Source organism: Pseudophryne corroboree, chromosome 1 (assembly GCF_028390025.1).
Source record: "Pseudophryne corroboree isolate aPseCor3 chromosome 1, aPseCor3.hap2, whole genome shotgun sequence".
NCBI lineage: Eukaryota > Metazoa > Chordata > Amphibia > Anura > Myobatrachidae > Pseudophryne > Pseudophryne corroboree.
The window spans coordinates 13023363-13095451 of NC_086444.1; the positions used below are offsets into that span (position 1 = coordinate 13023363).

Sequence of the window (72089 nt, forward strand, 5' to 3'; positions counted from 1 at the left end):
GACATAGCACTTACCCGTGATGCCAGTGTGCAGATATCCCTCTGTGCATCACGCATATAAAGAAATGCATCCTTTATTTGTTCTAACGACAGTAAAATATTGTCCCTGTCCAGGGTATCAATATTTTCAATCAGGGACTCTGACCAAACTACCCCAGCACTGCACATCCAGGCAGTCGCTATAGCTGGTCGTAGTATAACACCTGCATGTGTGTATATACTTTTTTGGATATTTTCCATCCTCCTATCTGATGGATCTTTAAGTGCGGCCGTCTCAGGAGAAGGTAACGCCACTTGTTTTGATAAGCGTGTTAGCGCCTTGTCCACCCTAGGAGGTGTTTCCCAGCGCTCCCTAACCTCTGGCGGGAAAGGGTATAATGCCAATAATTTCTTTGAAATTATCAGCTTTTTATCAGGGGCAACCCACGCTTCATCACACACCTCATTTAATTCTTCTGATTCAGGAAAAACTATAGGTAGTTTTTTCACACCCCACATAATACCCTGTTTAGTGGTACCTGTAGTATCAGCTAAATGTAACGCCTCCTTCATTGCCAAAATCATATAACGTGTGGCCCTACTGGAAAATACGGTTGATTCGTCACCGTCACCACTGGAATCAGTGCCTGTGTCTGGGTCTGTGTCGACCGACTGAGGCAAAGGGCGTTTTACAGCCCCTGACGGTGTTTGAGGCGCCTGGACAGGCACTAATTGATTGTCCGGCCGCCTCATGTCGTCAAACGACTGCTTTAGCGTGTTGACACTATCCCGTAATTCCATAAATAAAGGCATCCATTCTGGTGTCGACCCCCTAGGAGGTGACATCCCCATATTTGGCAATTGCTCCGCCTCCACACCAATATCGTCCTCATACATGTCGACACACACGTACCGACACACAGCAGACACACAGGGAATGCTCTAAACGAAGACAGGACCCACTAGCCCTTTGGGGAGACAGAGGGAGAGTCTGCCAGCACACACCAAAAAGCGCTATATATGACAGGGATAGCCTTATAATAAGTGCTCCCTTATAGCTGCTTTATATATATCAAGATATTGCCATTAAATTTGCCCCCCCTCTCTGTTTTACCCTGTTTCTGTAGTGCAGTGCAGGGGAGAGACCTGGGAGCCGTCCTGACCAGCGGAGCTGTGAGAGGAAATGGCGCCGTGTGCTGAGGAGATAGGCCCCGCCCCTTTTTCGGCGGGCTCGTCTCCCGCTATTTTGTGAATACAGGCAGGGGTTAAATATCTCCATATAGCCTCTGGGGGCTATATGTGAGGTATTTTTAGCCTTTATATAGGTTTACATTTGCCTCCAAGGGCGCCCCCCCCCAGCGCCCTGCACCCTCAGTGACTGCGTGTGAAGTGTGCTGAGAGGAAAATGGCGCACAGCTGCAGTGCTGTGCGCTACCTTTAGAAGACTGCAGGAGTCTTCAGCCGCCGATTCTGGACCTCTTCTTACTTCAGCATCTGCAAGGGGGCCGGCGGCGCGGCTCCGGTGACCATCCAGGCTGTACCTGTGATCGTCCCTCTGGAGCTGATGTCCAGTAGCCAAGAAGCCAATCCATCCTGCACGCAGGTGAGTTCACTTCTTCTCCCCTCTGTCCCTCGTTGCAGTGATCCTGTTGCCAGCAGGAATCACTGTAAAATAAAAAACCTAAGCTAAACTTTCTCTAAGCAGCTCTTTATGAGAGCCACCTAGAATTGCACCCTTCTCGGCCGGGCACAAAAATCTAACTGGAGTCTGGAGGAGGGTCATAGGGGGAGGAGCCAGTGCACACCACCTGATCTGGAAAAGCTTTACTTTTTGTGCCCTGTCTCCTGCGGAGCCGCTATTCCCCATGGTCCTTTCAGGAACCCCAGCATCCACTAGGACGATAGAGAAATATAACTGTATCAATACCACAGATAGGACTGCACCAGAAAAAGAGGTAGGCAGAGACACAGGACAGAAACCCAAAAAGCTTCTTTTCTCCCTTGGTAGGGTATAAAGGAGAGTAGCTCTCCATCCCAGCACAAAGAGCCTGACTCCTGAGCAGCTGTTCTAGCCATGACCCTCACTTACCCAGCCAGGAGCGTCTCTTCCTCTACTGCCCTCTCAGAATGGTAGAGATGGTTCTTCCCAGGGACTGCTGCTGGTGGCGAAGAGGCCTGACAGTATGGGGGAAGGTGGCAGATTTCTGGCATTATGGGGGCAGTTGGCAGAGGTCTGGCGGTATGGGGGCAGGTGGCAAAGGTGTGATGCTATGGGGGAATGTGGTGATGTGGCGGTATGGGGACAGGTGGTGGAGGTGTGACGGTATGGGGACAGGTGGTGGAGGTGAGATGGTATGGGGACAGGTGGTGGAGGTGTGACGGTATGGGGACAGGTGGTGGAGGTGAGACAGTATGGGGACAGGTGGTGGAGGTGTGACGGTATGGGGACAGGTGGTGGAGGTGTGACGGTATGGGGACAGGTGGTGGAGGTGAGACAGTATGGGGACAGGTGGTGGAGGTGTGACGGTATGGGGACAGGTGGTGGAGGTGTGACGGTATGGGGACAGGTGGTGGAGGTGTGACAGTATGCGGACAGGTAGTGGAGGTGTGACAGTATGGGGACAGGTGCTGGAGGTGTGACGGTATGGGGACAGGTGGTGGAGGTGTGAGGGTATGGGGACAGGTGGTGGAGGTGTGACAGTATGGGGACAGGTGGTGGAGGTGTGACGGTATGCGGACAGGTGGTGGAGGTGACACAGTATGGGGACAGGTGGTGGAGGTGTGACGGTATGGGGACAGGTGGTGGAGGTGTGACGGTATGGGGACAGGTGGTGGATGTGTGATGGTACAGGAAAGGTTTTGGAGGTGTGACGGTACAGGGAAAGGTTTTGGAGGTATGACGGTACAGGGAATGGTTTTGGAGGTATGACAGTATTGGGGCAGGTGGTGGAGGGTGACTGTATGGGGACTGGTGGTGGAGGTGTGACGGTATAGGGGCATGTGGTGTAGATGTGATGCTATGTGGGCTTGTGGTGGAGGTGTGACGTATTGGGGCAGGTGGTGGAGGTGTAACAGTATAGGGGCAGGTGGTGATGTGACGGTATGGGGGCTTGTGGTGGAGGTGTGACGGTATTGGGGCAGGTGGTGGAGGTGTAACAGTATAGGGGCAGGTGGTGATGTGACGGTATGGGGGCTTGTGGTGGAGGTGTGACGGTATTGGGGCAGGTGGTGGAGGTGTAACAGTATAGGGGCAGGTGGTGATGTGACGGTATGGGGGCTTGTGGTGGAGGAGTGATGGTATTGGGGCAGGTGGTGGAGGTGTAACAGTATAGGGGCAGGTGGTGATGTGACGGTATGGGGGCTGGTGGTGGAGGAGTGATGGTACTGGGGCAGGTGGTGGAGGTGTAACAGTATAGGGGCAGGTGGTGATGTGACGGTATGGGGGCTGGTGGTGGAGGAGTGATGGTACTGGGGCAGGTGGTGGAGGTGTAACAGTATAGGGGCAGGTGGTGATGTGACGGTATGGGGGCTGGTGGTGGAGGAGTGATGGTACTGGGGCAGGTGGTGGAGGTGTAACAGTATAGGGGCAGGTGGTGATGTGACGGTATGGGGGCTGGTGGTGGAGGAGTGATGGTACTGGGGCAGGTGGTGGAGGTGTAACAGTATAGGGGCAGGTGGTGATGTGACGGTATGGGGGCTGGTGGTGGAGGAGTGATGGTACTGGGGCAGGTGGTGGAGGTGTAACAGTATAGGGGCAGGTGGTGATGTGACGGTATGGGGGCTTGTGGTGGAGGAGTGATGGTATTGGGGCAGGTGGTGGAGGTGTAACAGTATAGGGGCAGGTGGTGATGTGACGGTATGGGGGCTTGTGGTGGAGGTGTGACGGTATTGGGGCAGGTGGTGGAGGTGTAACAGTATAGGGGCAGGTGGTGATGTGACGGTATGGGGGCTGGTGGTGGAGGTGTGACGGTATTGGGGCAGGTGGTGGAGGTGTAACAGTATAGGGGCAGGTGGTGATGTGACGGTATGGGGGCTGGTGGTGGAGGAGTGATGGTACTGGGGCAGGTGGTGGAGGTGTAACAGTATAGGGGCAGGTGGTGATGTGACGGTATGGGGGCTGGTGGTGGAGGAGTGATGGTACTGGGGCAGGTGGTGGAGGTGTAACAGTATAGGGGCAGGTGGTGATGTGATGGTATGGGGGCTGGTGGTGGTGTGACAGTATAGGGGCATGTGGCGGAGATGTGATGGTATGTAGGCAGGTGGTGGTGTGACGGTAGAGAGTCGTGTGATGGAGGTGTGATGCTATAAGGGCAGGTGGTGATGTGATGGTATTTGGGCACGAGGTGGAGGTGTGACAGTATTGGGGCAGGTGGTGGAGGTGTGACGGTATGAGGGCAGGTGGTGGTGTAACGGTATAGGGGTGCGTGGTGGAGGTTTGACAGTATGGTGCCAGGTTGTGGAGGTGTGATGGTATAGGGGGCATGAGGTGGAGATGTGATGGTATGGGAACAGGTGTGACGTATGGGGGCACGTGATGTAGGTTTGGTGGTATTGGGGTCTGACAAGAGGTGGAGGTGTGAGGAGTGGCGTCAGATGGCGGTGATGTGACAGTATGGTGACATGTGGCAGAGGGGTGACGGTATAGTGACACGAGGTGGAGGTGTGATTGTATGGAGGCACAAGGTGGAGGTGTGACGGTATGGGAGCAGGTGTGACGGTATAAGGGCACGTGAAGGTGTAATGGATGGGGCCAGGTAGTGGTGTGACAGTATGGTGGAAAAAGGTGGAGGTGTGACAGCAAAGGGCAGGTGGAGGTGTGATGGTATAGGGGCATGTGATGGAGGTGTGATAGCATGAGGAGGATGTGTGATGGTATGGGGACAGGTGGTGGAGATGTGGATGGTATGAAGACAGGTAGTGCTATCATTGTATGATACCACGAGGTGGAGGTGTGATGGCATGGGGCAGTTAGTGATGTGATTGTATGGTGGCACAAGGTTGAGGTGTGATGGTATGGGGGCAGGTGGTAGAGGTGATAGTATTGGTGCAGGTGGTGATGTGACAGTATGATGGCAGGAGGTGGAGGTGTGATGGTATTGGGGCAGGTGGTGGAGGTGTGACGGTATGGGGGCACGAGATGGAGGTGTGATGGTATGGGGACAGGTGGTGGTGAGACGGTATGGTGGCAGGAGTGGTGACAATATTGGGGCAGGTGGTGGAGGTGTGACAGTATGTGGGGAAGGAGGTGGAGGAGTGATGGTATGGGGGAGGTGGTGGAGTTGTGATAGCGTAGGGGCAGGTGGTGGTATAGGGGCACATGGTGGTGTGACAGTCTGGTGGCATGAGTTGGAGGTGTGGTGGCATGAGGTGGAGGTGTGACGGTATGGGGACAGGTGGTTAGATGGTATGGGGGGGCAGGTGGTGGAGGTGTGACGGTATGGGGGCAGGTGGTGGAGGTGTAACAGCATAGGGAGGGAAGTCTAATGCTTGGGACGCTGTTCATGGCACATATTTTCCTCATATAATTTTGAGGTATGAATTCTAAAGTACGTAAACAAAATCTTTGACTTGAGGATGCTTGATACAAAGGACCTGGAATAAACAGAGAAGTCCCCTAGAGCCTTCTTGGTCACCAGGCCTCTGTCTGATCCAGTGTGTATGATGTGGTGGAACAAGCTACTGGGCTGAGACCATTTACAACTGGGACATATTGTACTGGAGCCACCATGGGCAACCAACCCGTGCCACATCTCCACACCCAGCTCACTCCATGTGCCCACAAGCAGATGTACTTCTCATTCGGTGGTAGAGCTTTGGCGTGAAGAGGGACATCTGGCTCCGCTGGCATCAAGTGATTGTCCAGGATATGCTTTTACTATAAAACACATTACGATGGAAGCTTCTGGCAGGCCAGGATGGCGCCCTTGTACCCGCTGCTGACAGCTACAGAAGGCTCTCAGCGAGTAACGCCCCGGAGGCTGCAGCAACACACCTGGAAGAGATGGAAAACCCGTCCCGCTGGAGGACTAGTATGCACACGAGAGCAGACATCGCTCACTAACGATTAATAAAGGAGCAGGATATAATTACTTGTGCTGCAAACATGAAATCTTCAGGGAAAGAAGACGTGACGCCACAAACACTCTCTCATAATCATTTTATTCTGGTTCTTTAAAAATATAATTAGTGGTAAAACACACATGAATTATTTAATTAGAAAATGTAAAACACAGAAATACCAGGAAGAACAGAGAAGGAGACACGTCGGCGACAGGGCCGGCGGGTGAGCGGAGACCGTCATCTGCAATCGGTGATGATTCCATTTACTCTGAGGCTTGTTCCCTTCTATATGGCCTAACCCCTCCCTGTGTGGGAAACAGGAGGGAACCACCATTACCAGACCCCCCCCAATACTCTCTACAGAGGAGGACCAGACGGACCTCCACCACTGGGATCTGCTAAGCCGTCAACCTTCGGGGGTCCTGGGGAGACCCATTATGTTGGAAAGGTCGATGGTATAGGACAGTTATAACCCTACACCCCACTCCTAGATGGATGGTATAACATACGCCAAGAACGTGATCACACGGCACTGTACCACCATAATCCTTTATTTTACCTTTTATGGGGGCACTTACCCAATTTCATGGGAAGCGAATTTTTTTTAAATTGTAGTGGAAATCCCCCCTGACCTAGTACTGAGCAGCAGCACACACTGGCTTACACGGGGGTCTTCTGTATCTTCTAGTACAGCCAATACAACGTGTGTGTTGGGGTGGAGGCCTTCCTGGGGTCACAGAAGCACAGCCCCTTCTTCCTCTGCAGAGTATACAGCGACACAATTATACCAAGTAAAAGACCAAACAGAATCACCTATCTGCTTCTCCGCCCTGCAGTTACCGGACGTGGGGCAGCCCCCCGCCCCCCTCCAACCACAGGAAACATGACTAATCAGCAACACCTGCTCTAAATGATGAAGTCCATCTGTGCACACAAGTGCCGATTGTTTTCTGTTTCTTTCATGACCGATGTTTTTATGTGGCATAAAGAGGGGTTTTGTTTGTTTTTTTAAAAATGATTTTATGTTATAAAACTAAAGATAATTTAACTGCAATTTTTGTTTTAAGAGATGTGCAATGATACTGTATGCGTTCTACTTACTAACTCCAATTTAATGTAGTGCAGTGCCTGTTTTCTGCCAGCAGGTGTCGCTGTACAACCAGCAGCTCAATCTCTTTTTATACATCTAATAGGCCCTACACATTAGGCGATGTGCCGCCGAAGTGCCCGACGGCCGATACGGCCAATGGGCGACCCGGCGGCGGGGGGGCAGTGACGGGGGGAGTGAAGTTTCTTCACTCCCCCCGTCACCCGGCTCCGTAAATGTGCAGTCCATATTGGCCTGCATGCACAGCCGACATGTCACCAGCGATGAACGAGCGCAGGGCCGCGCATCGTTCATCGCTGGTGACTCCACACTGCACGATATGAACGTTATCTCGTTCATTAATGAACGAGATCGTTCACATCGTGCAGTGATGTCGGCCAGTGTGTAGGGCCCATTACAGTCCAAATCTACTGTCCACGTTTCATCAACCTGAATGAGCTTATGGCGTGCTGTGCGGGATTGGGATTCATCTGTCGGAGATTGGGACATATACCTCAGCTGCATAGACGTTGTGTGGTATTTCTCAGTCAGAGCCTAACCTTCAGGCTGCAGATACCAAGCCACCTAGTGGTTTATCGCACAGGATTATGGCCCAGTAACACTGGATTAGACGCACGTGTACAGGACACGCATGTAATTAGAGTGACACTAGACTGGAGCACACGTGTAATCAGAGCACACAGTAAAAGCATGAAAACAAAACCACGGCAGGTTTATAATAACCAGCAGCAGAGTCTCTCCGCACACGTCGTCTCTCTCCGCGCACGCCGGCTGTCGCTCATTGGAGACCAGCAGAAGAACATTATCACTTGAACCAATGAAACGGCGGTTTAGGTGCAGCGCAGGGTCAGTAAATGCCTCCACGTGCACCGTACAAGCAGCATAACCAGAACCGCTCGGGGAGACCTCTGACTCTCCAGCAGTTGCACTGCCATCCGCAGCTGCAGAAATGGATGGCATGCTGGAGCTTGTAGTTCCACACGCGATGGAAAGCCAGAGGCTGCCCAAATACAGCAACAAATGAATGACAACATTAAGCATCACACACAGCCACTAGTCCGGACAGATCTCGTCCTCTGACACAGTAACTGAGCGCTATGAGGTCACACCAGCATTATTGCATAGTTCAGCGTGGCTACCATATAGGCAGCCGACACAGTATGGATGAGACAATCCCCGCGGACAGCCTCATGAGAAGACAGACGAACCTAAGGTACAGATAATATAGGGCGGCACACAGAACATTCACCACAGACAGGACTATGTTAAGATCAGGCTGCACCCAGACAGACAGGCCTGGATAATGTCTGCATTTCCCAATTCCACTGGGAAGTCACTGATTAACGGCGCGGTAAACTCGCTAGAGGAGGCGTTCTGCTGCTGGATCAGCGGCGAGTTCAGCGCCTTCTACAGCAGGTGGAGCAGCGTCACGCCATACCATCAATCCCGGAATCATCAGGACGGGGGAAACACTGCTGCAACGCCAGGGATGGTGCACGGTGCACCGGCCGTCTATTGTACTGCCCAGAGACCGACACGCCCCATACCCCCATTCTGTGACAATCTATGGTGTTGCTTGTTCACAGTACTTGGATTTGTTGTATTTAAAACGTATCTATATCTGTATCCCAGACAGTTACATGCAAAGCGGAGACATAAAGATACGTTACTGAGCAGAGAACAGGCGTATGGGGCGTGTCTGCGGCTACTGACGTGTACAATGAGGCGATGCAGATTATATATAATAAATATATGTATGTGTGTACATTATATTACACACCGCTGTTACACACAGGAAGCGGGACACGCTCTTTGCTGTAGAAGCCCTGTGCACTTTAAGCGTTTCATTAGAAATATTTAAAGGATATTAATGATAAAATAAGGATTTCCGGTTTCGTTATTACCAGACACAAATAACGGGAGCGGACTTCCGAAGAGCCAGGAGTGACCCCGAAAAGTTCCTGTCTCATAACAAGGCTAAAATATCTCCGGGACCCCGCGCTATTCAGGACAGGACACACATGTGAGAGGGTCACAACATTCATTGTTCGCTGTGCGCGGATCGGCACCTGTATGAAGAGACGCTGTACTGGGAGGGGTGCAGCCGGATGGGAACATGTGAGATATTGGGGCACAGAACAATTTCTTCCCATAAAACAGATTTGGCAACATGATGACAGAACACTGGCGTGTTACCGGCTCACTGCCGAAACTGGCAGTGAGCCGGTAACACCCCAACTGGAGAACAGGTGGGCTGGGTGCGGTTAGAAGACCCCCAGCTCGGACAGGTAGGTGCTGGTCTCCAGAAGCAGTCCCTTGGTGTACACTTTCAGCGTGTAGAAGAAGGTGACAAAGTCTTGCGTGCTGAAGATCGTGTCAGCCAGAGCGAAGCCCAAGGCGGAGGGGATGAAGCCGCGACCATATTCCACCATCCACGTCCCGGCACTCCACTGCACGGCCGTGGCCTCCCCCGCTTCATGCACGACCGTATCTCCTGCGCACAGAGAGAACATGGAGGGTGAGTAGCGACAGTGAGGGAACCCTGCGCTACGCATTCTATAGGGGGCCACACCTGGACGGCATGTAAAGTCCAGCTCGCAGCTGACTGGATAAGCCACATCTTGTGGTTGGACCAATCAGGAGGCCCCGTATCACATACGCTCAGTCTCAGCTGGGGGAATACACTGCGGGGGGTTTATAACTCATCCATCTCTTTAGAGATGGGCCCTCAGCCAGTTCTGCAGGCTCACCCTGGGGACAGACACCCAATAAAGTCACCGTTCCTGGGACAAATAACATTGCATACTCTACAGAAGTCAGAGAACGTGGCGGACCCCCTATTTCTACACATTATACTGTATATGAGCTGTACGTCAGCGCGGCTCCTCACTGCATTACAGGAACACGTGCGTTGTATGTATATAACGTACGCGGGAAATCACCTTAAAACGGAGCAAGGACCAAGAGCTACAAATGCCCCAATGCAATAGCTCCATCTGGTGGCCACACTACTTGTCTGCATAGCCACCTCCCAGTCACCGCATGTCGCAATCTGTCCTGCGATTTTGTGCGCACACACCGCGGGATGCTTGCGCTGTAGGACATTTGCAGTTGAATACATCGACCATTTGTGTGAGTATCGGTGCTGCGTACAATCGCGCATTACAGGCGACATCTGCCATTAGCGGGAATACACACAGGCATTGACTACTATATAACTGCTAACACGCTATAGCTCCAGCCTGACACTAGGGGGCGTTCTTACCGGGATAGAAGATCTCACTCTTAGTCGTCCCTTCTTTCCACCGTCGGAAAGTTCCTGAAAGTAACGTGTCGGAGATTTCCGCCCAGTAACGACCTGCAACGCATCAGGTGTAACGCAGGTTACAGCTTTCATGTGACCAAAAACAGAAGATGGTTTATTTACCTGTTGTTTACAAAGTCACTGGCTGGCACACTGCCTCCATAACGCCCACACTGTACCCTGTGCTGCGCTTATTCAGCATGTCAGACATGTTTATTCTGTTCTGCACTTGGGGCGAGACGCTCTACACCGTGCCCAGGGGCAAAGGAACTAACTGATTACATAAAAGCCTTCCTGAAAGGCACAGATACGTCACCCAGATAAAGTATATACCAGCCAACCTGTCCTGTCCTGAAGCAATGGCATCTGCGTAACATTAAGCTAAAAGGGGGCGCTGCTGCCGACATGACCGTAACACGCGGGAATCCGGTGATGTCACTCCAAGAGATTACAGACCGCGGGGTACATTTACTAAAGCTTCTAAAATTTAAAATGTTGCCCATAGCAACCAAATAAGATTCTGTCTATCGTTTTGTAGGATGTAATAGAGAAATGATAGACGGGATCGGATTGGTTGCTATGGGCAACATCACCACTTTAAATTTATAGAAGTGTTAGTAAATTTACCCCTCAGTGTATAAATCATGGGAATAAAGCCAGATAGTAATCCGCTGCATGACCTGTTCCCTACACGGGGCCTGTTATCTGCATCAGATATGCCAGGCCGCAATGTCCCGACTGCAAGATCAAAGTGCACGCACAGGGCAAAGGTCACCAGTAACATATGGAGAGGAGAGCAAAGGCCAAATCATTCCACCGGCGTCACTATACAGCCAGCCGCTACCAGCCTCACACCAGCGTCACTATACAGCCAGCCGCTACCAGCCTCACCCCAGCCTCACCATACAGCCAGCCGCTACCACCCTCATACCAGCGTCACTATACAGCCAGCCGCTACCAGCCTCACACCAGCGTCACTATACAGCCAGCCGCTACCAGCCTCACCCCAGCCTCACCATACAGCCAGCCGCTACCACCCTCATACCAGCGTCACTATACAGCCAGCCGCTACCAGGCTCACACCAGCGTCACTATACAGCCAGCCGCTACCAGCCTCACCCCAGCGTCACTATACAGCCAGCCGCTACCACCCTCATACCAGCCTCACACCAGCGTCACTATACAGCCAGCCGCTACCAGCCTCATACCAGCCTCACCCCAGCGTCACTATACAGCCAGCCGCTACCAGCCTCACCCCAGCGTCACTATACAGCCAGCCGCTACCACCCTCATACCAGCCTCACCCCAGCGTCACTATACAGCCAGCCGCTACCAGCCTCACCCCAGCGTCACTATACAGCCAGCCGCTACCAGCCTCACCCCAGCGTCACTATACAGCCAGCCGCTACCACCATCATACCAGCCTCAACCCAGCGTCACTATACAGCCAGCCGCTACCACCATCATACCAGCCTCACCCCAGCGTCACTATACAGCCAGCCTCATACCAGCCTCACCCCAGTGTCACTACACAGCCAGCCGCTACCAGCCTCACTATACAGCCAGCCGCTACCACCCTCATACCAGCCTCACACCAGCGTCACTATACAGCCAGCCGCTACCACCCTCATACCAGCGTCACTATACAGCCAGCCGCTACCAGCCTCACCCCAGCCTCACCCCAGCGTCACTATACAGCCAGCCGCTACCACCCTCATACCAGCCTCACCCCAGCGTCACTATACAGCCAGCCGCTACCACCCTCATACCAGCCTCACACCAGCGTCACTATACAGCCAGCCGCTACCACCCTCATACCAGCCTCACCCCAGCGTCACTATACAGCCAGCCGCTACCACCCTCATACCAGCGTCACTATACAGCCAGCCGCTACCAGCCTCACCCCAGCGTCACTATACAGCCAGCCGCTACCACCCTCATACCAGCCTCACCCCAGCGTCACTATACAGCCAGCCGCTACCACCCTCATACCAGCCTCACACCAGCGTCACTATACAGCCAGCCGCTACCACCCTCATACCAGCCTCACCCCAGCGTCACTATACAGCCAGCCGCTACCAGCCTCATACCAGCCTCACACCAGCGTCACTATACAGCCAGCCGCTACCAGCCTCATACCAGCCTCACACCAGCGTCACTATACAGCCAGCCGCTACCACCCTCATACCAGCCTCACCCCAGCGTCACTATACAGCCAGCCGCTACCAGCCTCACACCAGCGTCACTATACAGCCAGCCGCTACCAGCCTCATACCAGCCTCACACCAGCGTCACTATACAGCCAGCCGCTACCAGCCTCACTATACAGCCAGCCGCTACCACCCTCATACCAGCCTCACCCCAGTGTCACTACACAGCCAGCCACTACCAGCCTCACTATACAGCCAGCCGCTACCAGCCTCATACCAGCGTCACTACACAGCCAGCCGCTACCACCCTCATACCAGCGTCACTATACAGCCAGCCTCATACCAGCCTCACACCAGCGTCACTATACAGCCAGCCGCTACCAGCCTCACCCCAGCGTCACTACACAGCCAGCCGCTACCAGCCTCACCCCAGCGTCACTACACAGCCAGCCGCTACCAGCCTCATACCAGCGTCACTATACAGCCAGCCGCTACCACCCTCATACCAGCGTCACTATACAGCCAGCCGCTACCACCCTCATACCAGCGTCACTATACAGCCAGCCGCTACCAGCCTCATACCAGCCTCACACCAGCGTCACTATACAGCCAGCCGCTACCACCCTCATACCAGCGTCACTATACAGCCAGCCGCTACCACCCTCATACCAGCCTCACACCAGCGTCACTATACAGCCAGCCGCTACCAGCCTCATACCAGCCTCACACCAGCGTCACTATACAGCCAGCCGCTACCACCCTCATACCAGCCTCACACCAGCGTCACTATACAGCCAGCCGCTACCAGCCTCACCCCAGCGTCACTATACAGCCAGCCGCTACCACCCTCATAGATTACTCTCCATCACCACAAATCCTGCCCAAGCGCAACGTCCCATCACAGGTCCTTCAATCAGGCCGCGTCCGACACCCCCATCCCCCTACGATACTGCTATGTGTGACACCCCCATCAAAGGACCGGCAGCGCGGTCACATGGATCACTCCCGTCTCACCTGAATGTCCGCTGGTGTCCACCGCTGTCCCAAAAAAGATCAGGTACTCGGTGACGGAGGCATGCAAGACACATATGGACCCCATCCAGCCCCCGGCATTAATAAACACCCACTGCAGGTCCTCATCCGGCAAGATGTGTCCTGGGTGCTTCTTCCGGAGCTCCAGGATTATTTTGGTGAAGGCGACCTCATAATCTAGACCTGAGAAGAGATGGCGGGACATGTTACGAGGAGAGGCGGTGTCATCCCCCCACACTCCTCTGTCCCCACAGACATCATCCCCACCCACACTCTGCTGTCCCCGCAGGCATCATCCCCCCCCACACTCCACTGTCCCCACAGGCATCATCCCCCCACACTCTGCTGTCCCCACAGGCTTCATCCCCCCACCCACACTCCGCTGTCCCCACAGACATCATCCCCACCCACACTCCGCTGTCCCCGCAGGCTTCATCCCCCCACACTCCGCTGTCCCAGCAAGCTTCATACCCCCCACACTCCGCTGTCCCAGCAAGCTTCATACCCCCCACACTCCGCTGTCCCAGCAAGCTTCATCCCCCCCACACTCCGCTGTCCCCGCAGGCTTCATCCCCCCACCCTCCGCTGTCCCCGCAGGCTTCATCCCCCCACCTTCCGCTGTCCCCGCAGACATCATCCCCCCCACACTCCGCTGTCCCCGCAGGCTTCATTCCCCCCCACACTCCGCTGTCCCCGCAGACATCATCCCCCCCCCCACTGTCCCCGCAGGCATCATTCCCCCCCCACACACTCCACTGTCCCTGCAGGCATCATCCCCCCACACTCCGCTGTCCCCACAGGCATCATCCCCCCCACACTCCGCTGTCCCCACAGGCTTCATCCCCCCACCCACACTCCGCTGTCCCCACAGACATCATCCTCCCACACTCCGCTGTCCCCGCAGGCTTCATTCCCCCCCACACTCCGCTGTCCCCGCAGGCATCATCCCCCCCCACACTCCGCTGTCCCCGCAGGCTTCATTCCCCCCCACACTCCGCTGTCCCCGCAGACATCATCCCCCCCCCACTGTCCCCGTAGGCATCATTCCCCCCCACACACTCCACTGTCCCTGCAGGCATCATCCCCCCACCCTCCACTGTCCCCGCAGGCATCATCCCCCCACACTCCGCTGTCCCCACAGGCATCACCCCCCCCACACTCCGCTGTCCCCGCAGGCTTCATCCCCCCACCCTCCGCTGTCCCCGCAGGCTTCATCCCCCCCAATCCGCTGTCCCAGCAGGCTTCATCCCCCCCACCCTCCGCTGTCCCAGCAGGCTTCATCCCCCCACCCTCCGCTGTCCCCACAGGCATCATCCCCCCACACTCTGCTGTCCCCACAGGCTTCATCCCCCCACCCACACTCCGCTGTCCCCACAGACATCATCCCCACCCACACTCCGCTGTCCCCGCAGGCTTCATCCCCCCACACTCCGCTGTCCCAGCAAGCTTCATCCCCCCCACACTCCGCTGTCCCAGCAAGCTTCATCCCCCCCACACTCCACTGTCCCCGCAGGCTTCATCCCCCCACCCTCCGCTGTCCCCGCAGGCTTCATCCCCCCACCTTCCGCTGTCCCCGCAGACATCATCCCCCCCACACTCCGCTGTCCCCGCAGACATCATCTCCCCTCCCCCACACTGCGCTGTCCCCGCAGACATCACCCCCCCCCACACACTCCGCTGTCCTCGCAGGCTTCATTCCCCCCCCACCCTCCGCTGTCCCCGCAGGCATCATCCCCCCACCCTCCGCTGTCCCCACAGGCATCATCCCCCCACACTCTGCTGTCCCCACAGGCTTCATCCCCCCCCACACTCTGCTATCCCCCCCCCCCCACACTCTGCTGTCCCCACAGGCTTCATCCCCCCCCCCCCCCCCACACTCTGCTGTCCCCACAGGCTTCATCCCCCCCCACACTCCGCTGTCCCCGCAGGCTTCATCCCCCCACACTCCGCTGTCCCCGCAGGCTTCATTCCCCCCCACACTCCGCTGTCCCCGCAGACATCATCCCCCCCCCACTGTCCCCGCAGGCATCATTCCCCCCCACACACTCCACTGTCCCTGCAGGCATCATCCCCCCACCCTCCACTGTCCCCGCAGGCATCATCCCCCCACACTCCGCTGTCCCCACATGCATCATCCCCCCCACACTCCGCTGTCCCCGCAGGCTTCATCCCCCACCCTCCGCTGTCCCCGCAGGCTTCATCCCCCCCAATCCGCTGTCCCAGCAGGCTTCATCCCCCCCCACACTCCGCTGTCCCAGCAGGCTTCATCCCCCCACACTCCGCTGTCCCAGCAGGCTTCATCCCCCCCCCCCCCCCACTCCACTGTCCCCGTAGGCTTCATCTCCCCCATGCTCCGCTGTTCCCGCAGGCATCATCCTCCCACACTCCGCTGTCCCCGCAGGCTTCATCCCCCCCCAGACATCATCCCCGAACCCTCCGCTATCCCCGCAGGCTTCATTCCCCCCTACTCACCCCCGTCCCCGCAGGCATCATCCCCCCACACTCCGCTGTCCCCGCAGGCATCATCCCCCCACCCTCCGCTGTCCCCACAGGCATCATCCCCCCACACTCTGCTGTCCCCACAGGCTTCATCCCCCCCCACACTCCGCTGTCTCCGCAGGCTTCATCCCCCCGACACTCCGCTGTCCCAGCAGGCTTCATCCCCCCCACACTCCGCTGTCCCAGCAGGCTTCATCCCCCCCACCCTCCGCTGTCCCCGCAGACATCACCCCCCCCACACACTCCGCTGTCCTCGCAGGCTTCATTCCCCCCCCACCCTCCGCTGTCCCCGCAGGCATCATCCCCCCACCCTCCGCTGTCCCCACAGGCATCATCCCCCCACACTCTGCTGTCCCCACAGGCTTCATCCCCCCCCACACTCTGCTATCCCCCCCCCCCACACTCTGCTGTCCCCACAGGCTTCATCCCCCCCCCCCACACTCTGCTGTCCCCACAGGCTTCATCCCCCCCCACACTCCGCTGTCCCCGCAGGCTTCATCCCCCCACACTCCGCTGTCCCCGCAGGCTTCATTCCACCCCACACTCCGCTGTCCCCGCAGACATCATCCCCCCCCCACTGTCCCCGCAGGCATCATTCCCCCCCACACACTCCACTGTCCCTGCAGGCATCATCCCCCCACCCTCCACTGTCCCCGCAGGCATCATCCCCCCACACTCCGCTGTCCCCACATGCATCATCCCCCCCACACTCCGCTGTCCCCGCAGGCTTCATCCCCCACCCTCCGCTGTCCCCGCAGGCTTCATCCCCCACCCTCCGCTGTCCCCGCAGGCTTCATCCCCCCCAATCCGCTGTCCCAGCAGGCTTCATCCCCCCCCACACTCCGCTGTCCCAGCAGGCTTCATCCCCCCACACTCCGCTGTCCCAGCAGGCTTCATCCCCCCTCCCCCCCCACTCCACTGTCCCCGTAGGCTTCATCTCCCCCATGCTCCGCTGTTCCCGCAGGCATCATCCTCCCACACTCCGCTGTCCCCGCAGGCTTCATCTCCCCCATGCTCCGCTGTTCCCGCAGGCATCATCCTCCCACACTCCGCTGTCCCCGCAGGCTTCATCCCCCCCCAGACATCATCCCCGAACCCTCCGCTATCCCCGCAGGCTTCATTCCCCCCTACTCACCCCCGTCCCCGCAGGCATCATCCCCCCACACTCCGCTGTCCCCGCAGGCATCATCCCCCCACCCTCCGCTGTCCCCACAGGCATCATCCCCCCACACTCTGCTGTCCCCACAGGCTTCATCCCCCCCCACACTCCGCTGTCTCCGCAGGCTTCATCCCCCCGACACTCCGCTGTCCCAGCAGGCTTCATCCCCCCCACACTCCGCTGTCCCAGCAGGCTTCATCCCCCCCACCCTCCGCTGTCCCCGCAGACATCATCCCTCCGCTGACCCCACAGGCATCATCCCCCACACTCTGCTGTCCCCACAGGCTTCATCCCCCCCACACTCCGCTGTCCCCGCAGACATCATCCCCCCCCCACTGTCCCCGCAGGCATCATTCCCCCCCCCCCCCCCACTCCACTTTCCCCGCAGGCATCATCCCCCCACAGGCATCATCCCCCCACACTCCGCTGTCCCCACAGGCATCATCCCCCCACACTCCGCTGTCCCCACAGGCATCATCCCCCCCCACACTCCGCTGTCCCCTGCAGGCTTCATCCCCCCCCCACACTCCGCTGTCCCCTGCAGGCTTCATCCCCCCACCCTCCGCTGTCCCCGCAGGCTTCATCCCCCCACACTCCGCTGTCCCAGCAGGCTTCATCCCCCCACACTCCGCTGTCCCAGCAGGCTTCACCCCCCCCCCCCCCCACTGTCCCCGTAGGCTTCATCCCCCCCATGCTCTGCTGTTCCCGCAGGCATCATCCTCCCACACTCCGCTGTCCCCGCAGGCTTCATCCCCGAACCCTCTGCTATCCCTGCAGGCTTCATCCCCCCCTACTCACCCCTGTCCCCGCAGGCATCATCCCCCCACACTCCGCTGTCCCCGCAGACATCATCCCCCCCCACCCCCACTGTCCCCGCAGGCATCATTCCCCCCCCCCCCACACACACTTCACTGTCCCCACAGGCATCATCCCCCCAGGCTTCATCCCCCCCACTCCGCTGTCCCAGCAGGCTTCATCCCCCCACACTCCGCTGTCCCAGCAGGCTTCATCCCCCCCCACACTCCGCTGTCCCAGCAGGCTTCATCCCCCCCCACACTCCGCTGTCCCAGCAGGCTTCATCCCCCCCACACTCCGCTGTCCCAGCAGGCTTCATCCCCCCCACACTCCGCTGTCCCCGCAGGCTTCATCCCCCCCCCCCACCACTGTCCCCGTAGGCTTCATCCCCCCCATGCTCCGCTGTTCCCGCAGGCTTCATCCCCCCACACTCCGCTGACCCAGCAGGCTTCATCCCCCCACACTCCGCTGTCCCCGCAGGCTTCATCCCCCCACACTCCGCTGACCCAGCAGGCTACATCCCCCCCCTACACTCCGCTGTCCCCGCAGGCATCATTCCCCCACACACCACTGACCCCACAAGTGCCCCCCCCAGACCACTGACCCCACAAGTGCCCCAACCCCACACCACTGACCCCACAAGTGCCCCCCCCCAGACCACTGACCCCACAAGTGCCCCAACCCCACACCACTGACCCCACAAGTGCCCCCCACCCCCAGACCACTGACCCCACAAGTGCCCCCCACCCCCAGACCACTGACCCCACAAGTGCCCCAACCCCACACCACTGACCCCACAAGTGCCCCCCCCCAGACCACTGACCCCACAAGTGCCCCAACCCCACACCACTGACCCCACAAGTGCCCCCCCCCCCCCACACACACCACTGACCCCACATGAGCCCCCCCCACACACTACGCTCCCCCCGCCAGTGTCGGTGTCAGTCGCCCCCATGCTGTACGGTCTCCCTCCTCGGTTACCGGAGTGGCCCTTGGCCAGGCCGGCGATCTCCTCCCGGCTGAAGACGTAGGACTTGGAGCTGAGCCAGGACTGGATCCCCTGCACCAGCACGGCGGCCACGGCGATGACAGCTGCGGCCTTCACGGCCCCGGAGAACCCGCACAGCATGACGGGAGACGCCGGGAGCGGAGCTGTTACCGGGAGACACACTGCTGCTGCTGCCGCCGCACCAACACCACGCCCCCTGACAGCCAGCCAATCACAGGCGGGACTCTGACACACGTCCACACAGCGCCACCTGCCAGCAGCGCGCCTGTACTACAGCCAGGCACCCGCACAGCGCGCACACTGCACTCACACTGTACTCACTGCACTCACACTGTACTCACACTGTACACCCACACTGCACTCCCTGCACACCCACACTGCACTCACACTGTACACCCACACTGCACTCACACTGTACACCCACACTGCACTCCCTGCACACCCACACTGCACTCACACTGTACACCCACACTGCACTCCCTGCACACTCACACTGTACACCCACACTGCGCTCCCTGCACACCCACACTGCACTCCCTGCACACCCACACTACACTCACACTGTACACCCACACTGCACTCCCTGCACACCCACACTGCACTCACACTGTACACCCACACTGCACTCCCTGCACACCCACACTGCACTCCCTGCACACCCACACTGCACTCACACTGTACACCCACACTGCACTCCCTGCACATCCACACTGCACTCACACTTTACACCCACACTGCACTCCCTGCACACCCACACTGCACTCCCTGCACACCCACACTGCACTCACACTGTACACCCACACTGCACTCCCTGCACACTCACACTGTACACCCACACTGCGCTCCCTGCACACCCACACTGCACTCCCTGCACACCCACACTACACTCACACTGTACACCCACACTGCACTCACACTGTACACCCACACTGCACTCCCTGCACACTCACACTGTACACCCACACTGCGCTCCCTGCACACCCACACTGCGCTCCCTGCACACCCACACTCCACTCACACTGTACACCCACACTGCACTCACACTATACACACTCTGCACTCACACTGTACACACACTGCACTCACACTGTACACACTGCACTCACACACACCCTGCACCAGTGGCGGATCTAGAGAGTGGTGGGCCCAGGTGTAACAATATGCATTGCCCCACCCCATATTCCACGACGCACTCATGGTCTCATTAAGAAGGGGCGTGGGTACAATAGTACCCCCCAAAAAATATGTTACGACTCACAGCAGCGATCCTTACACACATTACACCGCACAGCAGCGATCCTTACACACATTACACTGCACAGCTGCGATCCTTACACACATTACACCGCACAGCTGCGATCCTTACACACATTACACCGCACAGCTGCGATCCTTACACACATTACACCGCACAGCAGCGATCCTTACACACATTACACCGCACAGCTGCGATCCTTACACACATTACACCGCACAGCTGCGATCCTTACACACATTACACCGCACAGCATCGCTCCTTACACACATCACACCGCACACCATCGCTCCTTACACACATTACACCGCACAGCAGCGATCCTTACACACATTACACCGCACAGCAACGCTCCTTACACACATTACACCGCACAGCTGCGATCCTTACACACATTACACCGCACAGCAGCGATCCTTACACACATTACATCGCACAGCAACGCTCCTTACACACATTACACCGCACAGCTGCTATCCTTACACACATTACACCGCACAGCTGCGATCCTTACACACATTACACCGCACAGCTGCGATCCTTACACACATTACACCGCACAGCTGCGATCCTTACACACATTACACCGCACAGCTGCGATCCTTACACACGTTACGCCACACAGCTGTGATCCTTACACACGTTACGCCACACAGCTGTGATCCTTACACACGTTACGCCGCACAGCTGCGATCCTTACACACGTTACGCCGCACAGCTGTGATCCTTACACACGTTACGCCGCACAGCTGCGATCCTTACACACGTTACACCGCACAGCTGTGATCCTTACACACATTACGCCACGCAGCAGCGATCCCTACACACGTTACGCCGCACAGACCTACTCAGCGCTTGCGATCACTTCAGACTGCACACCCACACTGCACTCACGCACACTGCACACACCCACACTGCACTCACACACATCCTGCACGCCAGGGCCGTAACTAGTACCTCTTTTACACCAAAATCCGCGGGTCGTAGCTGGGAGCCTGACACGGGTGCTACCCGGCTGCGACCCGCATCAGCCCCCTTTCCCACTGCAGTCACCGGCCTGGCATGTTGCCTCTGACGCAGAGGGGGCAGTGTTAGAAGATCACATGATCTCCAAGCGCCGCAGGTACATTCACTGTAAACGGGAAGCCGGGTCGATGCTTCCAACTGGGCCCTTTTACACCGAGCAGCAACACGGGTTATGCACGCTCATGTGCAATAACCCGCGTTACGGTGGTCATTCTGAGTTGATCGCTAGCTGCATTCGTTCGCTGTGCAGCGATGAGGCTAAAAAATCGGCACTTCTGCGCATGCGTATGCGGCACAATGTGCACGCGCGACGTACTTTTACAACGGCCGATGTAGTTTCACACAGGGTCTAGCGAAGCTTTTCAGTCGTACTGCTGGCCGCAGAGTGATTGACATGAAGTGGGCGTTTCTGGGTGTCAACTGACCATTTTCAGGGAGTGTTCGAAAAAATGCAGACGTGCCAGGAAAAACGCAGGCGTGGCAGGGAAAACGCAGGCGTGGCTGAGCGAACGCAGGGCGTGTTTATGACGTCAAAACAGGAACTGAACAGTCTGAAGTGATCGCAAGCGCTGAGTAGGTCTGAAGCTACTCTAAAAATGCCCAAAAAAACTTTGCCGCCGCTCTGCGATCCTTTTATTCGCTATTCTGCAAAGCTAAAATACACTCCCAGTGGGAGGCGGCATAGCGTTTGCACGGCTGCTAAAAACAGCTAGCGAGTGATCAACTCGGAATGACCACCAATATGATGGCGGAGTAAAAGGGGTATAGGTGTGTGCGGAGGGGGCACTGTACATAGCGCTGCAAGGTAGGGGGCGCTGGTGGCGGCACTTGCCAATTATCTGTTTTAATTACTGTACCTTGTAGCATCCCCCCTTTTTGAAACCCGGCATCTTCTGACCGCCCCTGTCTCCTACCCCCACCCCTTCTGTCACTAATACCTATACAGCAGTCATCAACTCAACTTGCATTGCGGCTGAGCAGATCTATGTAGTGTGGGGCTGCAAGAGATTGGATGTGTGGCTGCACACTACATAGATCTGCTCAACTGCAATGCTGATTTTTTTTTTTTATAATAGTGAGCACACAGTATATAATGACAGTGGGTGTGCAGTATAATAAGAATTTACTCACCGGTAATTCTATTTCTCGTAGTCCGTAGTGGATGCTGGGCACTCCGTAAGGACCATGGGGAATAGCGGGCTCCGAAGGAGGCTGGGCACTCTAGAAAGATCTTAGACTACCTGGTGTGCACTGGCTCCTCCCACTATGACCCTCCTCCAAGCCTCAGTTAGGTACCGTGCCCGGACGAGCGTACACAATAAGGAAGGATATTGAATCCCGGGTAAGACTCATACCAGCCACACCAATCACACCGTACAACTCGTGATATGAAACACAGTTAACAGTATGAAACAATAGAGCCTCTCAACAGATGGCTCAACAATAACCCGATTTAGTTAACAATAACTATGTACAAGTAATGCAGATAAACCGCACTTGGGATGGGCGCCCAGCATCCACTACGGACTACGAGAAATAGAATTACCGGTGAGTAAATTCTTATTTTCTCTAACGTCCTAGTGGATGCTGGGAACTCCGTAAGGACCATGGGGATTATACCAAAGCTCCCAAACGGGCGGGAGAGTGCGGATGACTCTGCAGCACCGAATGAGAGAACTCCAGGTCCTCCTCAGCCAGGGTATCAAATTTGTAGAATTTTGCAAACGTGTTTGCCCCTGACCAAGTAGCTGCTCGGCAAAGTTGTAAAGCCGAGACCCCTCGGGCAGCTGCCCAAGATGAGCCCACCTTCCTTGTGGAATGGGCATTGACAGATTTTGGCTGTGGCAGGCCTGCCACAGTATGTGCAAGCTGAATTGTACTACAAATCCAACGAGCAATAGTCTGCTTAGAAGCAGGAGCACCCAGCTTGTTGGGTGCATATAGGATAAACAGCGAGTCAGATTTTCTGACTCCAGCCGTCCTGGAAACATATATTTTCAGGGCCCTGACAACGTCTAGCAACTTGGAGTCCTCCAAATCCTTAGTAGCCGCAGGCACCACAATAGGCTGGTTCAGGTGAAACGCTGACACCACCTTAGGGAGAAACTGGGGACGAGTCCTCAATTCTGCCCTATCCATATGGAAAATCAAATAAGGGCTTTTACAAGACAAAGCCGCCAATTCTGATACTCGCCTGGCAGAAGCCAAGGCAAATAACATAACCACCTTCCATGTGAGATATTTCAGATCCACGGTTTTTAGTGGTTCAAACCAAAGTGATTTTAAGAAAACAACACCACGTTGAGATCCCAAGGTGCCACAGGAGGCACAAACGGGGGCTGACTATGCAGCACTCCTTTTATAAATGTCTGAACTTCAGGTACTGAAGCTAGTTCTTTTTTGAAAGAAAATCGACAGAGCCGAGATCTGTACCTTAATGGAACCCAATTTAAGGCCCATAGTCTCTCCTGCTTGCAGGAAATGCAGAAATCGACCTAGTTGAAATTCCTCTGTTGGGGCCCTTTCGGCCTCACACCATGCAACATATTTTCGCCATATGCGGTGATAATGAGTTGCTGTAACCTCTTTCCTGGCTTTAGTAAGCGTAGGAATTACTTCCTCCGGAATACCCTTTTCCTTCAGGATCCGGCGTTCAACCGCCATGCCGTCAAACGCAGCCGCGGTAAGTCTTGGAACAGACAGGGCCCCTGCTGCCGCAGGTCCTGACTGAGTGGCAGAGGCCATTGGTCCTCTGATATAAATTCTTGAAGTTCTGGGTACCAAGCTCTTCTTGGCCATCCACGAGTATCGTTCTTACTCCTCGCCTTCTTATTATTCTCAGTACCTTTGGTATGAGAGGCAGAGGGGAGAACACCTAAACCGACTGGTACACCCACGGTGTTACCAGAGCGTCCATAGCTATCGCCTGAGGGTCCCTTGACCTGGAGCAATATCTTTTATAGCTTTTTGTTAAGGCGGGATGCCATCATGTCCACCTGTGGCCTTTCCCAATGGTGTACAATCCTATTGGAAGACTTCTGGAGGAAGTCCCCATTCTCCCGGGTGGAGGTCGTGTCTGTTGAGAAGATCTGCTTCCCAGTTGTCCACTCCGGGAATGAACACTGCTGACAGTGCTAACACATGATTTTCCGCCTATCGGAGAATCCTTGTGGCTTCTGCCATCGCCATCCTGCTTTTTGTGCCGCCCTGTTGATTACATGGGCGACTGCCGTGATGTTGTCTGATTGGATCAGTACCGGCTGGTTTTGAAGCAGAGGCCTTGCTGGCCTCAGGGCATTGTAAATGGCCCTCAGATCCAAAATATTTATGTGTAGGGAAATAACCTGACTTGACCAAAGTCCCTGGAAGTTTCTTCCCTATGTGACTGCCCCCCAGCCTCAAAGGCTGGAATCCATGGTCACTAGGACCTAGTCCTGTATGCCGAACCTGCGGCCCTCTTGAAGATGGGCACTCTGCAGCCACCACAGTAGAGATACCCTGGTCCTTGGAGACAGGGTTATCAGCCTATGCATCGGAAGATGCGATCCGGACCACTTGTCCAACAGGTCCCTCTGAAAAGTTCTTGTATGGAACCTGCCTAATGGGATTGCTTCGTAAGAAGCTACCATTTTTCCCAGGACTCGCGCGCAATGATGCACCGCTACCTATTTTGGTTTCAGGAGGTCTCTGACTAGAGATGACAACTCCTTGGCTTTCTCCTCCGGGAGAAACACTATTTCTGGTTTATGTCCAGAACCATCCCCAGGAACAGTAGACGTGTCATAGGAACCAGCTGTGACTTTGGACTGTTTAGAATCCACCTATGCTGTTGTAGCACTTTCCAAAATAGTGCTACCCCGACTACCAACTGCTCCTTGGACCTCGCCCTTATAACGAGATTGTCCAATTACGGGATAATTACAACTCCCTTTTTTTGAAGGAGTATCATCATTTCGGCCATTACCTTGATAAAACACCCTCGGTGCCATGTACAGTCCAAACGGCAGTGTCTGGACTTGGTAATGGTAATCCTGTACCACAAATCTGAGGTACCCCTGGCGAGGATGGTAAATGGGGACATGCAGGTAAGCATCCTTGATGTCCCGGGATACCATGTAATCCCCCTCGTCCAGGCTTGCAATAACCGCCCTGAGCGATTCCATCTTGAACTTGAATTTTTTTATGTTCAAGGATTTTAAATATAAAATGGGTCACACAGAACCATGCGGTTTCGGTACCCCAACCCGTGTGGAATAGTAACCCCGTCCTTGTTGAAGTAGGGGCACCTTGAGTATTACCTGCTGGGAATACCGCTTATTAATTGCCTCTAGCACAGCCTCCCTGCTTGAGGGAGTTGTCAGCAAGGCATATTTTAGGAAACGGCTGGGGGGAGACATCTCTAATTCCAGCTTGTACCCCTGAAATACTACTTGGAAGAAACAGAGATCCACCTGTGAGCGAGCCCACTAATTGCTGAAATTTTTGAGGCGGCCCCCCACCGTATCTGGCTACACCTGTGGAGCACCCGCGTCATGGTGTGTACTCACAGGAGGCGGGGGAAGAATCTTGATTCTGGGAACAGGCTGACTGGTGCAGCTTTTTCCCTCTACCCTTGTCTCTGTACAGAAAGGAAGCGCCATTTGACCCGCTTGCTTTTCTGAAGCCGAAAGGACTGTACCTTTTTCTGTGAGGAAACCTGAGGTAAAATTATTTCTTCCCAGCAGTTGCTGTGGATACGAGGTCCCAGAGACCATCCCCAAATAATTCCTCACTCTTATAAGGCTCTCTATGCGCTTTTTAAGTCAGCATCACCTGTCCAGTGACAGGTCTCTAATACCCTCCTGACAGAATGGACATTACATTTATTTTGGATGCCAGCCGGCAAAATATCCCTCTGTGCATCCCCCATATATAAGACAACGTCTTTAATATGTTTTTATGTTTGTCAACTATTATCCCTGTTTGACAGGGTCACCAACCACGCTGCAGCAGCACTATCTGCAGGTCTCAGTCTAGTACCTGAGTGTGTAAATACAGACTTCAGGATAGCCTCCTGTTTTTTTTATCAACAGGTACCTATTAAAGTGGCCGTATCCTAAGACGGCAGTGCCACCTTTTTTGACAAACGTGTGAGCGCCTTATCCACCCTAGGGGATATCTCCCAGCGTAACTTATCCTCCTGGCGGGAAAGGGTACGCCATCAGTAACTTTTTTATAAATTACCAGTTTCTTAACGGGGGAACCCACGCTTTTCACACACTTCATTTATTCATCTGATGGGGGAACAAAACACTGCCTGTTTTTTCTCCCCAAACCTAAAACCCATTTATAGAGGTTAAAGTCAGAAATGTATAACACATTTTTTATTGCCGGGATCAAGTCACGGATTGGATTGTGTATATGTCTCCACCTTGTCGACACTGGAGTCAGACTCTGTGTCGACATCTGTGTCTGCCATCTGAGAGAGCGGGCGTTTTTGAGCCCCTGATGGCCTTTGAGACGCCTGGGCAGGCGCGGGCTGCGAAGCCGGCTGTCCCACAGCTGTTACGTCATCCACCCTTTTATGTAAGGAGTTGACACTGTCGGTTAATACCTTTTACCTCTCTATCCACTCTGGTGTCGGCCCCACAGGGGGCGACATCACATATATCGGCCTCTGTTCCGTCACCATATAAGCCTCCTCATTCAACATGTCGACACAGCCGTACCGACACACCGCAGACACACAGGGAATGCTCTAAACGAGGACAGGACCCACAAAAGCCCTTTGGGGGGACAGAGTGAGAGTATGCCAGCACACACCAGAGCGCTATATACTGCAGGGACTAACTGAGTTATGTCCCCTATAGCTTTATATCTATATATATATAATGTATACTGCGCCTAAATTTAGTGCCCCCTCTCTCTTTTTTTAACCCTTGTAGACTGCAGGGGAGAGCCAGGGAGCTTCCCTCCAACGGAGCTGTGAGGGAAAATGGCGCCAGTGTGCTGAGGAGATAGGCTCCGCCCCTTTTTCGCGGCCTATTCTCCCGTTTTTTATGGACTTCTGGCAGGGGTATTTACCTCATATATAGCCCCTGGGGCTATATATTGAGGTATTTTTGCCAGCCAAGGTGTTTTTATTGCTGCCTCAGGGCGCCCCCCCCCAGCGCCCTGCACCCTCAGTGACCGGAGTATGAAGTGTGTGAGAGGAGCAATGGCGCACAGCTGCAGTGCTGTGCGCTACCTTGGTGAAGACTGAGTCTTCATGCCGCCGATTTTCCGGACCATCTTCTTGCTTCTGGCTCTGTAAGGGGGACGGCGGCGTGGCTCCGGGACCGAACATCAAGGCTGGGCCTGCGGTCGATCCCTCTGGAGCTAATGGTGTCCAGTAGCCTAAGAAGCCCAATCCGGCTGCAAGCAGGCGAGTTCGCTTCTTCTCCCCTTAGTCCCTCGCTACAGTGAGCCTGTTGCCAGCAGGTCTCACTGAAAAGAACAAATTCTAAGACTATAACTTTCTAAGAGCTCAGGAGAGCCCCTAGTGTGCATCCAACCTCGGCCGGGCACGAAATCTAACTGAGGCTTGGAGGAGGGTCATAGTGGGAGGAGCCAGTGCACACCAGGTAGTCTAAGATCTTTCTAGAGTGCCCAGCCTCCTTCGGAGCCCGCTATTCCCCATGGTCCTTACGGAGTTCCCAGCATCCACTAGGACGTTAGAGAAATAATAGTGAGCACACAGACAGTATATGACAGTGGGTGTGCAGTATATGATAGTGAGCACATAGACAGTATATAATGACAGTGGGTGTGCAGTATATAATAGTGAGCACATAGACAGTATATAATGACAGCGGGTGTGCAGTATATAATAGTGAGCACATAAACAGTATAAAATAACAGCGGGTGTGCAGTATATAATAGTGAGCACACAGTATATGATGACAATGGGTGTGCAGTATATGATAGTGAGCACACAGACAGTATATGACAGTGGGTGTGCAGTATATGATAGTGAGCACACAGACAGTATATAATGACAACGGGTGTGCAGTATATGATAGTGAGCACACAGACAGTATATGATAGTGGGTGTGCAGTATATGATAGTGAGCACATAGACAGTATATAATGACAGCAGGTGTGCAGTATATAATAGTGATCACACAGACAGTATATAATGACAGTGGGTGTGCAGTATATAATAGTGAGCACACAGTATATAATGACAGTGGGTGTGCAGTATATAATAGTGATCACACAGACAGTATATAATGACAGTGGGTGTGCAGTATATAATAGTGAGCACACAGTATATAATGACAGTGGGTGTGCAGTATATAATAGTGAGCACACAGTATATAATGACAGTGGGTGTGCAGTATATAATAGTGATCACACAGACAGTATATAATGACAGTGGGTGTGCAGTATATAATAGTGATCACACAGACAGTATATAATGACAGTGGGTGCGCAGTATATAATAGTGAGCACACAGTATATAATGACAGTGGGTGTGCAGTATATAATAGTGAGCACACAGAGAGTTGATAAAGCCTAATATTTATCTTATTTAAAACACTCTAAAAGGTTAAAGAACACAGTACGCAATTGACGTATGGAATACCGTAAGAGTACGCACGTTGCGTATCAAACGCTTAGCCGTGGTCGAGACGCACGAGCGGCACGTTCGCTCACGGCTTAGAGCGTACAGGCAAGCACGCTATAGGCTGCCGACTAACGTAATGGTACGCTATCAGCGTAGCGGACGCTCGGGACCACGAGGAGATCACAAGCGGCGCTGACGCTCACAGTGTTAAACCTTAACAACTATACCTTGAACAATGTATTTATACAGTAAACCTTTATGCAGTGATAAGGTGTAAATGTGACACAGTGTAACCTTGTTAGTCTAAAAGCTGTATGAGCGTATGTGACGCTCAGAGAACCCCTTAGCAATATAATAAACACTCAAATACCGGTCTAAGGGTCTAACGCCTTTTAAGGAAATGAATGAACGTTCAATCGCAAAAGAATAATACAGTACAAGTTATACACTACCAAAATAACATAGAATATCTAACCAGGTAACTACACATAAAATACAATAAAGATACAATTACTTTTAAAGGGGGAAGGAGAGAGAGAGAGAGAGAGAGAAAGTGAGAGAGAACGAGAGAGAATGGCTTATAACAATGAAGACAATATGATTGCAGAGAAACTTACGCACAAAGGGAAACAATCGCATGCGCCTTCTGGATGTCCAGCTCCCGATTATCAGTGATGAGAACCGTTGAAGAGAATAGAGAGCTGGCCCAGATCGGCTTGTCCTTTTATACACTACACACAATACAGTACAATGGTCCCTATATTCTTATTGTTCATTGGACACAGGAATCCGTCTTCGCATTATAACAAAAGGTCATAGGTTGATTCATACAGGTGGGCTGTGACTATTCCTAACTGCTCAGGTGGGTGGGAAACTGGGTTTCCCGCCGCATGGGTAATAAAGTGCAAATACAGTAAATGTTCATAAACTTCTTATGTCCATAACTATTCGCACGAGCGATTAATCCGCTTCAAACCAACACCGGAATATTGCTAATTAAATACTCTTCCGATGGATACTAAACACCACTGTATAACCCCTGTCTGATCCTTCGTATCAAACAAAGAGGGATCTCTTTGTCTATGAACATGCTACATTAACTAAACTTTCAGATTCTATCAAAGGGACCATAATCTACAAAATACATTATATGGTTAAAATATGTTACGATTGAGTCGCACGCTAGACGTATACAAACTCTACCGTAAATGCGCATACCGTGCGCCCGCGGGTGCACGCAACAGCGAGTATGCGCACGCACGGGAGAGCTCATGCACGCGCAGCGGGGACACGCATGAGGTGCAAATATGGCAATGTGTAGCGTGATATTTTTCTGACTTTGACAGTCCACCCTTTGGCAGTCACCAATAACTGCCACTTCCTAAAACATTTCAAAAAGAGAAAAATATATGTCATGTGTAAATACATTTCTATGGTTGGGTAGGGGAGGAGAGGAGAAGGTAGGAAAAGGGTATGACCTAGTGAGATAGCAGAAGCATGTGTGTATGAATCCATGTTTGGGGGGTCATGTATCATCGTGCCGTACGTGTTTTAAATCAAGCTTCGAGGTATTGCGAAGTATACATTTGAATTCCTTCTTATCCCGTATTAAGGGTCTGTGGATGGGCTGTCAAACTTTACCGAGCTCTTTTCGGCTTTTGGTTGCAACAAAATGGGGGAGCACATTTTAGTTGATGATACATGAATGGGGGGATATGTGAGTGCTGATATCTGTGCCTGTATTCCCTATCGACTATGTGTGTCATTACCTGAAGGTTGTAGAGATGAAGATAAGAAACAATTATGGTAAATGCAGTGATATTCTATGTGAGGTTAATATGCATTTGTTGATTGAAGTCTTGTCTGAAGTCTTGTCTTGATGTACATGTTGACTGTAGTCTCTTTGTGCTTTTGCCAATAAACGCAAGCAAAGCTTTATCAATGTCCATAGACTTACAAAAAGTGTTGGGCTAGCGTAAAATTAAAGGTACTAGGGATATGGGGGGTCTATGGCATAGTCCATCAGTTGTCTGTGTAAAAGGTTGTCAAATTCTTCTTCCAAGCGGATGTCTTTTTACCTTGGAGAGAAACAAAGGAGAAACGGGTGAAAGAAACGGACCGTGGAATCACATTTTCATCACAACATTGTCTCTGTCGTTGGGTCATAAATCAAATCCATTGGAATTATAATGTCCTCACTCCTTAAACTCATCACCTTAGTACTTCGTTTACACTTCGTTAAAGCCTGAACGCATCTGAATATCAAACCAATCGATATGACAACACCCAAGATACACAGAAGAAATTTCCCTACATCCATTATAATTCCTTGAGCCCATTCTCCTAAACCAGAGAACCAATTTTGTGGGTTCAACCATGACACCCAACCGGTCAGCTCATTACCCACAGCAGCAAGGGTGAGATTGTGTCTCCTGCGGAATTCCCACTTTAATTGGAGAATGTCGTCCATCTTTTGGTCTATGACCTCGACCGGGTCCTCGGTGCTATTCGTAATATAAGTGCAGCATTTTACGCCGTACTGCGTTGCCAGTGTGACACAATATCCGCCTGTCACTGCTGTGAGATAATTAAGAACCATCCTATGCTGAACCAGTTCTGTTTTATAAGCTTGGAGCTCCCTTCCGGTATACCTAAAAGTGTCGTCATATATTTCAGTGATATTGTCTAATAAATTTGCGAGCGCTGATATGTATTTATAATTCAACACTCCTCTGGCGGTGCAAGTGATGTCAAACGCGAGTAGAACCTGAATCCCGGTGGATTCATGGATCAGGTCAGAGGCCGGATGCTCTGTTCTTTCTATTAGGTGGCGTTTAACGATGTGCTCGTAATGAGTGTGAGTATAAGGAGCTTGGGCACCGCGGTGAATATCTTTCATTTTAGTATGTGATACAGTCATTATTTCAGGCAGTACCTTTCCAATATAACACAATCCTTCTGAGTTTGGGGCAAGCCACTTATACGCCTTCCTCCCGCATATGAAATATGCATCATCGGGGAGAACATATGGGACGGAGTAGGACATAACCATATTACACATTTTCCATATGAAATTTCCTAACCCTAATTCTCCCATCTGTTTAGTACACGTATCGGTTTGTACGATATGTGCACAGTATCCTGGTGATACCTCTCCAACTCTCATGGTTCTACTTCCTAGGGTATACCTATATCGGAAATATCTTCCACTACCGGCTAAGCGGCGTATAAGTTCTGTATCTGTAGGCAATCTGTCGGCTCTATGTGAGAATGTCATGGTTTTGTTATTCCATGACACTTCCCAATTTCCCGGCTTTCGGGGATTGGAAATGTTAAAGCACACTAAAGACCTATCCACATGGTATTGGTGGAGCTTCAAACTAGGAGGACTAGAGATATTAAACCTCTTGTCCACCGGCCTCCCACCACTTAACTCAAGTACCTCCCCTATCGTAAAAGGAAATGGTACTAGTCCTGACTTGCTGTGACCTTGAGGTACTTGAGAGCATACCCAACAGTCTGTCTGATTTAGTACTTTACCCACTAAGGAGTGATAGTCACTCAATGGATGCCTATCCATATGGATATTAAAACTGGATTGGCATTTCTTGATGCACCCATCCTCAACTACATTGTCACAATGCCTACAGATACAATTTTCTTCAGCTAACAATCCTTCACAATTCCTTCTATGGTCAATGCTATCGGATCGTTTTCTGATACTCGCCTTTGCTTGTTGATTATGTTGTTCTTGGAAAAATACGCCTCCATCTTTGTCATCAGAACCCATTCCAGAACCTCTCTCGACCTCCATGGTACTCTCGCCGGAACAGACTGCTCTGGTCAACATCATGGTCAACAGGAAAATCCGGATCACAGTCTCTTGGGGCAAGTCCATCTTATAGGAGGAAATGGAGAAGAATGAGAAGGGGGAAAGAAATAATTGAGGGAGATGGGATGGGAAGTGGAGAAAAACAATAAAAGGGAACAGGGGATCGACAACTGCCTCCGATCTTATTATTTTCAATGCTCAGGTGCCGTCTCAATCCTCCTGAAACAGACACTCCAGTGATACAACTTCCTCTACCGTCTGCTCTTTATCACGGGACCTCTCTGGATCAGCAACCTTCTTACAATGGGACGAATGAACCCAAGTCTCTCTCTCGGCAACCTTCAATGCTGTCGTGCTAATCAATAAGACTTGGTATGGTCCTTCCCATCTGTCAATAAGGCAACCTGAGCGTAGAAAATTCCGTATCATTACATAATCCCCAGGTTCAATGTCATGACAATTACTATCTGGCAAATCAGGAATCATTAACTTCAGATTGTCATTCTGATTCCTTAGCTGTTTACTCATGTTAACCAGGTATTTTACAGTCACTTCATTGTTACACTTCAAATCATCCTGAGGGTTAATCATAACATGCGGTTGTCGACCAAACAGAATTTCAAAGGGGGACAGATTAAGAGGGGACCTGGGAGTGGTTCTGATGCTGTATAGTACAATGGGTAAAGCTTCTGGCCATGTTAATCCTGTTTCTGCCATAACTTTGCTCAATTTATTTTTAATAGTGCTGTTCACTCTTTCTACTTTCGTACTCGCCTGGTGGCGGTACGGAGTGTGCAGTTTACTATCAATTCCCATCAACTTACACATTCCTTGAAAGACATCACCTGTAAAATGGGTACCCCTATCACTCTCAATTATTCTAGGGATACCGTATCTGCACACAAATTCCTGCACAATTTTCTTAGCAGTAAACATAGCGGTATTTGTGGCCGCAGGAAATGCTTCGACCCAATTTGAAAACACATCTATACAAACAAGTACATATTTCAAATTTCGACAAGGGGGTAATTGTATAAAATCAATTTGTATCACCTGAAAAGGGCCGCCTGTAGGTGGGATATGAGATGGTTCTGTTGGTATTGCCTTTCCGATATTCTTCCTCAAGCAGGTAAGGCGTGACATTGCTCTCTTACCTGCATGGGATGAGAATCCTGGGGCGCACCAATATGCTCTTACCAACTTGCACATTCCTTCCTTGCCCAGATGAGTCAGCCCATGCGCTGCTTCAGCTAAACATGGAAGGTATGCTCTGGGTGCCACTGGTTTACCCTGTCCATCTGTCCAGAGTCCTGAGGACCCCTGGCCATATCCTTTTGCCCTCCAAACTGCCTTTTCCTGTGTGGAACACAAATTTTGCATTTCACACAACTTCTGTGTGTTGATGGTATTGAATACCATCAATTGTGTGGTGTCTGTCTGTCTCGGGGTACCAGCTGCTAACTTAGCAGCTTCGTCTGCTCGGCTGTTACCAAGTGATACCGGGTCTTGGCTGTCACAACTGAGGGCCTGAGCTGACGGGAGGCAGCCTCAGTTGTAGGGGCTGAGATGTACCGGAACCTGGGAGGTTGTATCAGACCCCTGGACATGTAAGTAACATGAATAATAACTGCCCGAAGGCGTGACCACGACAACTTAGATAAAAGTCAATGATGTTTATTATGACAACTCCGCATCACAGCAGCAATAAAAGAAAACGTAAAAGTCAGCAAAGAATAAATACAGTTCCTGAGTACTACAGCATGGCAGGAGCCACAGGGCACTGGTAGTGTGAGATAGTTCTTATGATCTTCTAGATGGAAAGTCCTTACCAGGCCCGGCTGTAGCAATGGAGATAACCCAGGATTGTACCAGCTGGTGTTCCAGGAAGAGCTGGGTTGCTGAAGGTAAAACAGCTGCTGTGGATACTGGCTGGAACCAGACTGTTGTTAGCACGGAGTGGATACTGGCTGGAACCAGTTAAATAATAAATGAACTTTGGGAGCGATGAAATGTGAACTGAAATGTAGAACTTGAGAGCGGAGAAATAATAATTCCGGTGGAGAGTGGTAAAGTGTAGAAAGGACACCGGCCCTTTAAGGGAAGCTGTACTCTGCTGGAAGCTGAGGCTGGAAGCAGGTAGTGTTGTAGCTGGAAACAGATGAATCCACAATGGATTGGAGAGTCAGGCTACACCGCAGGTGGAATGCTGGTGCGGGTCTCTATGGTGGAAGTCTTGAGACAGGAGCTGGAACCTGGAAGACAATCATAGAAGAGAGACAAACAGGAACTAGGTTTGACAACCAAAGCACTGACGTCTTCCTTGCTCAGGTACAGCTTACTTATACCTGCAGCAAGGAAGGGGTTGGCTAGGCAATTATGCAAATCAACAACACAGACAGCAGATTGGTGGAAATGATCAGATGACAGAATCCAAGATGGCTGCGCCCATGCAGACACTTGGAGGGAAGTTTGGTTTGTAATCCATGTGGTCTGGGAAACAGTAATGGCGGCGCCGGCCACCGGAGACAGGAGACGCCAGGCTGATAGATGCACATTTAACCACGCGGGCACAGCGGAGGCCGCGGCTGATGAAAAGACCACTCTGCATGTGGAAACTCAGGAACAGCGGAATCCGGTCCTGGAACGCTGAGCCCGCCTTAGGAGGCATCTGAAGGGTAAGTAATGGCGTCCAGATACCCGGATCGTGACAGCACCCCCCCCTTTAGGAGTGGCCCCAGGACACTTCTTAGGCTTTAAAGGAAACTTTGCGTGGAAATTTCGGACCAAGGCAGGAGCATGGACGTCAGAGGCATTGGTCCAAGAGCGTTCTTCAGGACCATAGCCCTTCCAGTCAATGAGATACTGAAGTTGACCGTAACGGTGACGTGAGTCCAGGATCTTGGCCACTTCATACTCAACGCCTCGTTGAGTTTGGACTTTCGGAGTTGGTGGAAGTGAGGAATGAAACCGATTCAAGATTAGCGGTTTCAACAGGGAAACATGGAATGTCCTGGGTATTTTTAAGAAGGGAGGTAACTGGAGTCTGTAAGCAACAGGATTGATGACTTGATCAATTTTAAAAGGACCGATGTAGCGAGGTGCAAACTTCATACTGGGAACTCTTAACCTCAAATTCTTCGTGGATAACCATACCCGATCACCGACCTTGAGAGCAGGAACTGCTCGACGCTTCTTATCCGCAAACTTCTTGTACCTGAACGATGCCTTGAGCAGAGCTGATCGTACGCTCTTCCAGATATTGGCAAACTGATGCAAGGTGATATCCACTGCGGGAACAGAAGTTGCTGGAAGCGGTTGGAACTCAGGGACTTTAGGGTGGAATCCAAAGTTGGTGAAGAATGGTGTTGAGGAAGATGAAGAATGATACTGGTTGTTATGACAGAACTCGGCCCAGGGAAGTAATTGAACCCAGTCATCTTGAGAGGAGGACACATAGATGCGGAGGAAGGCCTCCAAGTCCTGATTCACCCTCTCAGTTTGACCATTGGTCTGAGGATGGTAAGCCGTGGAAAACTTTAACTTGACTTGGAGGACTTGACATAAACTTCGCCAGAATTTGGCTGTGAATTGAACTCCTCGATCTGAGATAATTTCTTCTGGAAGACCGTGGAGTCGGAAGATCTCTTGTATGAATACTTGAGCCAACTTGGAAGCTGACGGAAGACCGGTGAGAGGAATGAAGTGTGCCATCTTGGTGAACCGGTCAACTACCACCCAGATGGTATTGAACTTGTTGCACATGGGCAAATCTGTAATAAAATCCATCGACAAATGGGTCCATGGTCGACGGGGAACAGATAGTGGAACCAGTTGCCCCGCAGGCGACTGGCGGGATACTTTATGTTGAGCACACTTTGGGCAAGATGCAATAAACTCCAAAACGTCCTTTTTCAGAGTTGGCCACCAATAGGACCTAGAGATAAACTCCAGGGTTTTTTGGATACCTGTATGTCCGGCAAAACGGGAAGCATGGGCCCAATGCATGAGCTTCTTCCTTAGTGTCGGCTTCACAAAACTTTTCCCTGATGGGGGCGTAGAGTCCATCCCTACCGTGGAGAATGCCAACGGATTTATAATAGGATGCTTGTCTGAAGACTCTGACTCATTTTCTTGCTCCCATGAGCGGGAAAGGGCATCGGCCTTGCGATTCTGAGAGCCCGGACAGAACTGGAGTTTAAAGTCGAACCTGGAAAAGAAAAGTGCCCATCTGGCCTGACGAGGGTTGAGACATTGTGCGCCTTTTAGATATAGAAGGTTCTTGTGGTCTGTAAGGATGGTGATTGAATGAGAAGCTCCCTCCAACAGATATCTCCACTCCTCTAGAGCGAGCTTGATGGCTAGCAACTCCTGGTCGCCAATGGCATAGTTGCGCTCCGCTGGGGAGAACTTCCGTGAGAAGAAACTGCAAGGATGTAAATGACCATCTTTAGCCCTCTGAGATAACACCGCTCCTACTCCAACGGAGGAGGCATCCACCTCTAAGATGAAAGGAGAGTCGATGTCAGGCTGTTTCAGGACAGGTGCAGAGATGAACCTCTGTTTTAAAAGATGAAAAGCTTGCATGGCTTCTTCAGACCACTTGGACGGGTTAGCACCCTTCTTGGTGAAAGCAGTAATAGGCGCCACAATGGTGGAAAAGTCTCGTATAAACTTTCGGTAATAATTGGCGAACCCTAAGAACCTCTGGACCCCTTTGAGGGTTAAGGGTACCGGCCAATTCTGGATTGCTTGTAGTTTCTCAGGATCCATCTCTAGTCCGGAACCGGACACAATGTACCCTAGAAACGGAATGGACTTGACTTCAAAGACGCATTTCTCTAATTTGCAGTAGAGATGATTGACACGGAGACGGGACAGAACCTCCTTTACCCAGAAACGATGTTCCTCTAAATCGTTGGCAAAAATGAGGATATCATCTAGATAGACCACGACATGACGGTATAGAATGTCTCTGAAGATCTCATTGACGAAATGCTGGAAGACAGCTGGAGCATTGCTCAATCCGAAGGGCATGACGAGGTACTCATAATGTCCGTCACGGGTGTTAAATGCGGTCTTCCACTCGTCACCCTCACGGATCCGGATGAGATTGTATGCACCTCTCAAGTCCAGCTTTGTAAAGATGGTAGCTCCGCTAACTCTGTCAAAGAGCTCAGTAATCAGGGGTAAAGGATAGCGGTTCTTGATGGTAATGTCGTTCAAACCTCTGTAGTCGATGCACGGCCGCAGACCACCATCTTTCTTCTTTACAAAAAAGAAGCCTGCGCCGGCTGGAGAAGAAGAAGGTCGAATGAACCCCTTTGCTAGGTTCTCTTTAATGTATTCCTCCATAGAATGTGTCTCGGGGAGAGACAACGGATAAGTTCGGCCTCGAGGTGGAACCTTCCCTGGAACGAGATCAATCGGGCAGTCCCATTCTCTATGAGGAGGAAGGATATCAGCAGAAGCTTTACTGAACACATCCGTGAAATCTTGATATGGAGGAGGTGGAACATCAGACGACCTGGGGGAGGAAGAACAGACAGGCAACACTTTAAACAAACATGTCTTAGTACAGGAGGAACCCCATGCCAGGATTTGCGTAGTCGTCCAATCAATTGTAGGATTGTGAAGACGGAGCCATGGAAGGCCCAGGACCACAGGATGTGTGGCTCTTGGAATCACTAAAAATGAAATAAGTTCGGAATGAAGAACTCCCACTCTCAGACGAACTGGTAGAGTCCTTAGAGAAATAACTGTATCAAAAATTTTACTGCCATCCACAGCAGTTAAGGAAAAGGACGAAGGAAGTCTCTCGGTGGGTAGGGACCACCGTTTAACATAGGCTTCAGTAATAAAGTTCCCAGCTGCTCCGGAATCCAGGAGGGCAATGACGTTCTGATAACGTTGAGCAACTTGAAGCGAGACTGGGAGGTTACAATCTTGAAGAGATGGAGAGGAGATCATTACTCCTAGCCGGCCCTCTCCTTGGCGAGCTAGGATTTGGAGTTTCCCGGACGTTTGGGACAGGCATTAATGGTGTGAGACGGAGCTGCACAATACAGACAGAGAAACTCGGAGAGACGTCTTCGGCGCTCAGCAGGAGTTAAACGGGAACGGCCAATTTGCATGGGCTCATCTTTAGATGGTGACAGTTGGCGAGGAGGAGGAGCAGAAGATTTTGGAGCAGATGATCTTCCACGCTCAGTTGCTCTCTCTCTGAAACGTAAGTCAACTTTCGTACAAAGTGAGATTAGCTCATCTAACTTGGAGGGTAAGTCTCTGGTAGCTAACTCATCTTTAATACGCTCGGATAAACCATGCCAGAATGCAGCATACAGGGCCTCGTCGTTCCATGCCAGTTCGGATGCCAGGATCTGGAACTGTATAAGATATTGTCCTACAGTACGTGATTCCTGGCGTAAACGGAGAATCTCAGACGAAGCTGAAGTTACCCGGCCTGGCTCGTCGAAGATGCGCCTGAATGTTGACACAAATGCAGTGTAAGAAGATAGCAGGGTGTCGGACCTCTCCCATAACGGTGATGCCCAATCAAGGGCTGAGCCACTGAGAAGAGAAATAATGTAGGCAATTTTTGTACGGTCACTGGGAAAATTGCCAGGTTGTAGCTCAAACTGAATCTCACACTGGTTGAGAAATCCCCTGCAGAATCTTGGAGATCCGTCAAATTTTGCTGGCGTTGGAAGATGAAGACGTGGAGCAGAAATGGGTAAGGTGGGTGGGGTTATAGCTGGAGTCACTGTGGTTGACGCACCAGACGCGCCTGATCCACGGAGAGTTGTCTGAATCCCATCCAGCCGAGTAGAGAGATCCTGGAGACAGCGGATGATGTGGCCCTGTGCAGCCTCCTGATGTTCTAGTCGGGCTGCCAGTTCTTGCATCGGCCTGGCCGCTTGATCCTGGTCTCCGGCTGGATTCATTTGGTCAGTGCTTACTGTCACAACTGAGGGCCTGAGCTGACGGGAGGCAGCCTCAGTTGTAGGGGCTGAGATGTACCGGAACCTGGGAGGTTGTATCAGACCCCTGGACATGTAAGTAACATGAATAATAACTGCCCGAAGGCGTGACCACGACAACTTAGATAAAAGTCAATGATGTTTATTATGACAACTCCGCATCACAGCAGCAATAAAAGAAAACGTAAAAGTCAGCAAAGAATAAATACAGTTCCTGAGTACTACAGCATGGCAGGAGCCACAGGGCACTGGTAGTGTGAGATAGTTCTTATGATCTTCTAGATGGAAAGTCCTTACCAGGCCCGGCTGTAGCAATGGAGATAACCCAGGATTGTACCAGCTGGTGTTCCAGGAAGAGCTGGGTTGCTGAAGGTAAAACAGCTGCTGTGGATACTGGCTGGAACCAGACTGTTGTTAGCACGGAGTGGATACTGGCTGGAACCAGTTAAATAATAAATGAACTTTGGGAGCGATGAAATGTGAACTGAAATGTAGAACTTGAGAGCGGAGAAATAATAATTCCGGTGGAGAGTGGTAAAGTGTAGAAAGGACACCGGCCCTTTAAGGGAAGCTGTACTCTGCTGGAAGCTGAGGCTGGAAGCAGGTAGTGTTGTAGCTGGAAACAGATGAATCCACAATGGATTGGAGAGTCAGGCTACACCGCAGGTGGAATGCTGGTGCGGGTCTCTATGGTGGAAGTCTTGAGACAGGAGCTGGAACCTGGAAGACAATCATAGAAGAGAGACAAACAGGAACTAGGTTTGACAACCAAAGCACTGACGTCTTCCTTGCTCAGGTACAGCTTACTTATACCTGCAGCAAGGAAGGGGTTGGCTAGGCAATTATGCAAATCAACAACACAGACAGCAGATTGGTGGAAATGATCAGATGACAGAATCCAAGATGGCTGCGCCCATGCAGACACTTGGAGGGAAGTTTGGTTTGTAATCCATGTGGTCTGGGAAACAGTAATGGCGGCGCCGGCCACCGGAGACAGGAGACGCCAGGCTGATAGATGCACATTTAACCACGCGGGCACAGCGGAGGCCGCGGCTGATGAAAAGACCACTCTGCATGTGGAAACTCAGGAACAGCGGAATCCGGTCCTGGAACGCTGAGCCCGCCTTAGGAGGCATCTGAAGGGTAAGTAATGGCGTCCAGATACCCGGATCGTGACATTGGCTATACGTGTGAGCTTTACACTTGATAACAGCCACTCTGTCAGGTTCCTGTATCGCTGTTAGAAGCCTTTTGATGTGAGCTGCATGCGCTATCGGTGTACCAGCTGCCGTCATGAAATTTCTGAGGCGCCATAGGGCTCCGAAATCATGGACTACCCCGAAGGCGTATCTAGAATCGGTGTAGATATTGGCTGACTTTCCCTTAGCCAATTCACATGCTCTGGTTAGGGCAACCAGTTCAGCAACCTGGGCTGAGTGAGGTGGGCCTAGCGGTTCTGCTTCTATGGTGCCTTGGTCATCTACGACTGCGTATCCAGTACACAAGTCTCCCGAGTCCGTCTGTCTGTGACAACTACCGTCAGTGTAGAAAGTAAAATCTACATCTTCCAGTGGGTTGTCACTGATGTCAGGCCTTGCCGTGAAATTTTGGGTCAAATATTCCATACAATCATGTGTGTCATCCCTTGTATTAAATCCTCCTTCCCCATCACTCTCATCCTCCACCCTTTGTGCCTGTCCAGGCACACCTGGGAGATATGTTGCAGGATTTAATGCACTACATCTCCTTATGGTGATGTTTACGGGGGCCATTAATGCCAATTCCCATCTTGTAAACCGCGCTGATGAGACGTGCCTGGTTTGGGCAGAATTCAGCAAGGCTGACACTGCATGTGGTGTATGGATTGTGAGGTTGTGTCCTAGCACTACATCTTCGCTTTTTGTAACTAGCAATGCTATCGCAGCGACACTTCGCAAGCATGTGGGGAGGGATCGCGCTACCGTGTCTAGCTGAGCGCTGTAGTATGCTACCGGCCTGCTGGCATCACCGTGCTTTTGGGTTAGGACGCCTGCCGCGCAACCAGCACTTTCTGTTCCGTACAGGTCAAAGGGTTTCCCATAGTCTGGCATACCTAATGCTGGTGCCTGCATTAGGCACTGTTTAAGTCTCTCAAATGCCATCTCGGACTCGTCTGTATGCGAAATCCGATCAGGTTTGTTTGAGGAGACCATCTCCTGCAACGGTAACGCTAGAATGGAAAACCCTGGGATCCAGTTACGGCAATACCCACACATTCCTAAAAACGTTCTGATCTGTTGCTGGGTTTGTGGCAGAGTCATGTCTCTAATTGCTTGAATTCTATCAGCGGTCAGGTGTCTCAGTCCTTGTGTTAGACAGTGTCCCAGATATTTTACTTTAGGCTGGCATAATTGTAACTTGTCTTTGGAAACCTTGTGTCCTGTGTCTGAAAGATGAAACAGGAGCTGTTTCGTATCTTTCAGGGACGCTTCCAGTGAATCTGAACAAAAGAGTAAATCGTCCACATACTGTATCAATATTGATCCACTCTCTGGTTGGAAAGACTGTAAACAATCATGCAAAGCCTGTGAAAATATACTTGGACTGTCTATGAAACCTTGTGGTAATCGAGTCCATGTGTATTGGACTCCTCTGTATGTAAATGCAAACAAATATTGGCTGTCAGGATGCAGGGGTACCGAGAAAAAGGCGGAGCAGAGGTCAATAACAGTGAAAAATTTCGCAGTGGGAGGGATTTGCATAAGGATGACAGCTGGATTTGGCACTACGGGGAACTGACTCTCAACTATTTTGTTAATCCCCCTTAGATCCTGCACTAGCCTGTAACCCCTCCCCCCACTCTTTTTCACAGGGAAGATGGGACTATTGGCAGTGCTGGATGTTCTTACCAGAATGCCCTGTTGTAGCAAGCGCTCTATTACGGGGTATACTCCTAACTCCACCTCTGGCTTCAGAGGGTATTGTGGGATTTTTTTGGAGCTATCCTGCCATCTTTTACTTGCACAACTACTGGAGCTACGTTTGCCATTAATCCAGTGTCTTGTCCATCTTTAGTCCAAAGTGACTCTGGTATTTGGGATGTCATTTCTGCTACCTGGGATGGATTCCTATTTATCATAACAGTATGTGACATTAATTTTGATGGGGAGTCTAGCATGTCTCGCACTTCCTGAGCGTGATTCTCAGGTATGTCTAAGAATACACCCTCAGGAGTACAATAAATGATGCACCCCATTTTACACAATAAATCTCTTCCCAGGAGATTAGTCGGTGCCGATGCCGCCAGCAAAAAGGAATGCTTGGTATGCAAAGGCCCTATTGTAATCTCTGCTGGTTTGCTAACAGGGTAGTGCTGGACTACTCCCGTTACTCCCATGGCTGGAATTGTCTTACCAGTGGTTCTCATGCCCACTGTCGAATTTATCACTGATTTGGCCGCCCCCGTATCTACAAGGAAGTTTAATGATTTACCTGCTACATCGATTGTGACCTCGGGTTCACTTCCAAGGCTTGCAATCAATTTCACTGGCTGCAGATTACAGGTGTGGCCACACCCCTATTGGGTATGGTGACCTCCCGGAATCGCGCTGGCAGCAACTACTTGAGAAGGGGGTAAATGGGAACTACCAGAGACTTGCCAGTCTATTTTTGGGGGATACTTTTTTGTTTCCCCTGCATGTAGCTCATGACTCCGTCTCTGCGGTCCCTGATCCCAATTTCGTGTGTCATGTCGTTGTCTAGGGGGTTGATATGATTTCTGTGTGTTTTTCACTCTACAGTCTCGTGCAAAATGTCCCTCTCTATGACAGGAATAACAAGTTACCACATTTGACTTACCCACAGGGTTTGGAGATTTATACAAAGGTTGCCTTGTGGTCAGGGCCTGTATACTTACGGCCATTAACTTATCACTTTGTGACTCCCTGTGTCTGGTGATGTTCCGATCGTGATCAATAGCAGCCTCTCTCAAAGTAGCCACCGACAGACCTCGCCAACATGGTTGCGTGGTCTGTACCCTTGTCCTCAATACCTCCTTTAAACCATCCATTAACACAGATACTGCTACTTCTCTATGATTGGCATTTGTCTTAATGTCTTCTATGCCTGTGTATTTAGCCATTTCCAGTAGTGCCCTATGAAAATACTCAGCAGCTGTTTCTGACTCTTTTTGTTTAATGGAGAAAATTTTGTTCCATTTAACTACAGCTGGAAAATACTCTTTTAACTGTAAATTTATCCTCTTTACATTGTCTTGGTTGTACACATCCGTAAGGGGTACATCTTCATCTAATTTACAGTCAGCTAAGAATTGTGCTGAGTCGACATTGGAGGGTAAACATGCCCTCAGCAATATCTGCCAGTCTTTGTTATTGGGCTCTACAGTATTCCCTAGATCTCTAATGTATTTCTGGCTAGCAACTAGATCCTTCCTAGGATCAGGGAATTCAGACACTATTGCTCTTAATTCCATTCGGGAAAATGGGCAGTGCATGGCAATGTTTCTGACAGGAGTAACTCCTGAAGTATCCGTTTTCCCATTTGGCACTGCTATTACCCTAACGGGATTAAGTCTAATAACATCATTCTGAGTAGATTCTACAGCTTGTGGTGAAATGGTTTCAGCATAGTGTATGGTGCCGTACTTACCCGTTGATACGACCTCACCTGTCCCTCCGCTAGGGGCCTTGGATACTAATCTTACGGGTTGGGTCGTGCCCACTGCTGTTTCTGATATGGTGGCTGCTAGAGAGAGTGCCGATAGTGTTGTTGACTCGTCCTCTTGATCACACTCCTGGGGAAAGTTTAAAACAGGGTACAACTTGCACGGGTTAATATTTGCATTACTCATCTTATTCATATTATCCTTAACATTTATATAGTTACTAAGTGCCTGTTTATTACACATTAGTGCGTCATTCTCTGCAACCAACTTTTCTCCCGTTATGTAAGGTGGCGGTGGTGCCGTAGCTATCAGTTTCCTGATAGGGTTAGATCCAGCCGCCTGAGCCAATCCTCTCTGTATTTCACCCTCCTGTTGCCATAACTGTAAGTAGTCATAATGTTTGATCCGTCTCTTTGTTGATTTAATGAGACATATCCTTCTCCTTAGATTTTGTAACACATCTGGGCTAAAACTACCTACCCGGGGAAACTTTTCCCCGTCATGCACAGTCATCCTTTCCCATTCATCACATAAAACCTCTGTGTGTGAACCGTATTTTTCACACATTACATACCTTGCCGACCCGATAGGTCGGTTTACTGAATCAACCTGAACCGAGGTTGATCGCCCCCTACCTGAACAACTGGCCCCCATACTTGCAGGTGTTGCTTTCATTTCCTCTGACCTTCAAGTCAGGGTCTTCAGCGAACCCTTACAAAAACCAAGATGTCCGGGGCAGGCCGGCGGTGAAGTTTACCGAGTACTCCACTCACTCCTCGCCCACGTTGGCCAGTACTGCAATCACTGATTCAGAGCTGCTGTACCCAACCTAGGGCCCCTATGAACCTTTACTCACTGGGGCGTGTTGGACCTACCAGTCCCCAGCAAGTATCGGTTGTTGGATAGTTCCCGAGTGACCAGCGAACCTCCCTTAAAATAAAAAAAATTACACAAATCACGTTAGAGTGTACAAATAGCGTTTATGACCCCTTTCGTACGCAAATGGTACTGGTCAGGTTACTAACTAATGCACACAATTACATGCGGTACAATCGTTCTGCACATAAGCAACTAATCTTATGTGCGGAGCGACCAGTGGAATCGAAAATTTCGGCTGCGAATTCCTTCAGCCAGAGCTTTAATGGCCTATATGGGTTCCGCACCAACCCTTCCTGGTGTTGTGCTACTTTTCTCTATAGCGGACTTCTTAGTCTGCTGTACCTAGACCTCCTGGTCTGTTCCGGACCTCCTGGTCTGTGCTACAGTAGACCTCCTGGTCTGCTATACTCTAATGCTCAAATTTATGTTTAACAAGGGATGCCTCCCAAGCCACCATGCACGTCACTTACATGTATGTACCTCACGAGAACTCGACTTCTTGTGGTTCAACCCAAAATTGTAGAAACTTATATATACAAACACTCACCACATGTACACTTTAATTTTATTTCTGCGCAGAAATTCCTTTCATTCAGTAAACAGTCTAGACCAGATGAGTCGCAAATTGGAGAAGGATCTATTAGCTTAAAATTTCGGACACTAAAATTGACTTGCGCTATTTATCGCGTTGCCTCCTTTTCGCCTGTTAAAAATAATACTATCGTGTGATTTGAATTATGTGGGCGTACCCGGACGCTCCGTTGCGTAATATACGCTACGTGCGTCGGCCTTTGTGTTGCGTACACTAGTCTCACCCTTTTGTTAGAAACACGTGTATGCCAGCCAGATATGTCCACAGAAATACAATTAACACGTTTATCAATGTAGATGATCTTTAATTGTATTCATCTACCGAGCACCACACAGGTCTCTCCTTGTATCTTAGGCAAAGCTGTGTGCGTGCTTTACAAATTACCCCTTAATGTATTACTTTTACTCTTTAACTACTAATAGCAACAAATCTTTCTTAGCACGTTATCAATTGTGAAATGGCAAACAGGAGAGTGATATGTGAAAATACACGAATGAAAAGAAATGCAGATATATGCGTGCGTGCGTACGCAAGACAGAACAGAAAAAGAAAAAAAATAGTTTTAAAAGACACTAGCGTATTGTTCTTACCTCCGGTTCCGGATTCCTTCAGCACCCTTTACTAAGCGAAACAGACGCTTATCTGGTCAGCACTACGAGGAATATTACCTCCCGCCCTTTGCTGACCGATAATGTCTGCTGAAATTACCTAGTGCAGATATGTGAAGGACGGACGAGCCGCCAATTGATAAAGCCTAATATTTATCTTATTTAAAACACTCTAAAAGGTTAAAGAACACAGTACGCAATTGACGTATGGAATACCGTAAGAGTACGCACATTGCGTATCAAACGCTTAGCCGTGGTCGAGACGCACGAGCGGCACGTTCGCTCACGGCTTAGAGCGTACAGGCAAGCACGCTATAGGCTGCCGACTAACGTAATGGTACGCTATCAGCGTAGCGGACGCTCGGGACCACGAGGAGATCACAAGCGGCGCTAACGCTCACAGTGTTAAACCTTAACAACTATACCTTGAACAATGTATTTATACAGTAAACCTTTATGCAGTGATAAGGTGTAAATGTGACACAGTGTAACCTTGTTAGTCTAAAAGCTGTATGAGCGTATGTGACGCTCAGAGAACCCCTTAGCAATATAATAAACACTCAAATACCGGTCTAAGGGTCTAACGCCTTTTAAGGAAATGAATGAACGTTCAATCGCAAAAGAATAATACAGTACAAGTTATACACTACCAAAATAACATAGAATATCTAACCAGGTAACTACACATAAAATACAATAAAGATACAATTACTTTTAAAGGGGGAAGGAGAGAGAGAGAGAGAGAAAGTGAGAGAGAACGAGAGAGAATGGCTTATAACAATGAAGACAATATGATTGCAGAGAAACTTACGCACAAAGGGAAACAATCGCATGCGCCTTCTGGATGTCCAGCTCCCGATTATCAGTGATGAGAACCGTTGAAGAGAATAGAGAGCTGGCCCAGATCGGCTTGTCCTTTTATACACTACACACAATACAGTACAATGGTCCCTATATTCTTATTGTTCATTGGACACAGGAATCCGTCTTCGCATTATAACAAAAGGTCATAGGTTGATTCATACAGGTGGGCTGTGACTATTCCTAACTGCTCAGGTGGGTGGGAAACTGGGTTTCCCGCCGCATGGGTAATAAAGTGCAAATACAGTAAATGTTCATAAACTTCTTATGTCCATAACTATTTGCACGAGCGATTAATCCGCTTCAAACCAACACAGGAATATTGCTAATTAAATACTCTTCCGATGGATACTAAACACCACTGTATAACCCCTGTCTGACCCTTCGTATCAAACAAAGAGGGATCTCTTTGTCTATGAACATGCTACATTAACTAAACTTTCAGATTCTATCAAAGGGACCATAATCTACAAAATACATTATATGGTTAAATATGTTACGATTGAGTCGCACACTAGACGTATACAAACTCTACCGTAAATGCGCATACCGTGCACCCGCGGGTGCACGCAACAGCGAGTATGCGCACGTACGGGAGAGCTCATGCACGCGCAGCGGGGACACGCATGAGGTGCAAATATGGCAATGTGTAGCGTGATATTTTTCTGACTTTGACAGAGTATATAATAGTGAGCACACAGACAATATATAATGATAGTGGGAGTGCAGTATATAATAGTGAGCACACCATATATAATAACAGTGGGTGTGCAGTTAATAATAGTGAGCACACAGAGAGTATATATGGACAGTGGGTGTGCAGTATATAATAGTGAGCACACAGTATATAATGACAGTGGGTGTGCAGTATATAATAGTGAGCACACAGTATATAATGACAGTGGGTGTGCAGTATATAATAGTGAGCACACAGAGAGTATATAATGACAGTGGGTGTGCAGTATATAATAGTGAGCACACAGACAGTATATAGTGACAGTGGGTGTGCAGTATATAATAGTGAGCACACAGACAGTATATAATGACAGTGGGTGTGCAGTATATAATAGTGAGCACACAGACAGTGTATAATGACAGTGGGTGTGCAGTATATAATAGTGAGCACACAGACAGTATATAATGACAGTGGGTGTGCAGTATATAATAGTGAGCACACAGTATGACAGTGGGTGTGTAGTATATGAGAGTGAGCACACAGACAATATATAATGATAGTGGGTGTGCAGTATATAATAGTGAGCACACAGACAGTATATAATGACAGTGGGTGTGCAGTATATAATAGTGAGCACACAGACAGTGTATAATGACAGTGGGTGTGCAGTATATAATAGTGAGCACACAGACAGTATATAATGACAGTGGGTGTGCAGTATATAATAGTGAGCACACAGTATGACAGTGGGTGTGTAGTATATGAGAGTGAGCACACAGACAATATATAATGATAGTGGGTGTGCAGTATATAATAGTGAGCACACAGACAGTATATAATGACAGTGGGTGTGCAGTATATAATAGTGAGCACACAGTATGACAGTGGGTGTGTAGTATATGAGAGTGAGCACACAGACAATATATAATGATAGTGGGTGTGCAGTATATAATAGTGAGCACACAGACAGTATATAATGACAGTGGGTGTGCAGTATATAATAGTGAGCACACAGACAGTATATAATGACAGTGGGTGTGCAGTATATAATAATGAGCACACAGACAGTATATAATGACAGTGGGTGTGCAGTATAATAAGAATTTACTCACCGGTAATTCTATTTCTCGTAGTCCGTAGTGGATGCTGGGAACTCCGTAAGGACCATGGGGAATAGACGGGCTCCGCAGGAGACTGGGCACTCTAAAAGAAAGATTAGGTACTATCTGGTGTGCACTGGCTCCTCCCTCTATGCCCCTCCTCCAGATCTCAGTTAGGGAAACTGTGCCCGGAAGAGCTGACACAACAAGGAAAGGATTTGGAATCCAGGGTAAGACTCATACCAGCCACACCAATCACACCGTACAACTCGTGATAACCATACCCAGTTAACAGTATGAACAACAACTGAGCCTCATTAAACGGATGGCTCATAACAATAACCCTTTAGTTAAGCAATAACTATATACATGTATTGCAGAAAGTCCGCACTTGGGACGGGCGCCCAGCATCCACTACGGACTATGAGAAATAGAATTACCGGTGAGTAAATTCTTATTTTCTCTGACGTCCTAGTGGATGCTGGGAACTCCGTAAGGACCATGGGGATTATACCAAAGCTCCCAAACGGGCGGGAGAGTGCGGATGACTCTGCAGCACCGCATGAGCAAACTCAAGGTCCTCCTCAGCCAGGGTATCAAACTTGTAGAACTTAGCAAACTTGTTTGACCCCGACCAAGTAGCAGCTCGGCAAAGCTGTAAAGCCGAGACCCCTCGGGCAGCCGCCCAAGAAGAGCCCACCTTCCTTGTGGAATGGACTTTCACCGATTTTGGATGCGGCAATCCAGCCGCAGAGTGAACCCGCTGAATCGTGCTATAGATCCAGCGAGCAATAGTCTGCTTCGAAGCAGGAGCGCCAACCTTGTTGGCTGCATACAGAATAAACAGCGAGTCAGACTTTCTGACTCCCGCCGTTCTGGAACCAAATTTTCAAAGCCCGGACTACGTCCAGCAACTTGGAATCCTCCAAGTCCCTAGTAGCCGCAGGCACCACAATAGGCTGGTTCAAATGAAACGATGATACCACCCTAGGGAGAAATTGGGGACGAGTCCTCAATTCTGCCCCGTCCATATGGAAGATCAGATAAGGGCTTTTACATGACAAAACCGCCAATTCTGACACACGCCTAGCCGAAGCTAAGGCCAATAGCATGACCACTTTCCACGTGAGATATTTTAGCTCCACGGTCTTAAGTGGCTCAAACCAGTGGGATTTCAGGAAACCCAACACAACGTTAAGATCCCAAGGTGCCACCGGTGGCACAAAAGGAGGCTGAATATGCAGCACCCCCGGAACAACGTCTGAACTTCAGGCAGTGAAGCCAGTTCTTTTTGAGAGAAAATGGATAGGGCCGAAATCTTGACCTTTATGGATCCTAATTTTATGGCCCATAGTCACTCCTGACTGTAGGAAGTGCAGGAATCGACCCCGCTGGAATTCCTCTGTAGGGCCTTCCCGGCCTCACACCAAGCAACCTATTTTCGCTATATACAGTGAAAAAGTCTTGCTGTCACGTCTTTCCTAGCCTTTATCAGCGTAGGAATAACTGCATCCGGAATGCCCTTTTCCGCTATGATCCGGCGTTCAACCACCATGCCGTCAAATGCAGCCGCGGTAAGTCTTGGAACAGACAGGGCCCCTGTTGCAACATGTCCTGTCTGAGAGGCAGAAGCCCTGAGTCCTCTGAGAGAATTTCTTGCAGCTCCGGGTACCGAGTCCTTCTTGGCCCATTTGGAGCAAAGAATATTGTTCTCACTCCTCCTTTTATTACAATTCTCAGCCCTTGGGTATGAGAGGAAGAGGAGGGAATACATAGACCGACTGGAACACCCACGGTGTTACTAGTGCGACCACAGCTATCACCTGAGGGTCCCTTGACCCGGCTTAAAACCTTTTTTAGCTTTTTATTGAGGTGGGACGCCATCTAGTCCACCTGAGGCAGTTCCCATCAATTTGCAAACTGCGTGAAGACTTCCTGATGAAGTCCCCACTTTCCCGGGTGGAGGTCGTGGCTGCTGAGGAAGTCTGCTTCCCAGTTGTCCACTCCCGGAATGAACACTGCTGACAGTGTGCTTACTTGATTCTCCGCCCAGCGAAGAATTCTGGTGGCTTCTACCCTCGCCACCCTGCTCCTTGTGCCGCCTTGGCGGTTTACATGAACCCCTGCGGTCTGACTGGATCAGAACCGGTTGGTCGCGATCTCCGCTTGACTTAGGGCGTTGTATATGGCCCTTAGTTCCAGGATATTGATGTGAAGGCAAGTCTGTTGACTTGACCACAGACCTTAGAAATTTCTTCCCTGTGTAACTGCCCCCCACCCTCGGAGGCTTGCATCCGTGGTCACCAGGATCCAGTCCTGAATGCCGAATCTGCGGCCCTCGAGAAGGTGAGCACTCTGCAGCCACCACAGGAGAGACACCCTGGCCCTGGGGGATAGGGTGATTAACCGATGCATCTGAAGAGGTGATCCGGACCACTTGTCCAGTAAGTCCCATTGGAAGGTCCTCGCATGGAACCTGCCTAAGGGGATGGCCTCGTATGATGCCACCATCCTTCCCAGGACTCGAGTGCAGTGATGCACTGACACCTGTTTTGGTTTTAATAGATTCCTGAGCAGTGTCATGACCTCCTGAGCTCTCTCTATCGGTAGATAAACCCTTTTCTGGTCTGTTTCTAGGATCGTGCCTAGGAGAGGCAGATGAGCTGTAGGAAGCAACTGCTACTTTGGAATATATAGAATCCAGCCGTGTTGCCGTTACACTTCCAGAGAAAGTGATACGCTGTTCAGCAACTGCTCTCTTGATCTCGCTTGTATGAGGAGATCGTCCAAGTACGTGATAATAGTGACACCATGCTTCCGCAGGAGCACAATCATATCCGCCATTACCTTGGTTATGACAATCCCGTACCGCAATTCTGAGGTACGCCTAATGAGGTGGATAAATGGGGACATGAAGGTATGCATCCCTTATGACCCGATTCACGATAAAGTCTCCCTATTTTTAGGCTTGCCCTGACCGCTCTTAGCGATTCCATCTTGAACTTGAACCTTCTCAGCTATATGTTCAGGGATTTTTAATTCAATATGGGTCTGACCGAACCGTCTGGTTTCGGGATTACAACATGGTCGAATAATAACACCCTCTTGTTGAAGGAGGGGACCCTTGACCACCACCTGTTAAAGATACAATTTGTGAATTGCAGTTAACACTGGCTCTTCCTCTTGGGGGGAAGCAGCAGGTCCGTCGGTGAGGGGGCATCTTCTCACAGTCCAGCTTGTATCCCTGAGACACAATATCTATTGCCCAGGGACCTAACAGGGAGTGAACCCACTTGTGGCTGAACTTACGAAGGCGTGTCCCCACCGGGCCTAGCTCCGCCTGTGGAGCCCCAGCGGCATAGGTGGATTTTTGTAGGGGCCGGGGAGGACTTCTGTTCCTGGGAACTAGCTGTGTTGATCCCGGCTCTGACAAGAAAGGACGCACCTCAGACTTTCTTGTTTCTTTATTCGAAAGGCTGCATTTAATAATGTCGTGCTTTCTTAGGCTGTGCAGGAATATAAGGCAAACTAGCAGAATTACCAGCTATAGCTGTGGAGACCAGGCCCGAGAACCCTTCTCCACACAATCCTCAGCCTTCCATATGCCTCTTAAGTCGGCATCATCTGTCCAATGCATATTCTACAGGACACGTCAAGCAGAGATCGACATAGCTTTGACTCTAGGACCCAGTATACTCATGTCTCTTTGGGCATGTGTGGTGCCCCACTGCCGTGAAGATGATAATTGTGCACCACGGTAGTAAATATAGTGGTATTGTTGTCACCCACTGGGCAGTAAATTTATTGTATTTATTGTATTGAATTTATTGTATCTAAAAATCTGTGCTGCATGAACAATAGTCTGGGGGGACCCGCACATGGGGGATATGGAGAGAGACTGGCCCTGCACAAGAATAAAACTGTTGGGTCCCGGCGGAAGGATACGGGGACTCGGGGAAAGGAGGTGAAGGGGAGTGAGGACTGGTCAGTTGGCAGTTGAGCAACGGAAGAGAGAGGGTCTGAGCTAATGAAGCAGGGGAAGCGCTGTAAGGCTACGGAGCTTGAGGACAGGGTTTGGTCTCCCTTCGCGATCAGCGACTCTCACCCGGTGTTTGGCACCCAGCAGCAGTAGCGATGTGAGCTCTCCCTCGGCAGCAGTGAGCGGAAAATCCACGCCGGCGGGACCCGGGACGCAAGCCTCCAGCGGCGGTGGTGAGGAGCTGAGCTGAGGCGGCTGGCAGTGACGCAGAGATCCGGAGGGAGAGGAGAGGAGCGGCCTGTTGGTGAGTGATGGCCAGGGAGGCGGAGCCATCTATAATAAAAAGAAACAAAGAGTCAGCCACAGCTGAGAGTATAGGAAAGGTACCTTAACTTTATTAATCCTACAACTCCACGCAGGCACACCACACAGAGAGTCAAGCTACCTGCAAATAGCAATAAGTGCACTTATTAAACAGACTGAAAAGTAGTAAAAGACACACTGCAGTGTAATTCAGCATTGATTCAACACGTTCATATAGTAGTCCGGAGGCAGCAATCGACACAACTAGTAAGCGTCGATAGGAGAGAAGATTGTATCGCAGATAAGAGCTATCACATTTCCGTCAGGAATCAAGCCTCTGCTACCCTACTATGCTAACAACAAAGAGAGGGAGTCAGTGTAATATGTCCTAAAGTCAGGAGAATGAACTGAATCCGTCAAGTTACATAGATGTGCATGTCCACCCAGTGAGAGAGGAATACCAGTGACTTGGTAATGGAGTGACTAATAAATACCTTCATTAAGGCACTCACAGTCATTTAGAGTAACAGGGCGTTTTACAGATCTCAACAGTAAATTCTGAACGAGAGACTATAGCTTGGACGGGAATTAATTGTGATAGATCCACTGAGGGACGTCACCCATATTAGAGTGGTAACTGTATTCGTCCATCGTTAAGGACAAGTTCAATTAACATGATAAAAGTAGTACCCAATTGAACTGCATATTGAAGTCAGACTTGGGGAGTACCGGGGATGTGATACATGTACTAATCTTACAAAGTTGTAGTACGTACATTTAACCAGCAATACTGGTCTGTTAGAGTTTTACCAATGTTTTATGCTTGTATTCACTTATAACCGGCATGTTATTAGAGAAAGTTGGGTATCCATTTATTTACAGGCGGAATTGACAGCACGGAGTAGTGTAATAAACACGGTTACTAACTGTAAAGTTAATTATTCTGTTGACAATGAAACCGTATTGTGATGGTTTATCGAATTAATACTTATTTAACTTACCAGGAATTTCTTAAGCACCATTGCTATATCAATAAATTGAAATTAATTCTAAGCAACTAAAGGCAACGGTTATTTCTTAGGAGTTGTCCGACACACCTCTCAGCAAAGTTCTATACTGCTAAAGGTCCAGGCGGCAGGAATAAAAAGGTAACTCAACCAATCATCATATCCGTCCAAACCCGATACTTACCTGGTTTGTCACACATGCTTTATAACTATATATCTATCACTTAAGACAGCATCTTTAATATATTTACTAGGGTCTAAATCTCTGCTGATAAGGTACCTGTCCACGCTGCCACAGCGCTATAAACCCATGCCGACACAATCGCCGGTCTGGGTAGTATAATAGAATGTGCACGCTATCTGCAGGATCCCTGAGAATAGCAAGTGCTACCTTCTGTGCAAACAGGACACCCTAGGGCAGGCCTGGCCAACCTGTGGCTCTCCAGCTGTTGTAAAACTACAAGTCCCATCATGCTTTGCCACAGTTTTGCTATTAGGGAATGCTAAAACTGTGTCAGGGCATGCTGGGGTGTGTAGTTTCACAACATCTGGAGAGCCACAGGTTGGCCAGGCCTGCCCTAGGGGAAGATTCTCAACACATCCTGGCCCTAGTGGGGAAAGGATACAGCCTGAGAATTCTCTTGTGGGAAGCTGCCGTCTCTTGTCTGGAGATTCCCGCTCTTTTTCCTCATGAGAGGAGGGAAATTTACCTCAGCATTCTTCCCCTTAAACATGTGTACCCTTGTGTCAGGGACAAATGAGTCATCAGTGATATGCAAATCATCTTTCATTCCAATAATCATATATTGAATACCTTCTAGCCATCTTGGCTGTAACTTTGCATTATCGTAGTCGACAGTGGAGTTAAACTCCGTGTCGATACCAGTGTTTGTTATTTTGGATAGTGAGCATTGTGAGACTCTGAAGGTCTCTGTGACATAGGGACAGACATGGGTAGATTTCCTGTCTGTTCTCTAACCATTTGTGCAATAAATTCACCTTAGCACTTACACATATCCAAACAGGTGTCGGCGTTGTCGACGGAGACACCCTCTCACATACATATCCGCTCTATCACCTCCTTAGAGGAGCCTTTTACCTCAGACATGTCGACACACGCGTACCAACACACCACACACACAGGGGATGCTCTACTTGAAGACAGTTCCCCCACAAGGCCCTTTGGAGAGACAGAGAGAGAGTATGCCAGCACACACCCCAGTGCTATATGACCCAGGGATTACACTACAACTCAGTGTTTACCCAGTAGCTGCTGTATATACAATTTTTGCGCCTAAATTTATGTGCCCCCCCCCCCCTCTCTTTTCACCCTTTGTGTACCAGGAGACTGCAGGGGAGAGCCTGGGGAGCTTCCTTCCAGCGGAGCTGTGAAGAGAAAATGGCGCTGGTGTGCTGAGGAAGAAGGCCCCGCCCCCTCAGCGGCGGGCTTCTGTCCTGTTTCTGACTAAAAATGGCGGGGGTTTTACACATATACAGTTTCCCAGACTGTATTATGTGTATTTAGTGCCAAAAGGTATTCTTATTGCTGCCCAGGGCGCCCCCCCCCCAGCGCCCTGCACCCTACAGTGACCGGTGTGTGGTGTGCAGTGGGAGCAATGGCGCACAGCTGCAGTGCTGTGCGCTACCTTAATAAAGACCGGAGTCTTCTGCCGCCGATTTCATCGCTTCTCTTCTGTCTTCTGGCTCTGCAAGGGGGACGGCGGTGCGGCTCCGGGAACGGACGATCGAGGTCAGGCCCTGTGTTCGAACCCTCTGGAGCTAATGGTGTCCAGTAGCCTAAGAAGCACAAGCTAGCTGCAAGCAGGTAGGTTTGCTTCTCTCCCCTCAGTCCCACGTAGCAGTGAGTCTGTTGCCAGCAGATCTCACTGAAAATAAAAAACCTAACAAATACTTTCTTTCTAGCAAGCTCAGGAGAGCCCACTAGGAGCACCCAGCTCTGGCCGGGCACAGATTCTAACTGAGGTCTGGAGGAGGGGCATAGAGGGAGGAGTCAGTGCACACCAGATATAGTACCTAATCTTTCTTTTAGAGTGCCCAGTGTCCTGCGGAGCCCGTCTATTCCCCATGGTCCTTACGGAGTTCCCAGCATCCACTAGGACGTCAGAGAAATAATAGTGAGCACACAGTATGACAGTGGGTGTGTAGTATATGAGAGTGAGCACACAGACAATATATAATGATAGTGGGTGTGCAGTATATAATAGTGAGCACACAGTGTATAATGACAGTGGGTGTGCAGTATATAATAGTGAGCACACAGTATGACAGTGGGTGTGTAGTATATGAGAGTGAGCACACAGACAATATAAAATGATAATGGGTGTGCAGTATATAAAAGTGAGCACACAGACAGTGTATAATGACAGTGGGTGTGCAGTATATAATAGTGAGCACACAGTATGACAGTGGGTGTGTAGTATATGAGAGTGAGCACACAGACAATATATAATGATAGTGGGTGTGCAGTATATAAAAGTGAGCACACAGACAGTGTATAATGACAGTGGGTGTGCAGTATATAATAGTGAGCACACAGTATGACAGTGGGTGTGTAGTTTATGAGAGTGAGCACACAGACAATATATAATGATAGTGGGTGTGCAGTATATAAAAGTGAGCACACAGACAGTGTATAATGACAGTGGGTGTGCAGTATATAATAGTGAGCACACAGTATGACAGTGGGTGTGTAGTATATGAGAGTGAGCACACAGACAATATATAATGATAGTGGGTGTGCAGTATATAAAAGTGAGCACACAGACAGTGTATAATGACAGTGGGTGTGCAGTATATAATAGTGAGCACACAGTATGACAGTGGGTGTGTAGTATATGAGAGTGAGCACACAGACAATATATAATGATAGTGGGTGTGCAGTATATAATAGTGAGCACACAGTATATAATGACAGTGGGTGTGCAGTATATTATTATGCAATTTTGAGCAAGGGCACACAGACCGCTATGGTGACACTAGGGAGTGCCGGACCAAATTGATCACTATGGGGTATATTCAATTAGAGTTTTCCAACAGTCGGAAAATCGGCAGTAATTTGACGTGGCTGCATTCAATATCAGACGTTTTCGCCAGTTTTTTAATTCATTTTCGCCCATGCATTTTCATTTATTTATTTTTTGTGTCGAATCGGCATAGGCAAAAACAGACCTAAAAACAGGCCAAAACGCTAGCAAATTAGACAAAATGTTAATGGCAGCGAATTCGCTGATACACGTGGCTTTCACCCAAGTGCCCAGGGCCGGCGCCACTATTAGGCAGCTTTAGGCAGCTGCCTATGGGCGCTTGCCACTGGAGGGCGGCATGCTCCACTTAAATCTATTTTACAAAAAAAATTATATTTTGCTAGGTAAGCCCAGACCAGGGGCGGCCGCGGCGAGGGTCTAGCCTGCCACAGCCGTCACTCACCTCACCAATGGCAGTGTATTGATTTCCCTTCTCCCTGTCTCTAACAGAAATAGACAGAGCTGCGGGTTTGAGAAAGCAGATCAGGAGAAGGGCGCCACACAGACAGCCTAACAGGCATCCTAGGCGTCAGCGCTAACATGTCGTGCGCTTGTTTACAAGTGAGTGACTCACCCCGTGTGGTGCCCGTCTCCTGACCTGCTCTCTCATACCCGCAGCCCCATCTATTTCTGTAAGAGACATGGAGCAGGGAAATCAATACACTGCCGTTGGTGAGGACCAGGTGAGTGACGGCTGTGGCAGGCTAGACCCTTGCCGCGGATGCCCCTGGTCTGGTATTACCTAGCAAAATATAATTTTTAGAGAGAGGCTGTCGGACTCGGCATTATGCGGAGGAGTCAGAGGCGTCGTTAGGAAGGATTGTAGCCCCTTTATCCCCGCCTCTGCTCTAGACAGCACTTCAAGTTCTCCCCTCTGGCTGCCATCGACGATCCATCCCCCTAACATAAGGGGGAGAGGTCGACCTACCGGCATCCCTAAGCATCGGCACTTTAATCTAAAATAACTTAGACACGTAGGCAAAGCTTTGGGTAAAATCACTGGCCACAGTTTATTAATATACCACCTTACAAGGGGTTATTTTCAGCACTGCACTCTCCAGGACAAAGGCTGCCTACCCCCCTGCTCTTTCCCTTTATGCTCCCCCCCAGCTGCTCCGCCCCCGCTGCCTTTACTGGCTGGTCTGCTCGTCGGTGTGTGAAGGGAGGGATGGGAATACCTCACCCCCCCCCCCTTTCGCCATGCTGCCGGCCCGCGAGCCGCCTGGCGACCCTCCCCCTTAAGGCGCTCCGGCGCCATCTTTGCGGCACCTATGCTCTTCTTATCGTCACTACTGCTGCTAGAACTTGAAGCCCCAAGATGAGCATAGAATGGGCAGAGGGGAGACGCTGCGGATGGTGATGTCTACTGCAAGAGAAGCTGCTGTGACGTCAGGTTAGAGCTCTGCTCCTGCGGGCACACACAGTAACCCCCCCCCCCCCGTGATGTACATGAGTTGTCACCACTTCTGCCGCTGGTCACATCCACTAGGGTTCACCTAGTTTAAGAGTTCCCGCAGGACTAGGATCAAGCTCAGCACACTGCCATAGAGAATCAGTACAGTGTCTCTACTATGCTGCTCACTCTGTCTCTGCCTCTGGAGACCACCCTACTACACTCCCCCCTTTTCTCTTTCCTCAGCTTCTTTACTGGCAGTGAGGGGACTTTTGTCAGGCACACATGACCCAGGAAAAATGCTGCAGCACAATAAGTTGTACAAGAATATCACTCACTGTGTCTGCTTTTCTCTATCCCCTCCCTGCCACCCCACGTCTCTCTATCCCCTCCCTCCCTGCAGCCCCGCGTCTCCCTATCCCCTCCCTCCCTGCCGCCCCGCGTCCCCCTATCCCCTCCCTCCCTGCCGCCCCACGTCTCCCTATCCCCTCCCTGCAGCCCCGCGTCTCCCTACCCCCTCCCTGCCACCCCACGTCTCTCTATCCCCTCCCTCCCTGCCGCCCCACGTCTCCCTATCCCCTCCCTGCAGCCCCGCGTCTCCCTACCCCCTCCCTGCCGCCCCACATCTCCCTATCCCCTCCCTCCCTGCCGCCCCACGTCTCCCTATCCCCTCCCTCCCTGCAGCCCCGCGTCTCCCTATCCCCTCCCTCCCTGCCGCCCCGCGTCCCCCTATCCCCTCCCTCCCTGCCGCCCCACGTCTCCCTATCCCCTCCCTGCAGCCCCGCGTCTCCCTACCCCCTCCCTGCCGCCCCACGTCTCCCTATCCCCTCCCTCCCTGCCGCCCCACGTTTCCCTATCACCTCCCTGCAGCTCCGCGTCTCCCTATCCCCTCCCTGCCGCCCCGCGTCTCCCTATCCCCTCCCTGCAGCCCCGCATCTCCCTACCCCCTCCCTGCCACCCCACGTCTCTCTATCCCCTCCCTCCCTGCCGCCCCACGTCTCCCTAGCCCCTCCCTGCAGCCCCGCGTCTCCCTACCCCCTCCCTGCCGCCCCACATCTCCCTATCCCCTCCCTCCCTGCCGCCCCACGTCTCCCTATCCCCTCCCTCCCTGCAGCCCCGCGTCTCCCTATCCCCTCCCTCCCTGCCGCCCCGCGTCCCCCTATCCCCTCCCTCCCTGCCGCCCCACGTCTCCCTATCCCCTCCCTGCAGCCCCGCGTCTCCCTACCCCCTCCCTGCCGCCCCACGTCTCCCTATCCCCTCCCTCCCTGCCGCCCCACGTTTCCCTATCACCTCCCTGCAGCTCCGCGTCTCCCTATCCCCTCCCTGCCGCCCCGCGTCTCCCTATCCCCTCCCTGCCGCCCCACGTCTCCCTATCCACACTCTGCCGCCCCACGTCTCCCTATCCCCTCCCTGCCGCCCCGCGTCTCCCTACCCCCTCCCTGCCGCCCCACGTCTCCCTATCCCCTCCCTCCCTGCCGCCCCACGTTTCCCTATCACCTCCCTGCAGCTCCGCGTCTCCATATCCCCTCCCTGCCGCCCCACGTCTCCCTATCCACACTCTGCCGCCCCACGTCTCCCTATCCCCTCCCTGTCGCCCCGCGTCTCCCTATCCACTATCTGCCGCCCCGCGTCTCCCTATCATCCTGCGTCTCCCTATCCCCTCCCTGCCGCCCTTTCAAGATTCTACTACGGGGGCCCACAAAGCAGGGACGTGCAGTCAGGAGAGGCAGGGGAGGTAGGAAGCAGTGCCTCCCCTGCCATTAATGATTAAAATAATATAAATAAGATACTTATGACACATATTCTGTGTCATAAGTAATATCTTTATATTATGATAAGCATTTTAAATCTTTAAATCACTTTGGGAGGCACTGATAGCAGTACCTCCCGTTAACAATTGGAATGGGAGATAAAGGGGGCGGGGCCAAGCACAGGGCTGTAAAAGTCCATTAAAAAACTGCGGGGGAAGCGGCACATATGCCAGTGCCTCGTTGACAGGGAAAACCTGCCCCTCTCAGCGAGGCAGATGTGATTGGACAGCGGATCCAGTACTGGATCCGCTGGCCCAATCACCCATAGGCATTGAGGTCAAGGAGAAACCAGGACCACTAAGGCGAGGGGTGGGGGAGTTGTGCTAGGTGGTAAGTGTCTGGGCAGCTCACCCCCAGAACACTTGGACTGCAGTGATCTGGGGGTGAGCTGCAGTCCAAGTGAACTGGGGATGAGCTGCAGTCCAAGTGAACTGGGGATGAGCTGCAGTCCAAGTGATCTGGGGGTGGGCTGCAGTCCAAGTGATCTGGGTAAGATCACTTGGACTGCAGCTCACCCCCAGATCACTTGGGCGCAGGGACAGGGAAAAATAAATAAAATAAATGTTAAAAAAAATGATATATTTATATCACAGCCTCCCGCCGCCCACCGCTGACCAGCGCTCACTGCCGCACGCTGCACCGCCACTGAAAGCTGACCACCACAGACCACAACTGGCAGTGGTCAGAGGGACATCAACCCCACAGCGACGAAGGACACCTTAGTACCGCCGCATCCCCCGCAGACCATGGGCTCATCCGCCACCGACAACCACAGTCCCTTCCGCACCTCCGCTGCACATATCAGGTAATGTTCCCCTGCTTCTTTATGTCCCTGCTGTCACTCTCTCAGTCCCTGCTGTCACTCTCTCAGTCCCTGCTGTCACTCTCTCAGTCCCTGCTGTCACTCTCTCTCCCTGTCCCTGAATTGTGGGTCATACCGTGTGCTATAATGTGAATTTCGGCTCATACCATGTGGTAAAATCTGAATTTTGTGTCATACCGTGTGCTATAATGTGATTTTCGGCTCATACCGTGTGCTGTAATGTGAATATCGGCTCATACCGTGTGGTAAAATCTGAATTTTGGGTGATAGCGTGTTCTGTAATGTGAATTTCGGGTCATACCGTGTGGTAAAATATGAATTTCGGGTCATACGGTGTGCTGTAATGTGAATTTTGGCTCATACCGTGCGCTGTAATGTGAATTTCGGCTCATACCGTGTGCTATAAGGTGAATTTCGGGTCATACTGTGTGGTATCAGGTGAAAGGGGCGCCAGTACTAGATAGTATAAGGGGTCCTACTACACTGAAGGACACGCCCCCATTTGAGTGGCCTCACACCCTTTTCCGGAGGTTGCACAATTGCAACCTTCACTGTTCCATACCCCCACTTCGACCACTGTATATATATATATATATATATATATATATATAAATCTCAGTGCCTCCCCAGCCAATGACCTCACCGCACGTCACTGCCACAAAGTTCTAGTTACAACCCTGGTGCCTATCTATAATACTGTATAAAACAACAGACTGTGGTATTATACTATATATGGATATGGGGATGGATGCATTTTAACTTGTGTGCTTTTAATATAATATTTGTCATAAGGTTTTCTTTTGCTGTTATTTGGCTGCTTCAAGAGGATCAACATACTGTTAACACAGCCTCTAGATAACATGACCACTCCACTGTCCAAGCAACAGGGGAAGGAGGAGGGCCGGGAGGAAGGGGGGGTGTAGGCAGAAATTTTGCCTAGGGTGCCGAGAAACCTTGCACCGGCCCTGCAAGTGCCATCGACAAAACGCCAGTAATTGAATACCCCCCTTTATATATATATATATATATATATATATATACAAATAGAGAGCACCGGCTCTCCCATCAGCAGACTCCAGTGGGGCGCCGGGTGCCCGTGCAATAAATGTAAACACAAGTAGGAAGAGGCACAGCCTGAGGACAATGTGAATTACATTGAAACGTTGCTGAAGCTCTGACGTTTGTGTCATGTTTTAAAGTCGCCTTGGAGTGCTGTGCCTCTTCCTACTTGTATATATATATATATATATATATATATATATTGTGTCCAGTTGTCCGGCACTCCCTCCTGGATAATGTTATATTTGCTGCGGTGCCATCTTAAGCTCCATAGAGCTATTGTAATGTAGGCAAATAAGCGGCACTCACCAGACTTCTTATAGAAAAGTAAAACGGTCCTTTTTACTTTTCTATAAGAAGTCTGGTGAGTGCCGCACATTTGCCTACATTATATATATATATATATAAAGTAACAGGAGTCTTGCTAGAATGCACTCTGCTACAAAAATTCCACCAACGACCGACTCCAGGCTTGTGCAAAAACAACAAATACCTTTTATTCAGGTAGCTCAAAAACAAAGATATACATAAAACAAAGATCACTGTCTTTAGTATAACCTACCAGGGAGGTTAGGCCCTGCCTCACTCCCTCTTACTTATAAGGAACCCTTCAGGTCCCGGCATCCTGACACTAGTGTCCCAGCCCTCCGGATCCCACTATCCCTAGCAGGCTTATCACCTGGACACTAACTGCCTTCAGGAGCTTTGACTCATGGGAGAGACTCTGCTTTAAACCCAGCACCCAGGTGCTGGCTAATGAAGCAGCTTCTTGGGCTAAGAAGCCTATAAGACCTGGTCTGGACCAAATGGATGGGAACCTGGTCCATCCACACTTCCCATCCACCCCCAGGACCCTGTGTGTAGCTTACAGGTGGCAAAGTACCTCTCCTGCCACATACCCTTTCCCTCAAATCTTTGGGACATAACTTGGGCCCATACACCTGCATCCCAAGTTCCTCTCCCAAATACATGTCCGAGGCCCTTTTAACTGGACTTGGAATCTATTTCCATTAAAGGTTGGTGGCATCAACTCCACTGTGCCACCTTCCCTTTCACTCCACTTTGGCATAGTGGCCAAAGTGGTTGTTTTAATGGACAACTTCCTGTTGCCCACTAAACTTCCCCTTCTCTTCACCTTTTCACCTTTAGGGATGTTTACCTTATCGGGCTCGGATTTACTGGCTACTGAGGAGGTCGCTTCATTCTTTTCTGGGTGTTTGTGACACCTGACATTAACCAACTCTGGACTGGGGAAGGTTTTTAAGTTCACTCTGGGCCTAGTAGTCACCCCGGCCCTCACTGATCTTGGCCTATATGGACAATTCCACCTTTTATGGCCAAGCTCTTGGCACCGGTAACACCTAGTTTCTGCCCTGACTTTAATTGTTCTGAGGTCATGGTCCAATTTTGCACCCACCCTTTCCCTCAGAGTGAGGCACTGGTCCCGAGTCTCAGAAAGTCCTTTAATTTGTTGAACTTTTAGTGCTCCCTTCAGTCTATCCAGCTTTGATAACATTTCCTTCATTAACGTGACTGCTTCGTCCTCCGATCTCCCATCTTTGACCCTAGTCACCGACTCCTGCCGTTCTATGACTGGCACATAACCCATTTTGAGTCTCTTGTCCAGGTCTCTTATTCGACTCCATAGTTTAGGAATCTCCTTTACTGTTTCTTTTAGCTGGCTGTTACTTAGGGCCAGCTTTTGGAACTCTCCCCTCAAGTTTTCCAGCTCTCGTGTCTCATATAGAGAACTCTCCCTGGGTAGAGCAACCTCAGAAATGGGACTCTGCACTGATTCCTCTGAGACAGGTTCTTGATCCTTACTTAGTGTGTCCTTTATGAACTGTCCCAGTTCAGCAATTGGATCTTGAGCCTCCCGTGGTGGATCATGCTGGGGTGCAACAACCCTAAGATTGAAATCTTGCACCTTATCCTCCTCATACATGAGGGGAACCCCTTCAGAAGTAGGTTCCTGGATGATTTCGGAAGTGGACTCCTCTATTGCCACTAGCTCAGCCATGACTAGCTCACGTGGGCGAGACACCTCCAAAGGTACGGTTTTTGTCTGTGATTCGTCTGAGAAAGTCTCACATGTGTACTGGATATCCAGAACCGGGGGGCTTCCGAACCTGTGATGTCCCTTCTGGGATTGACTTCTGAACGTACATCGCGTCAACAGGAGAAGGAACCTGGGTTTCCAAGACCTCAACCTTCGGCATAACGTCTTCAGCAATTGGTGTAGCCTTTGTCTGAACTGAAACTAGGCATAGCCAATGGTTTTAACTTAGAAACCTCCTCCTGAAGCTCCGCCAACAGTGAATCGCGGCACAGTTGCGACAGTGCCTTATTGGCCAGAACCAAACTCCCATATCGTGTCTGGTCACAGGAGATTTCCTCTAATCATCCTTGGCTATGTACTACAAAGTTTTCAGATCTGGGTTTAGCCTTTGCCAAGGTTTTCTGCAACTCTGACACCTGGCCTGAGAGCTTGGCAATCTCTTCTCTACTCCTTCCCAATTTGGTCAGAGTCAGACAAAATAAGAATTTACTCACCGGTAATTATATTTCTCGTAGTCCGTAGTGGATGCTGGGAACTCCGTAAGGACCATGGGGAATAGACGGGCTCCGCAGGAGACAGGGCACTCTTAAAAGAAAGATTAGGTACTATATCTGGTGTGCACTGGCTCCTCCCTCTATGCCCCTCCACCAGACCTCAGTTAGGGAAACTGTGCCCGGAAGAGCTGACATTACCAGGAAAGGATTTGGAATCCAGGGTAAGACTCATACCAGCCACACCAATCACACTGTACAACTCGTGATAACCATACCCAGTTAACAGTATGAACAACAACTGAGCCTCAGCATCAGATGGCTCATAACAATAACCCTTTGTTAAGCAATAACTATATACATGTATTGCAGAGAGTCCGCACTTGGAACGGGCGCCCAGCATCCACTACGGACTACGAGAAATAGGATTACCGGTGAGTAAATTCTTATTTTCTCTGACGTCCTAGTGGATGCTGGGAACTCCGTAAGGACCATGGGGATTATACCAAAGCTCCCAAATGGGCGGGAGAGTGCGGATGACTCTGCAGCACTGAATGAGCAAACACAAGGTCCTCCTCAGCCAGGGTATCAAACTTGTAGAACTTAGCAAATGTGTTTGAACCCGACCAAGTAGCAGCTCGGCAAAGCTGTAAAGCCGAGACCCCTCGGGCAGCCGCCCAAGAAGAGCCCACCTTCCTTGTGGAATGGGCTTTTACTGATTTAGGATGCAGCAATCCTGCCGCAGAATGAGCTTGCTGAATCGTGTTACAGATCCAGCGCGCAATAGTTTGCTTTGAAGCAGGAGCACCCAGCTTGTTGGGCGCATGCAGGATAAACAACGAGTCAGTATTCCTGACTCCAGCCGTCCTGGCTACATAGATTTTCAAAGACCTGACTACATCTAGTAACTTGGAGTCCTCCAAGTCCCTAGTAGCCGCAGGCACCACAATAGGTTGGTTCAAATGAAACGCTGATACCACCTTAGGGAGAAATTGGGGACGAGTCCTCAATTCTGCCCTGTCCATATGGAAGATCAGATAAGGGCTTTTACACGACAAAGCCGCCAATTCTGACACACGCCTAGCCGAAGCTAAGGCCAATAGCATGACCACTTTCCACGTGAGATATTTTAGCTCCACGGTCTTAAGTGGCTCAAACCAGTGGGATTTCAGGAAATCTAACACAACGTTAAGATCCCAAGGTGCCACTGGAGGCACAAAAGGGGGCTGAATATGCAGCACTCCCTTAACAAACGTCTGAACTTCAGGCAGTGAAGCCAGTTCTTTTTGAAAGAAAATAGATAGGGCCAAAATCTGGACCTTTATGGATCCTAATTTTAGGCCCATAGTCACTCCTGACTATGGAGTGCAGGAAGTGCAGGAATCGACCCAGCTGGAATTCCTCTGTAGGGGCCTTCCTGGCCTCACACCAAGCAACATATTTTCGCCATATACGGTGATAATGTTGTGCTGTCACGTCTTTCCTAGCCTTTATCAGCGTAGGAATCACTTCATCTGGAATGCCCTTTTCCGTTAGGATCCGGCGTTCAACCGCCATGCCGTCAAACGCAGCCGCGGTAAGTCTTGGAACAGACAGGGCCCCTGCTGTAACAGGTCCTGTCTTAGAGGCAGAGGCCATGGGTCCTCTGAGATCATTTCTTGTAGTTCTGGGTACCAAGTTCTTCTTGGCCAATCCGGAACGATGAGTATAGTTCTTACTCCTCTCTTTCTTACAATCCTCAGTACCTTGGGTATGAGAGGAAGAGGAGGGAACACATAAACCGACTGGTACACCCACGGTGTCACTAGTGCGTCCACAGCTATCGCCTGAGGGTCTCTTGACCTGGCACAGCATTTTTTTAGCTTTTTGTTGAGACGGGACGCCATCATGTCTACCTGTGGCCGTTCCCAACGATTTACAATCAGCGTGAAGACTTCTGGATGAAGTCCCCACTCTCCCGGGTGGAGGTCGTGCCTGCTGAGGAAGTCTGCTTCCCAGTTGTCCACTCCAGGAATGAACACTGCTGACAGTGCTAGCACGTGATTCTCCGCCCATCGAAGAATCCTTGTGGCTTCTGCCATCGCCATCCTGCTTCTTGTGCCGCCCTGTCGGTTTACATGGGCGACCGCCGTGATGTTGTCTGACTGAATCAACACCGGTTGGTTTTGAAGCAGGGTTCTGCTTGACTCAGGGCGTTGTAAATGGCCCTTAGTTCCAGAATATTTATGTGAAGGGAAGTCTCCTGACTTGACCACTGTCCTTGGAAGTTCCTTCCCTGCGTGACTGCCCCCCAACCTCGGAGGCTTGCATCCGTGGTCACTAGGACCCAGTCCTGTATGCCGAATCTGCGGCCCTCGAGAAGATGAGCACTCTGCAGCCACCACAGCAGAGACACCCTTGCCCTCGGGGACAGGGTGATCAGCCGATGCATCTGAAGATGCGATCCGGACCACTTGTCTAACAGATCCCACTGAAAGATCCTTGCATGGAACCTGCCGAAGGGAATTGCTTCGTAAGAAGCTACCATCTTTCCCAGGACTCGCGTGCAGTGATGCACCGACACCTGTTTTGGTTTCAGGAGGTCCCTGACTAGAGATGACAATTCCTGGGCCTTCTCCACCGGGAGAAACACCTTCTTCTCTTCTGTGTCCAGAATCATGCCCAAGAACAGCAGACGCGTCGCAGGAATCAGCTGCGACTTTGGGATATTCAGAATCCAGCCGTGCTGTTGCAGCACTTCCCGAGATAGTGCTACGTTGACTAACAACTGCTCCTTGGACCTCGCCTTTATAAGGAGATCGTCCAAGTACGGGATAATTATAACTCCCTTCTTCCGAAGGAGTATCATCATTTCGGCCATTACCTTGGTAAATACCCTCGGTGCCGTGGACAGACCAAACGGCAACGTCTGGAATTGGTAATGACAGTCCTGTACCACAAACCTGAGGTATTCCTGGTGAGGTGGGTAAATGGGGACATGCAGATAAGCGTCCTTGATGTCCAGCGACACTATAAAATCCCCCTCTTCCAGGCTTGCAATAACCGCCCTGAGCGATTCCATTTTGAACTTGAACTTCCTTATATAAGTGTTCAAGGATTTTAAATTTAGAATGGGTCTCACCGAACCGTCTGGTTTCGGTACCACAAACATTGTGGAATAGTAACCCCGTCCCTGTTGAAGGAGGGGAACCTTGATTATCACCTGCTGGAGGTACAGCTTGTGAATTGCCGCCAGTACTACCTCCCTGTCCTTGGGAGTAGCTGGCAAGGCTGATTTGAGGTAACGGCGAGGGGGAGTCGCCTCGAACTCCAGCATGTATCCCTGAGATACGACTTGTAGAACCCAGAGATCCACCTGTGAGCGAACCCACTGGTCGCTGAAGTTCCGTAGACGCGCCCCCACCGCACCTGGCTCCACCTGTGGAGCCCCAGCGTCATGCGGTGGACTTAGTGGAAGCAGGGGAGGATTTTTGTTCCTGGGAACTGGCTGTCTGGTGCAGCTTTTTTCCTCTACCCCTGCCTCTGGGCAGAAAGGATGCGCCTCTGACCTGCTTGCCTTTCTGAGGCCGAAAGGACTGTACTTGATAATACGGTGCTTTCTTAGGCTGTGAGGGAACCTGAGGTAAAAAAGTCGACTTCCCAGCTGTTGCTGTGGATACGAGGTCCGAGAGACCGTCCCCAAACAATTCCTCACCCTTATAAGGCAAAACCTCCATGTGCCTTTTAGAATCAGCATCACCTGTCCACTGCCGAGTCCCTGGCAGAAATGGACATTGCATTAATTCTAGATGCCAGCCGGCAAATGTCCCTCTGTGCATCCCTCATATACAAGACGACGTCCTTTATATGCTCTATGGTTAGCAAAATAGCATCCCTGTCGAGGGTATCAATGTTGTCTGACAGGGTATCAGACCATGCTGCTGCAGCACTACACATCCATGCTGAAGCAATAGCAGGTCTCAGTATAGTACCTGAGTGTGTATATACAGACTTCAGGATAGCCTCCTGCTTTCTATCTGCAGGCTCCTTTAGGGCGGCCGTATCCTGAGACGGCAGTGCCACCCTTTTAGATAATCATGTGAGTGCCTTGTCCACCCTAGGGGATGTCTCCCAGCGTAACCTATCCGTTGGCGGGAAAGGGTACACCATCAGTAACCTCTTAGAAATCACTAGTTTCTTATCAGGGTAACACCACGCTTCTTCACACAATTCATTTAATTCATCAGATGGGGGAAAAGTCACTGGCTGCTTTTTCTCTCCAAACATAATAACCTTTTTAGTGGTAACCGGGTTAATGTCAGAAATGTGCAACACATTTTTCATTGCCGTAATCATGCATCGGATGGCCCTTGTGGACTGTACATTTGTCTCATCCTCGTCTACACTGGAGTCAGACTCCGTGTCGACATCTGTGTCTGCCATCTGAGCTAGCGGGCGTTTTTGAGCCCCTGATGGCCTCTGAGATGCCTGGGCAGGTGCGGGCTGAGATGCCGGCTGTCCCAAGGCTGTTACGTCATAAAACCTTTTATGTAAAGAGTTGACACTGTCGGTTAATACCTTCCACATATCCATCCACTCCGGTGTCGGCCCCGTAGCCCTCCTCATCAAACATGTCGACACGGCCGTACCGACACACCGAACACACACAGGGAATGCTCTGACTGAGGGCAGGACCCCACAAAGTCCTTTGGGGAGACAGAGAGAGAGTATGCCAGCACACACCACAGCGCTATATAACACAGGGATTTTCACTATACTGAGTGATTTTTCCCAATAGCTGCTTATTAACACAAATTGCGCCTAAATTTATGTTCCCCCCCCTCTCTTTTTTACCCTTGTTGTACTGGATACTGCAGGGGAGAGCCTGGGGAGCGTCCTTCCAGCGGAGCTGTGAAGAGAAAATGGCGCTGGCTGTGCTGAGGAAGATAGCCCCGCCCCCTCAGCGGCGGGCTTCTCCCGCTTTTTATAATGTTAATGGCGGGGGTTTTTGCACATATACAGTGTTATACACTGTATTATGTGCTATTTGTGCCTAAAAGGTAAACTAATTGCTGCCCAGGGCGCCCCTCCCCAGCGCCCTGCACCCAACAGTGACCGGAGTGTGTGGTGTGCTATGGGAGCAATGGCGCACAGCTGCAGTGCTGTGCGCTACCTTAATGAAGACAGGAGTCTTCAGCCGCCGTTTTTCATCTTTATCTTCCGTCTTCTGGCTCTGCAAGGGGGACGGCGGCGCGGCTCCGGGAACGGACGATCGAGGTCGGGCCCTGTGTTCGATCCCTCTGGAGCTAATGGTGTCCAGTAGCCTTAGAAGCACAAGCTAGCTGCAAGCAGGTAGGTTTGCTTCTCTCCCCTCAGTCCCTCGTAGCAGTGAGTCTGTTGCCAGCAGATCTCACTGAAAATGAAAAACCTAACAAATACTTTCTTTTCTAGTGAGCTCAGGAGAGCCCACTAGGTGCATCCAGCTCTGGCCGGGCACAGATTCTAACTGAGGTCTGGAGGAGGGGCATAGAGGGAGGAGCCAGTGCACACCAGATATAGTACCTAATCTTTCTTTTAAGAGTGCCCAGTCTCCAGCGGAGCCCGTCTATTCCCCATGGTCCTTACGGAGTTCCCAGCATCCACTAGGACGTCAGAGAAAAGAGATTCCTTCTCCTCCAGCTTTTGCGTTAAGGTATTCACCTGCTCTTGAAGGAAAATCACATTTTTCCTTAAGCTCTTATATTCCCCAAGATCTGGATTACTCCCCAAATAAACTCTCCACTTCACTCTCCAACTGTGGGGCTTTAATAGGGTCACATAAGTTCCTGACCTGAGGTGTTAGAGCTGTCAGCCCTTTTGTTTTTTTTAGCATGACTTCTCTTTTTGTTACCCATTTGAAGAGACACTTCAGAATATGCTGTATATCTGAAAATCTTTATTCACTTTGTTACCTTTGAAAACTAAGTGAAAGGGAAAATAAATATTCCCTTTTTTTTAAGCACAGATTAAGCTTTTAGCAAAGGACTGAAATGTAGCATGTACATAGTGGTCACAAATATCTTACACTGGTAGGGCAAATAAACAAGTTCTCCCTTCAGGCTCTTAAAACTAGAGCTCAGGGATTGCTGGGAAACTTAGTGCCACAAAATTTCTTTATTTAAATAGAACCATATTTATATAAGGTTTCAACTTTGCTTGATTGGTCTTAATGAGCTAATTAACAGGGACACCAGACTCCCATTACTAGATTTTGCAGGCACAGGTAAAAATAAGAATTTACTCACCGGTAATTCTATTTCTCGTAGTCCGTAGTGGATGCTGGGAACTCCGTAAGGACCACGGGGAATAGCGGGCTCCGAAGGAGGCTGGGCACTCTAGAAAGATTTAGGACTACCTGGTGTGCACTGGCTCCTCCCACTATGACCCTCCTCCAAGCCTCAGTTAGGACACCGTGCCCGGATGAGCAGACATAATAAGGAAGGATTTAGAATCCCGGGTAAGACTCTTACCAGCCACACCAATCACACCGTACAACTCGTGATACTATATCCAGTTTGACAGTATGAAAACAACTGAGCCTCTCAACAGATGGCTCAACAATAACCCTTTTGTTAACAATAACTATTTACAAGTATTGCAGACAATCCGCACTTGGGATGGGTGCCCAGCATCCACTACGGACTACGAGAAATAGAATTACCGGTGAGTAAATTCTTATTTTCTCTAACGTCCTAGTGGATGCTGGGAACTCCGTAAGGACCATGGGGATTATACCAAAGCTCCCAAACGGGCGGGAGAGTGCGGATGACTCTGTAGCACCGAATGAGAGAACTCCAGGTCCTCCTCAGCCAGGGTATCAAATTTGTAGAATTTTGCAAATGTGTTTGCCCCTGACCAAGTAGCTGCTCGGCAAAGTTGTAAAGCCGAGACCCCTCGGGCAGCCGCCCAAGATGAGCCCACCTTCCTTGTGGAATGGGCATTTACAGATTT

General features: G+C 50.6%; 1 protein-coding gene across 1 annotated transcript; it reads right to left on the reverse strand.

Moving 5' to 3' along the window:
- Positions 1–6118: 6118 nt before the first annotated feature.
- SIGMAR1 (sigma non-opioid intracellular receptor 1) lies at positions 6119–19306 on the reverse strand. Its single transcript, XM_063957499.1, has 4 exons — positions 19067–19306; positions 13615–13815; positions 10412–10504; positions 6119–9640 (listed from the first exon to the last, which is right to left on the reverse strand). Exons 1-4 carry the CDS (start codon positions 19212–19214, stop codon positions 9411–9413), a joined length of 672 nt encoding a protein of 223 aa, XP_063813569.1. The 5' UTR covers positions 19215–19306; the 3' UTR covers positions 6119–9410.
- Between the last annotated feature and the right edge of the window lie 52783 nt (positions 19307–72089).

Coding starts and splice junctions, on each gene's coding strand:
- SIGMAR1 (XM_063957499.1), bottom strand. CDS start 19,214: ATGCTGTGCGGGTTCTCCGGGGCCGTGAAGGCCGCAGCTGTCATCGCC. Junction 13,816..19,066: donor CCTGGCCAAGGGCCACTCCG/GTAACCGAGGAG, acceptor ATCTCTTCTCAG/GTCTAGATTATGAGGTCGCC. Junction 10,505..13,614: donor GGACACCAGCGGACATTCAG/GTGAGACGGGAG, acceptor GATGCGTTGCAG/GTCGTTACTGGGCGGAAATC.